Source organism: Ornithorhynchus anatinus, chromosome 3 (genome assembly GCF_004115215.2).
Source record: "Ornithorhynchus anatinus isolate Pmale09 chromosome 3, mOrnAna1.pri.v4, whole genome shotgun sequence".
Taxonomy (NCBI): Eukaryota; Metazoa; Chordata; class Mammalia; order Monotremata; family Ornithorhynchidae; genus Ornithorhynchus; species Ornithorhynchus anatinus.
Window position 1 is genome coordinate 112201483 of NC_041730.1, and position 72089 is coordinate 112273571.

Here is a 72089-nt window from a genome sequence, read left to right on the forward strand (position 1 = left end):
TGCATCCCTGGTGCTGAGGCCATAAAGGAGGCTAGTGCTGTAAATTTGAAAACAACGTATTGTCAAAGCTGAGACAAGTGTTTTAATCGAGAAACTTTTTATGTGCCATATATCATAACTCAAAATGACTGTAGCCTATGAGCAGTGCCAATACCAGTTTTAATGGATCTGATGACCTGGTTTATCCCAGGACCAGATTGTGCTTGTTGGAAGAAAAGGAGAATGAGGAGAAGAGGTACAAGGGGACAAGAAGATCAGAGATAAGAGAAGGAGTGGAGAACAGAGATCAAGAAATGACTAAATAAGTAGAGAGAGGGGGAAAGGGAGAAAAGCAGAGAGAGACTAACAGAGCAGTCAAAGGACAAAGAGGGAGAAGTGGGACTTGTCAGACAGACTAAAGGAATTGAATCAGGGATCTTTGGGAGAAACTTCCAGCCCCTAAGGGTGAAAACTCGATATTTGCATTAGAGGTCTGTAAAATAAAAGCACAAGAACCCAGAGCTGTTTTCCCTCAGGGGCTGTTGGCTTTGCTTGAGAAAACACCATATATTACTCTAGTTCTCTGGAATCTATGGTGCATAAACACTTTTAATCTCAATTGTGAAATGGCAAGAAGAGAGTTACAATGTGATGTTCATGTTATGACTCTACAGAAAATCTCCGAAAGGAATTTACACACGTATAAGAATCATAACTCCTTTAAAAGTGGCTAGTCTCTGTGCTGAGAACATTGCTTTTCAAATTATTTTACAGAAACAGCATTTCAGGCAACATCTTGCTCCATTCCTCTGAACACAGTAAGTGCTTAATAAATACGATTGAATGAATTGAATGAATGAATTCCTCACTGATCCAAGACCAGTGATGGCTCCAAAACCAAACTGTGTAATGCCACAGGTCAAGAAGCAAAGGAAGAAACTAGATTGTAAGCTCACTGTGGGCAGGGAACATGTCTAGTGATTCTGTTATATTATGCTCTTCCAAGTGCTGAGTACAGTGCTCGGCACACAGTTAAGTGCTCAATAAATATAATTCAATGATTGACTGAAGAAACCTATTCTTTTTACAGAGGCAGAACAACGTATGGGAACGACCACATGTTTGAAGTCAGATAATGTGGATTTGAATCTTGGCTCTGTGTCTGGCCAGCTGTCATCTTGGGAAAGCCACCTATAGCCTGTTTCCTGACAGTAATGAAAATAATTCCCTACTAGAAAATAATAAAAATAATAATAATAACTGTGGTATTTGTTAAGCACTTTCTATGTGCCAGGCACCAAAGTAAGCATTAGGGTGGACACAAGCAAATGGGGTTGGACACAGTCTCTGTCCCATATTCATTCATTCATTCATTCATTCATTCATTCATTCAATCATATTTATTGAGCGTTTACTGTTTGCATAGTAATGTACTAAGCACTTAGAGAGCTTTATTCTGCAACTGATAGAGACAATTCTTACCCAACAACGGGCTGTGGCTCACAGTCTTAGTCCCCATTTCACAGATGAGGTAAGTGAGGCACAGAGAAGTGATTTGCCCAAGGTCACCCCACAAATAAGGGGTGGACAGGATTAGAACCCACGCTCTTCTGGAGTACCAGGCCTGTGCTCTATCCACTATGCCAAATAGCATGACCTAGTGGATAGAGCACAGACTAATAATAAGAAGAATAAGAAGGCTCTAGGCCCTAAGCTTCTTATGAGCAGGGAATGTGTCTGTTGATTGTTATATTGTACTCTCCCAAGTTCTTAGTACAGTGCTCTTCACCCAGAAAGTGCTCAATAAATATGATTGAATGAAAAGAACTTGAGTTCTAATCCTGGCTCTGCCATTTGTCTGTTGTGTGACTTTGGCCAAGTCACTTAACTTCACTGTGCCTCAGTTACCTCATCTGTAAAATGGGGATTAATAATAATGTTGGTATTTGTTAAGCGCTTACTATGTGCCGAGCACTGTTCTAAGCGCTGGGGTAGACATAGGGGAATCAGGTTGTCCCACGTGGGGCTCACAGTCTTAATCCCCATTTTACAGATGAGGGAACTGAGGCACAGAGAAGTTAAGTGACTTGCCCACAGTCACACAGCCGACAAGTGGCAGAGCTGGGATTCGAACTCATGAGCCCTGACTCCAAAGCCCGTGCTCTTTCCACTGAGCCACGCTGTTTCTCCGTGACCCCCCCATGTGGGACATGGACTGATTAGCTTGTATCTACCTCAGCACATAGAAAAGTGCCAGGCATATAGTGAGCACTTAGCAACTACCATAGAAAAAAAAATCCTGCTTCTGCCTACTTCAAAGGGCAAATATGAGGATAAAATGACTTGTAGGATAGGAAAGGCATGTCCCGTGCACTTCCAGTCTTTATTTACCCCACCCTCAGCCCCACAGTACTTATGTACACATTCAAAATTTATACAATGTCTGTCTCCCACTATAGTCTGTAAATTCTTTGTGGGCAGGGAATATGTCTACCAAATCTATTATATTGCCCTCCCCCAATTGCTCAGTACAGTGTGCTGCATATAATAAGCACTCAATAAATACAATTGATTCATTGAGCTGGACAGGTCTTAGAGCTGGACTCTCATCTCAGGTCTCTGACAGGAACTGAAAGAGTTTTCTGTTGGGGTTGAAGAAACTCCAGACTTTCTGACCTATCAATTAGTCAGTAAAAGCACATGTTCCAAGTTGAAAGCCAATCTCCAAGGAATCAGCCCTTCTGACCAAGAAAATCACTAGGGATCTTGTGGAGTGTTAGCTCAGGTGTCACTTGTGGTCCTGGCTGAGTAGGAGTTGTCCGATAGCTGACCTGTTGCCTGGAAGAATCCAGAAAATACCGGTAGGCAGGTAGGCCGGGTGCCTCTTCAACAACCCCATTGTTCTGGAAAAGATAAGGAGTATTAGGTCAGTAAAATGTATGTTCTTATATTAGGGAAAACACCCCAGAATTCATTATAGCTGACTCCTGTTAGGAAATCACATGTTTTTAAATTTTTTTTAATTTTTATTGGTTTTTTAAATGATATTTGTGAAGTGCTTACAATATGCCAGGCACTGTTCTAAGCGCTGAGGTAGATACAAACTAATCAGTTTGGTGCAGGCCATATCCCATGTGGGGCTCACAGTCTTAATCCTCATTTTACAGATGAGGTAACTGAGGCACAGAGAAGTTAAGTGACTTGCCCAAGGTCACACAGTAGACAAGTGGCGGAGCTGTGATTAGAACCCAGATCCCTTCTGATTCCCAGACTCTGTGCTCTATTCACTAGGCACATTACTCTTCAACTGTTCAAAAGGGCTCTTTGATGCACAGCATTGGATTGCTGTTATTAGGCGACTTCTGTTGTAATAGCCACCACTGAATAATCCCCGATACACACTGGAAAAAAGAGAGTGCCATGTTCTACTTCCTTATTTTTTTAATGGTATTCACTAAGTGCTTGCTATGTGCCCGTCACTCTACTAGACACAAGATAATCAGGTTGGACACAATCCATGTCCTACATGAGGCTCAAAGTCTAACCCTATTTTATAGATGCGGTAACTGGAGCACAGAGAAGTTAAATGACTTGCGCAAGGTCAAACAGCAGACAAGTGGTGGAGCTGAAATTAGAACCAGATCCTCTGACTTCCAGGTCTGGGATCTTTTCACTAGGCCACATTGCTTCTCTAAACCTCCTCATATCTCAGTTTTCTAGGGATGATTACAGTAGCTCTCTTTCCCCAGTGCAGTCATGACTAGAAAGCTGGAGTCCTGACTTTCTGTGATTTGAGGACAAATATTTGCCTGGGAACCAGTGATTTGGTTGTCTTGGGGAGGATGGGGTGGCAGAAATTGATCCCAGTTTTCTAGATATCTGTGAGTTGGGAAGTGGGTGGAATTGGGCTAGATGGTGGAGGGAATACTTGGAAGGAAAAGCTGCCTCTTCACCCTCCCTGACTTCATTCAATCGTATTTAATGAGAGCTTACTTTACTAAGCGATTGGGAGAGTACAATATAACAATAAACAGACACATTCCCTGTTACTACACATTTTGGAGAGCTGAGGTCCTTACCTCAATGCCCGCCACCAACAACTTGTCCAGCCATTCTGGGACGATGGCTGATGGATAGCCGTCCATGTGGTTTATCCACTCAGCAGTGGATGTAACACTCAGGAACTTTGTCACCAAGATTAGGATAGGTAGTACATCAATTCTTGCACAGCTGTCAAAAGCTCATGCGTGAGAAGGATCAGTCGATCTATCAATCGATAGCCATGTTTATTGAGCTCTTCTTGTGTGCAGAGCACTGTACTATTGGGAGAGTACAATATAACAAAATTGGTAAACTTATTCCCTACCCACAACCCACAAGGAGCTTACAGTGTTGTGAACTATTCACACTCAAGTCCTTTATAAGTCATTTTGGAATGGGGGTCTTATAAAGATGTGGCTTCTCCCCGGCACCAGGCTAACTTAACAGTTGACTACTGACCTTCCAGTGTTCTACAATAATTATGGTACTTGTTAAGCACTTACTATGTTCCAAGCGCTGTTCTAAGCACTGGGATAGATACAAGTTAATCAGGTTGGACAAAGTCCCTGTCCCACATTGGGCTCACACTCTTAAGCCCCATTGTTTTAAGATGAGGTAACTGAGGCATAGAGAAGTGAAGTGAGTTGACCAAGGTCATACAGCAAATGGTGGAGCCGGCATTAGAACCCATGACTTTCTGACTCCCAGGCCCGTGTTCTCTCCACTATGCCATGCTGCTCCTATTTTCCTCACTGATTTACCGAGTCTCAAGGACTGTGACGATATTCCAACCTGGAGAACCCTAGTCAGCAAATTTACAGACATAATTCTGGTAGATGTCATAGTGCCACTTATTCTGCTGATGTGTTCTTTAGGGGTTGTTTCCAACTTTCCACTCCCATTGACACTGGTCAGAGTGGAACAGTATTTTCTCTCTTATTCGGTTTCTTGTTCCTTTTAGGAAGAAATAAGCAGATAAAGACTAGGAACGAATGGCTGAGTCATTCTTCTGTCTTTTCTCCTTGCTGATAGACTTTGATTGCACAAAACAGAAAAGATGGATGTGTGGAGCAACAAAAGTGAACAAATAGGAGGCAGGAAAGTGCTAGCTGTCTATTTTGTTTGAAAATAAAGACATTCACAGACCACTTCATTCAAAGGACTTCTGAAAGGCATCCCCTAGAGCCAGGAATAACAACGAGGATTTTGAAGGACTCTGTTGGACCAAATAAGCACTGTCTCCTTTATCTCCTCCAAGTTCACATCTCCTCCAAGAGGCCTTCCCCAATTAACCCTCTTTCAAAAATTGTGGGTTTTGTTAAGCACTTACTGTGTGTCAAGCGCTGTAGTCAGCGCTGAGGCAGATACAAGATGATCCAGTCCAATATGGGGTTTACTCTACATAGACGGAGAACAGGTCAGTGTCAGTGTTATAGAGTGTGCTTGGGGAAAAAGCAGGATTCAAAGTTGAGATCCTAAATTTCTAGCCCACTGCATAATCCCATGTGCCATCCTGCCTCCCATATAGCATATATTAAGCCTTAAGACTATAGGATAAGAAGAATAAAAGGCTTAAGAATATAAGGGGTGCCATTTCTGAGTCAGGTAATGATCCATTCAGTTTAATATTTTGCCCCTAACAATGACAACAAAGTTGTTGGAGCAGTGGTTTTGACATCCACAGAATAATGATAGTTTACCCTCCTTGACATCCATTGTAATGTTCAGGGGTAAACCATCTACCATTCCTCACTTCTCCCTCTATATTCCTAAGTTTTCTTCTATTCATTCATAAATTCATTCAATAGTATTTATTGAGTGCTTACTATGTGCAGAGCACTGTACTAAGCACTTGGGATGAACAAGTCGGCAACAGATAGAGACAGTCCCTGCCATTTGACGGGCTTACGGTCTAATTGGGGGAGATGGACAGACAAGAACGATGGCAATAAATAGAGTCGAGGGGAAGAACATCTCCTAAAAACAATGGCAACTAAATAGAATCAAGGCGATGTACAATTCATTAACAGAATAAATAGGGTAATGGAAATATATACAGTTGAGCGGACAAGTACAGTGCTGTGGGAATGGGAAGGGAGAGGTGGAGGAGCAGAGGGAAAAGGGGAAAAAGAGGGTTTAGCTGCGGAGAGGTGACGGGGGGGGCGGCAGAGGGAGTAGAGGGAGAAGAGGAGCTCAGTCTGGGAAGGCCTCTTGGAGGAGGTGAGTTTTAAGTAGGGTTTTGAAGAGGGGAAGAGAATCAGTTTGGCGGAGGTGAGGAGGGAGGGCGTTCCGGGACCGCGGGAGGACGTGGCCCGGGGGTCGACGGCGGGACGGGCGAGACCGAGGGACGGCGAGGAGGTGGGCGGCGGAGGAGCGGAGCATGCGGGGTGGGTGGTAGAAAGAGAGAAGGGAGGAGAGGTAGGAAGGGGCGAGGTGATGGAGAGCCTCGAAGCCTAGAGTGAGGAGTTTTTGTTTGGAGCGGAGGTTGATAGGCAACCACTGGAGTTGTTTAAGAAGGGGAGTGACACGCCCAGATCGTTTCTGCAGGAAGATGAGCCGGGCAGCGGAGTGAAGAATAGACCGGAGCGGGGCGAGAGAGGAGGAAGGGAGGTCAGAGAGAAGTCTGACACAGTAGTCTAGCCGGGATATAACGAGAGCCCGTAGCAGTAAGGTAGCTGTCTGGGTGGAGAGGAAAGGGCGGATCTTGGCGATATCGTAGAGGTGAAACCGGCAGGTCTTGGTAACGGATAGGATGCGCGGGGTGAACGAGAGAGACAAGTCAAGGATGACACCGAGATCGCGGGCCTGAGAGACGGGAAGGATGGTCGTGCCATCCACGGTGATAGAGAAGTCTGGGAGAGGACCGGGTTTGGGAGGGAAGATGAGGAGCTCAGTCTCGCTCATGTTGAGTTTTAGGTGGCGGGCCGACATCCAGGTGGAGACGTCCCGGAGGCGGGAGGAGATGCGAGCCTGAAGGGAGGGGGAGAGGACAGGGGTGGAGATGTAGATCTGCGTGTCATCTGCGTAGAGATGGTAGTCAGAGCCATGAGAGCGAATGAGTTCACCGAGGGAGTGAGTGTAAATGGAGAACAGAAGAGGGCCGAGAACTGACCCTTGAGGAACTCCAACAGTTAAAGGATGGGAGGGGGAGGAGGCGCCAGTGAAGGAGACCGAGAATGACCGGCCAGAGAGGTAAGAGGAGAACCGGGAGAGGACGGAGTCCGTGAAGCCAAGGTGAGATAAGGTATGGAGGAGGAGGGGATGGTCGACAGTGTCAAAGGCAGCAGAGAGGTCAAGGAGGATTAGAATGGAGTAGGAGCCATTGGATTTGGCAAGAAGGAGGTCACGGGTGACCTTAGAGAGAGCAGTCTCGGTAGAGTGGAGGGGACGGAAGCCAGATCGGAGGGGGTCTGGGAGAGAATGGGAGTTAAGGAATTCTAAGCATCGATTGTAGACGACTCGTTCTAGGATTTTGGAAAGGAAGGGTAGTAGGGAGATAGGGCGATAACTGGAGGGGGAAGTGGGGTCGAGAGCGGGTTTTTTTAGGATGGGGGAGACGTGGGCGTGTTTGAAGGCAGCGGGGAAGGAGCCATTGGAGATTGAGTGGTTAAAAATAGAAGTTAAGGAAGGTAGGAGGGCAGGGGCGATGGTTTTAATAAGGTGAGAGGGAATGGGGTCCGAGGCGCAGGTGGAGGGGGTGGCACTTGCGAGGAGGGAGGGGATCTCCTCTGAGGATACTGCAGGGAAGGATGGGAAAGTAGTGGAGAGGGTTGGTGGGGGGGAGGGGAGAGGCGGAGGGGTGACTTTGGGGAGCTCAGACCTGCTAGAGCAGCAGCATGACATACTGGATAGAGCACAGACCTGGGAGTCAAAAGGACCTGGATTCTAATCCTGGTTTGCCATATGTCTGCTGTGTGACCTTGGGCAAGTCACTTAACTTCTCTGGGCCTCAGTTACCTCACCTATAAATTGGGGGTTAAAACTGTGAGCCCCATGTGGGATAGGGATTATGTACACTTGTATCTACCCCAGATCTTAGATTGGCATTTGGCACATAGTAAGTGCTTTAACAAATAACATAATTATTATTGTCCTGTCCTGACGTCTTTCAGAAAAATCAATCACTGGCATTTATTTAGTGCTTAGAGGGTTCAGAGCACCGTACTAAGCATTTGGGAGAGTACAGTACAGCAGAGTTGAGTAGACTCTCATGCCCACAAGGAGCATAGAGTCTACAGGATATCTAGAAGGCAGGTCAGGGTGAGGATAATTTCTACTGAGTCAAGGGTCCAACTTTGAGGATAATGTAATGGCTGGTAATGGACATAATAATAGAAATAATGGCATTAGTTAAGCACTTACTGTGTGCCAAGCACTATTCTAAACACTGGGGTAGATACAAGTTAATCAGGTTGTCTCACGTGGGGCTCACAGTCTTAATTCCCATTTTACAGATGAGGTAACTGAGGCACACAGAAGACAAGTGGTGGAGCAGAGATTAGAACCCACGTCCTCTGTCTCCCAAGCCTGTGCTCTTGCCACTTAGCCACGCTACTTCTCCAGCTCCCCAGGGACTCTGGACAGCAGACTGCTCCTTTTTCTGCTCCTAATATTGGCTAATGATCCGGCTGTGAGATCTGCAGATCCACACAGTCACGGGCTAGATGCCTACTCTGTTACTGGAGCACAGTTTTGGGATCACATTCTGCTGTCAACAACCACCACTGAAGCCATGTCTCTGGATCAAAGCTCTGAGGGGGACAAGCCTCTGCTTTTTCTTTCCTAACCTCTCTCCTCTTTCTAACTTTCCCCATCACCGGTGACAAGTCACCAGTCCTCTGTCCAACAAGACTGCAACTGTCCTGCCATCTTTGACTCCTTTCTCTGTCTCTTTCTCTGTGCCTCTCTCATTTACCTCTTTTAGTCATTCCGACTTCCTCTCCACCCTTGTAACCACCATTCTGAAACTAGCTCTTATCACCTTTTAATGGGACTTATGCAACAGCATCCATACTTATTCCCGTGGGTTCAATGATACTACCTATTCTCCCATTCTTTTTTATTTCCATAATGGTATTTAAGTGCTTTTTCTGTGTCAGGCTCTGTACTAAGTCCTAGGATAGATACAAGATAATAAGCTTGAATATAGTCCATGCCCCATATGGGGCTCCCAGTCTTAATCCCCATTTTACAGATGAGGTAACTGAGGCACAGAGAAGTTTAGTGACTTTTCCAAGGTCAGACAGCAGACAAGTGGCAGAAGTGGGATAAGAACTCAGGTCATTCTGACTCCCAGTCCTCTTTCATGATCCTCCTGCAGGTAGTAGAATGCTCCACAGAAGGTATTCAGTAGATGCGGATGATGTTGATTCTGATCTTTAAGTCTAGTTTAGGAAACACGGTTGAGCTGGATTCTCACCAGACTGCTTTCTTGGATCATTCCTTGTTTCTTGGGGTCCCTTGGAAACAAAGGGGTCTGAAGTCATTTCTCTCCAAACAAAACAAACAGACCACAAAATTCCAGCACCCTACAAGCCCCAACAAGCCTTCACCTGAACATAAAAGAATAAAATCATCAACAAAGAAAATGACCTTTCAGTTGCTGACAATGGAAGAAAGAGAGGGAAAGCAAAAGCAGGGGAAAATGAATCTGACATTTTTCTGCTTCCAACTTTCTCTACCTAGGAAAGTACTGTGGCCTACTAAGAAGCAGAGTGGCCTAGTGGATTGAACACAATTAAAGGGAGTCAACAGGACCTGGGTTCTAATCCCAGCTCAGACACATGTCTGCTTTGTGACCTTGGGCAAATCACTAAACCTTTCTGTGCCTCGGTTACCTCATCTGTAAAATAGGAATTAAGACAGTGAGCCCCTTGTAGGACATGGATGGTGCCCAATCTGATTATCTTATACCTACCCCAGTGTTTTAGACAGTGCCTACTGTAAGTGCTTAACAAATACCATTTAAAAAAATCCACAAGAGCTGCTCAGGTACAAGGGGCCACCCTGCTTTAACATCTAATAAAATCACCTAGAGGTCTATCCCCCAGAATCCAGCTACAGAGCCAGGATCCACTGCTCTGGGTAGGGTCCCTAGAGAGGAGGAGTGGATCTGGATCAAAAGAGGGAAACACAACGAGCAATTTTTTTTTCCTTGAGGAAGGAGAAATCCCCCAATCTACCTAACAGAACCAGCCATTAAAAGGACATAAATCTCTGAGATGATGAAGTGACTCATAGACATTGATTTATTTTCTCTTGAAGCATCCCCTTTAAAATGTAATGGGACTCCGACTATTTGCTTTTTTAATAATTGGTTTTTAAAAACTCTAGAACCCTTTGGTGCTCCATCTCCTTGAGTGAGTTTACATCTGCTGCCTCCACTTTGTCTTCAATTCTCTCCTTGAGCCCTTCTAATTTGGCTTCCGTCTCCTCCACTTCATGGAAACAACACCCTTTAAGGTCACAAATGACCTTCTTCTTGCCAAATCCAAAAGCCACGACTCCATTCTAATCCTCCTCTAACTTTCTGCTGCCTTTGACACTGTGGATATCCCCTTCTCTTGGAAACATTATCTAACCATGCTTGTTATGGGAGGGGATGTGTCTGCTAATTCAGCTACACTGTGCTCTTCCAAGCGCTTAGTATAGTGCTCTGCACATTGTAAGTCCTCAATAAATAGGATTGATTGATTGATTGATTAACCATGGCTTTACAGATACTGTCCTCTACGACTTCTCCTTTATATCTGACCACTCCTTCTCATTCTCTTTCCTAGGCTCCTCCTCTACCTCCTCATCCTCTAACATTGGTAATGCCTCATGGCTCAGTTCTGAGTTCTCCACTTTCACCCACTCCCTTGAAGACCTCATTTGCTCCTCTGGCTTCACCTATCTCTACCCAGACAATTCCCAAATTGCCCTTCCTTCTTTACCTCTCTTAAAACTCTCATTTCCTCCTGCCTATAAGATATCCCAGCGCTTAGAACAGTGCTTGGCACATAGTAAGCGCTTAACAAATACCAACATTATTATTATTATATCTCTACTTGAATTCATTCATTCATTCATTCAACTGTATTTATTGACCCCTAAACACTTGGGAGAGTACAATGCAACAATAAGCAGACACATTCCCCACTGGAGAAGCAGCGTGGCTCAGTGGAAAGAGCCCGGGCTTTGGAGTCAGGGCTCATGAGTTCGAATCCCAGCTCTGCCACTTGTCGGCTGTGTGACTGTGGGCAAGTCACTTAACTTCTCCGTGCCTCAGTTCCCTCATCTGTAAAATGGGAATTAAGACTGTGAGCCCCACGTGGGACAACCTGATTCCCCTATGTCTACCCCAGCGCTTAGAACAGTGCTCGGCACAAAGTAAGCGCTTAACAAATACCAACATTATTATTATTATAACTAGCTTACAGTCTGGGTGTTCCACCATCACCTCAAACTCAACATTCTGAGAACAAAACACCTCTTTTTCCTACCCACAGTTTAGAAGGGGAGACTGTGCCACAGTCTAGAGGGATAGACAAACATTAATATACTTAAATAAATTGCAGGTATGTACATAAGTGCTGAGGGGCTGCGATGGGGGAATGAATAAAGGGAGCAACTCAGACCGATGCAGAAGGGAGTGGGATTAATGGTAATGAGGGCTTAGTCAGAGAAGGCTTTTTGGAGGAGATGTGCATTCAATAAGGCTTTGAAGGCAAATGGGTTTCTACACTTGACTGAACCTGAGTCCAGTGAGGACATCCACTAGGACATGCTGCTTTCTCCTTCTCGCTCTTCCTTCTGCAGTGGTCAGGCATGAGGACACTGGGGAAGAGAGACTAGTGGGAGCGAATGGGAGGGAACCCTGTAATCTCAGGGTGGCGAGAAAGGAATGAGCCAGGAAAAATTGAACAGGTGCCAATGGAAAACACCTGATTTTACCCTGAATCTTTACTAGCAATGCAGAGAACCATCTAATGGAAATGGAAATTCAAGAACAGGGGAGTCTCGAGGCCTGGTTGATTTTCCGTCATTAATAGCCATCTCTAAAATTCACCGTGTGCAGGCTTTATGGGACATGAAAATTAGTGCTGCTCATTGTCTTTGCCTCGTTGATTAACATCCTGCAGGCCTTCAGGTTCCATCAGTCTTTGAGGTGCTGCCAGCAACTCCTATTCATTAGAAATCTCTACTGTTCAAGGACTTGTAATTTAATTATTAAAAAAAATGCTTTGGGATGCAGCTCAGTTGAGTAGGGTGTTGTTTCCATGAAGTGGAGGAGACGGAAGCCAAATTAGAAGGGCTCAAGGAGAGAATTGAAGACGAAGTGGAGGCAGCAGATGTAAACTCACTCAAGGAGATGGAGCACCAAAGTCCAGAAACAATATCCTCCAACTGATCTAAAGGCAATTCGTTCAGTAAGTAACAGAAGAATGAACCTTTGTCAGCACCCCATCCACTCCGAGGCAACTTCTGACAATTTCAGCAGAGCCCTTCCTATGGGCACCAGCAGATGGTGGTGAAGATCCACATGCATGTTGGCAGTCTGGTTCCTGAATTAGTAGTCAAAGCCATTCAGGGTCCTGTGCAGTCAAGGCTCAGTCAAACCGTGTTTACAGATTCGGTGATAATCCTTAGATTCTTTAAACCATTAAAATGAGGCTCCTATTTCCTGGCCATCCAAACCCCTACCATGCTGATCCAAGCACTTATATCCCTCCTTGATTATTGCATCAGCTTCCTTGCTGCCTCCCAGCCTCCTCTCTCTCCCCTCTCCAGGCCATACTTCTCTGCCGTCCAGATCATTTCCCTAAAGAAAAATTCAGTTCACCTCACTCCACTCCTCAAAAGCCTCTAATGGTTGTCCATCCACCTCTGCACGAAAGCGAAACTCCTTGCCATTTTTTATGGCATTTGTTAAGTGCTTACTACGAGGCAGGTACTGTTCTAAACCCTGTGGTAGATACAAGCTAATCAGGTTGGAGGTGATCCATGTCCCACATGGGACTCACAGTCTAAATCCCCACTGTACAGATAAGGCAACCGAGGCACAGAGAAGTTAACTGACTTGCTCGAGATCACACAACAGACAAAGTGGTGAAGCTGGTATAAGAACCCAGATTCCTAGGCCTGTACTCTATCCACTAGGACATGCTACTTTCCCCTTCTCACTCTCCCTTCTTCAGTGGCTACACACTTGGATCTGTACTTGTTCTTTAAGCACTTGATATTCTCCCCACCCTCAGCCCCACATTATTAAGCCCAAAGACATATTCTCCCATTTACCCTAATGGTGATTTATTTCAATATCTGTCTCCCAGCCTAGTCGGTAAGCTCCGTGTGGGCAGGCATCAGGTATATCGACTCTATTTTATTTTATTCTCTCAAGTGCCTAGTACACTGCTATGGACCCAGTAAATGCTCAGTACATGACTCTGTATCAAACAAAAACTCCTCACTATTGACTTTAAAGCTCTCCATCACCTTGCCCTCTCCTACCTCACCTCCCTTCTTTCTGTCTACATCCAAGCCCATACACTCCACTCCTCTGGCGCTAACCTTCTCATTGTGCCTCAATCTTGCCTGTCTTCACATATCCTAACTGGTTTGCATTTCATGAATTCTAGAACTGGCAACCATCTGATTAACTCTAGGTCTCTGGTCTAAAACACCCTCCTTCCTCAAACCTGCCAATCACTCTCCTGAAGGTGCACCTCCTCCAGGAGGCCTTCCCAGACTAGGCCCCACTTTTCTTCAGCTCCCCCTTCCTTCTGCGTCACTCTGACTTGCTCCCTTTGCTCTTCTCCCTTCCCCCACCCCACTGCACTTATGTATATATATATTTATGTATCTATGATTCTATTTATTTATATTGATGCCCATTTACTTTTATAGATTTCTGTCTCCCTGCTGTCTAGACTGTAAGCCCAATGTGGGTAGGGATTGTCTCTCCTTATTTGTTGTATTGTACTTTCCAAGCACTCAGTACAGTGCTCTGCACACAGTAAGTGCTCAATAAATACTACTGAATGAATGAATACCATTTACTGACTGGTTGATTAGGAGTTGGATTACAGGGTTAATTGCAAACCCAAGATGGAGAGGGGCACAAGTTTCTTCTTCCCTGTTTCTTAGGCTACATTGTTGTCACCCTTGATGGTTGAGATGAGGGAGAAGTAAGAGAGATTAGAAATCAGGGTGAAGCTGACATGTCTAATTCTCCAAATACATCCTCTTCTGCCCATCTGTCCCCCAGTGTTTGTATCAGCTTTCTGTGACCTTTCTAACCTCCCATCTTTCAATTTCATTATTATCCTTTTCCTCTGTGGCCCAGATTGGTGTTTTAGGCAGAGGAAGGAATTTTTTGAAATTCCATTCAGAAGGGTAGGGCTTCCTTGACTCTGTTTTAGTAGAAGGAGTCTAAGAATAGTGATATTTATTAAGCACCCACATGGTACAGTGGGCCGTAGAAGGCACAAAGGAAGGACAGAATATGGGAGTGACAAATTCCCTCCCACATGGTGCTTACAGGTGCATAAGGGAGACAAACCTAAAAAAAATAAACATTTACAATGTTAGTACTAGTACTTAGTGCAAAGCAGTGTGCTAAGTGCTTGGGAAAGTACAGCAGATATACAAACCATGTAAACCAAGTAAAGGAAAAGAGGAGGCAGAGGACTAGATTTGTCACTTTCTGTGGCCAAAAAATATTGAGATGACTTGAGACAAGATGTGCTTAGACTCTTTTCAACACAGAGGAAGCTGTTTTCTCCATGATGAAACGGTTCCCCTTAATCTTATTTTGTTTCTAATGAGGGAAGCCGTACTTTGAAGAATATATATTAACAAGGGCAGGAAGGTCGGGTTAAGAAGCTGCTTATCTGATCCTTTCCACAGCTTGTTCATGGGTTCTAGAATCAGTCTAGCAAGTTTTTGGTACAGTAGCTCATTCTTATTTAAGACTCAAAACACCACATTTTAGTGTCTGCCACATGTGGAGGTCTGAATCATGCTTGGTAGGCGAGTGGTTCCTTAGATTCCGGTGCAGGTTTGATGGGACCTGAACAATTCTGCTGAGGGCTTAATTGTGTATATTCATCCTGATATGCCACTAAAATTAATCTGCATCCTAGTGTCGGATAGGACTCTAAAGGCATTTTCTCATTTAAATCGCAATTAAGGGATTTACTGCTTCCAAAACAACTTTACGTCGCCCAGTTTAAAGAGGTAAAGTAATTGTTTTTCTGGCTAAGAAAAATGAAGGAGTATTATGGAAGAGGTAAAATATTTCTGCATTTTTATGCCAGTGTGGTAATTCTGATAGTTTAAAGAAAAAGACGGTGGAATACAGAGCACTCTGTGGTCGTAAATGACTTCCCATAAAATTTATGTGAATCATTAAGTCTTATGGAGATGATAACTATTTTGTTGCCTCCTCATATCCACTGCCCTCTAATGACCACCACACAGATGTTTGGCTTTCGGATTTACATTTTTTTTATTCTTTTCTACAGTTACCACACTGCAGAAATGGTTGGCATTCCATTGGTGAGTACAATTTTCACATAATGCAAAGTTTTGTTGCTATGCAATTTTCAACCTTTCCCCTTCATGTAATCCAAATTTCATGTATTTTCTGAAATAGATCAGAATTCAGTGCCATACTCCTGCCTATTTCTGTCATTTCTAGAGGAAGGTCTTTTGGTGGCTTGCTTTTGATTTCCTGCTGTGTACTTTCGGCTATTTCTTATTGTAAACCTTGTCACGCTTATTTTGTTTTGAATTAGCCTAGGAGAATAGGTAGTCTGTGTTAATAGGAAATCCTCTTGGTGATTAGCACTAGTCAGAATGTACTGAAATGAACACACTCACCTTAAACCCTTGCTGTGTCTCACAGACATTGACATCGAAGGCAGAAAGGACAGGTCTTGGCAGTGGAAGGAACCAACAAACCATCACAGATGAGAACCTTCTGGATGCAGCCCTTGACACCGAGTGCAGGGGAGAACTCGAATGCAAAATAAGTTTACAGTGCACTGATGGATTAGAAAAGCACGGTGTTTTCCAAGACAAGTCTAAAAGAATGGAGGTGGTCCCAGTTTTGATCCTTATCATTAGTGATCTTTATCGAGCATTTACCATGTGCCGAATACTGTACTAAGTGCTTGGGAGAGTATAATACAATAGAGTTTCCTTCCCACAGTGAATTTACAGTCTAGAGGGGGAGACAGATATTCCACCTTGATTACTGCATTACCCTCTTTGCTTATCTCCCTGCCTCCTGTCTCTCCCCACTCCAGTCCACACTTGACTCCACTGCCTGGATCATTTTTCTGATCCAGAAATGTTCAGCCCATGTTTCCCCACTCTCAAGAACCTTCAGTGCTTGCCCATTAATTTCTGCATCAAGCAGAAATTCCTTCCCATTGGCTTTAAAGCATTCAATCATCTTGTCTCCTACCTTACCGCACTGTTCTCTTTCTACAGTTCAGCCCACAGATTTTGCTCCTCCAATGCCAACGTATCTCGATCTCATCTATCTCACTGCTGACCTCTTACCCATGTCCTGCCTCTTGCCTACAACTCCCTCCCTCTTCATATCCGACAGACCATCGCCCTCCCCAGTTTCAAAGCCTTATCGAAGGCATATCTCCTCCAATAGGCCTTCCCCGATTGGACTCTCATTTCCTCTTCTCCCACTTCCCCTGCATCACCTTTGTGCTTGGATGTGTCCCCTTTATTCCCTCCTTCGTCAACCCCACAGAACCTATATACATATCCATTACTTATTCATTTATATTAATATCAGTCTCCCGCTCGATACAGTAAGTTCGCTGTGGCCATGGAACGTGTCTTCCAACCCTGTGATACTGTACTTTCCCAAGTGCTTAGGACAGTGCTCAGCACATAGTAAACACTCAGTAAGTACAATTGATTGATTGATATTAATATAAATAATGAATTTATGATATATAATTTATAGATATGTACATAAGTGCTGCGGGGTGTCATCCTCCTGCTTTCCCAAGGGTGGTCCACTTAAACCTGGAAAATAGTCCTCCTTTCCTCTTCTCCCACTCCCTTCTTCAATGCCCTGACTTTCTCCCTTTATTCAGCTCCCACTCCCCACTCCACAGCCCTTATGTACATATCTGTAATTTATTTGTTTATATTAATGTCTGTCTCCCTTTTAGACTGTAAAGTCACTGTGGGCAGGGAATGTGCCTGTTTATTGTTGTATTCTACTTTTCCAAGTGCTTAGTTCAGTGTTCTGCACACAGTAAATGCTCAATAAATATGATTGAAGAAATGAATGAATATGGGCTCATGAGTCATATAAACTGGGAATTGTCATTCAGAATCCTTCAGAATCAGAATCTACATTATTTCAGGTCCCTAACTCAAACCAGCCACCTGCTTCAGTACTGCTCTCTCACAGATTCTCTTGTAGTTGAATAGCTCATACCTGAAGTTTCTAGGCCAGTTGAAAATGTCCTTATGTCCTCAGAGGTTGCAGACCTTTCCAGGGTAGACACAATGGTCAGGCTCACTCTTGATTCACGCCTCTTCTCGTTGCTCAAACAGTGAACTGCTTGCCGCATTTTTCAGAATGGGTGCTTTGGCCCAGAGAACATAAATTAGCACAGCTCCGGCTGTTGGAAGATTTGTTGCCTTCTCTGAGAGGAATACTTCCAGTCATAGTCTGCTCTTTGAGGGTCTTGTCGTATTCTCCTCCCACTGGGCCCACCTAAACTGTAAAGTCCTTGTGGGCAGAAAACATGTCTACCAATTCTGTTGTACTGTACTCTCCCATGTGCTTAATATGGTGCTCTCTGCACACAGTAAGTGCTCAATAAAAAAACGTTGATTGATTGACTGATTAAATGGAGGCAGGGACAATGACTGGAAGTCCAGATGTGTTATGGATGTCCAAACAATAGGATTTGAAAACTGAATTAGGAGGGAATGATAAAAATGGTATTTGTTGTGCATGTGCTATGTGCCAAAGACGGTACAAAGTGCTGGGTTAGATACAAGATAAGAAGTTTGGTCATAGTCTCTGTCTCACATGGTGATCACAATTTGAGAAGCAGCATGGCATAGTGGATAGAGCATGGGCCTGGGAGTCAGAAGGTCATGGGTTCTAACTCTGGCTCTGCCATTTGCCTGCTGTGTGACCTTGGGCAAGTCACTTCAGTTCTCTGGCCCTCAGCTTCCTCATCTGCAAAATGGGGTTTGAGACTGTGTGCCCCACATGGGACAGGGACTGTGTCCAACCTGATTAACCTGTATCCACATCAGTGCTTAATACAGTGCCTGGCACATAGTGAGCCCTTAACAAGTACCAGAATTATTATTATTATTCCCTGTGCCTCAGTTACCTCATCTGAAAAATGGGGATTGAGTCTATGAACCCCAAATGGGGCAGAGAATGTGTCCAACCTGATTTGCTTGTATCCATCCCAGCGCTTAGTAGAGCATCTGGCAGTGCTTAACAAATACCATCATCACTATTATTATAGGGGAGGGAGAACAAGTATATAATCCCCATTTAAAGGTGAGGAAACTGAGGCCCAGAGAAGTGAAGTGTCTTGCTTTAGGTTACACAGGAGGCAATTGTCAGAGTCAGGATGAGAACACAAGTTCTCTGACTCCCTGGAATTTGCACTTTCCACTAGGAGACACTGCAACCTTGGTGAAAAGACAAGATTTAGACGTAAGGTATTCAGAACTCTTATCAGAGTACATTACTCCTGGAGAAGGATTTTCCTGGTTTATCTTGAATGTGCGGTAGTGGTGGTGTCATCTATCTTAATATTCATAGGACAGCAGCTTAAACCTTCCTAGTTTTTAATGGATTTGGCTTGACGTCCTAAACTTCAGCCTTGTGCAATGGACTAGACAAAAAATGAAAGTCTTGGATATACGAATTCAGTGGCATGCTCAGGTTATTTTTCTCCCCAACACTAATAATGGAAACTACGGTTTTTGGTCAACAAAAAATTTCCCTCTAAATCATAAAATCCCTCTTCTAAACACACAAAATTTAAAAGGTGATCTGTTTTATTACTGCAGGAGACAGTAAGTTTCTCTCTAGGCTTCAGAGTTAAAGTGAAGAGAAAATATGAAATATTTTCCTCTTAAGCATCACACAGGGAATTGGAGAATAGTGCTAATGAGATGACTGTACCAAAGCAACCACCTCTCCATAAGTAAATCAAATCATGTGCTTCTATGGTGTAATAGTTGTTTTTCTCCATCTGCATTGGGCTCAGTAGTACAGTTTACATAAATGAAAAACCACTGATCTTCCAGAAAAAATAAAAAACAAAACATCCACTCTGTCATGGTTCAGCATCATAATATCACAGTGTATGCTCTTCAATAAATAAAGATGTAATTCTGATTCTGAGGGTTTTTAAATGGGTAACCCTTGTCCAGGTTGGATTGAATTCATTCTGCAAGAACTTCAAAACTGCATGTGGCAGACTAACTCTTCTAGGGAGTTTCTTGATTTAAATGCAAGAGCAGTCATTCTTTTCTAGAATGGAAAGTGGAACCCAAGACTTTGTTAGCAAACATTTCTCTCACGTAGAATTGCTTTGGAAGTCTTACAAAGAGCCATCAGCAGTGATGAGGGCATCAAATGAACTCATTCTTAATAATGAGATGGAATCTCCAAATAGCATTGTTAGAGCACCCGAATATAAACCTTAGCAGTCACAAAGATTGAAAAAAAGGCATGAGGGCAGAGGGTTGAATGTTTTTACAGAAGAATGGTGCAATCAAACCTGAGGATTGCTAAAAATCTAGTGAATGCTGACCGGGAAGGCTTTTTTAAAAAAATTGTATTTGTTAAGTGCTTATTATGTTATATGTTGGTATTTGTTAAGCGCTTACTATGTGCCGAGCACTGTTCTAAGCGCTGGGGTAAACACAGGGGAATCAGGTTGTCCCACGTGGGGCTCACAGTCTTAATCCCCATTTTACAGATGAGGGAACTGAGGCACAGAGAAGTTAAGTGACTTGCCCAGAGTCACACAGCTGACAAGTCCCACTGTTATAAGCACTGGGGTAAATACAAAATAATCACTTTAGACATAGTCTCTATCTCACATGGGACTCATATTCTTAATCTCCATTTTACAGATGCAGTCACTGAGGCACAGGGAAGCAAAGTGATTTGCTCAAGGTCACCCAGCAGACATGCTGCGGAGCTGGGATCAGAATCCAGGTCATTCTGACTTCCAAGCTCATGTTCTCGCCATTAGGTCATGCTGCTTCTGTTCATGGGAGAACTGGCCTGTTCCTCACCTACGATACCAGTAATGCTGCTTGGTTAATTTAAACTAGAATCCATGCTTATGACAACTCCACTACGCATGAGGCCAAGCAATGGAGGGGAAACTCACTTTGAAAGTGAGAGAAACACAAGGCCCTACTACTACTGTCCCCTGTTGCCAGAACTGCAGAGTGCTCCTGCTAGAAATGCAGACAACACCTGACTGACTTTATTCATCGCAATTCATCCTCACCTGCTTTCATCCTGCCCTCTCCTCCTCACAACCACACTTCTCCATCCTTATTGACTCCCATATCCAGGGCCCTCCCCAGTTATTCCAGCTGTTTAATTCCCTCCTCTACCCTCCTGTCTCCCCAGACCACCCATTTCTTTCCCCTAATGACCTGGCCACATGCATTATTGATAAAATTGGAAGCATTAGACAGGATCTCCCTAAAATCTTCCCAGTCCTTTCCACTTCCTCTCTCCTCCTCCAACCTCTTTGACCTTTCCTTCTTTCCCAGCAGTTTCTCAAGAGAACTCTTGCCTCCTCTCAAAATCTACCCACTCCACCTGCTTGTCCACTTTTATTCCTTCATGCCTTATCAAAACACTTGTCTCCTCCTTTTTTCCCTCCCTGATCACCATCTTCAAATGTTTATTTTCCAGTGGCTTCTTCCTCATATGCTTCAAATGATCTTATTTTCCCCCCAATAGCCTAAAAAACCCCTTACTTGACTCCACAGCCCCCTCTCATTATTTCCCCATCTCTCTCCTATCATTCCTCTCTAAATTCCTTGAGTGAGTTGTCTACATCCACTTCTTCCACTTCCTCTCCTCTAATTCTCCCCTTGATCCCCTCCAGTCTGTTTCCACCCCCTTCGCTACACAGAAAGTGTCCCCTCAAAAGTCACCTATGACATTCTTTCCAAATTTGATAGACTCTAATTCATCCTCATCCTCCTCAACTTCTTGGTTGCCTTTAGCACTGTGGACCACCCACTTGTTTTGAAGTATTGTTCAACCTTGACTTCACTGACCTTGTCCTCAGTTGCTTTTCCTCATGTTTCTGGCTGCTCCTTGTTAGTCTCTTTCACAGGTTCCATCTCTGCCTCCCACCCTCAAGGTTCAGTTTTGGGTCCCTTTCTATTCTCTCTCTACACCCACTCTCTCAGAGAACTCATTTGCTCCTACGGCTTCAATCGCCATCTCTATGACTCTCAAATTTCCCTCTCCAGCTTTGATCTCTCTCCTTCTTTGAAGTCTTGATTTCCTCAAATATCAAAATATCTCTCTACTTGAATGTCCTCTTGACACCTCAAATAGAATTTGTTCAAAACAGAACTTCTCCTCTTCCCATCCAAACTCTGTCATCCTCCTGTCTTCCATCACTGCAGACAACTGCACACCCCTCCCTGTCTCACAAGCCCCTAACCTTGGTATAATCCTTGAATCAACTCTCTCATTCCAGCCACATATTCAATCTGTCAACAAATCCTGTCTGTCTACTTTCACATTTCCCAAATCCACCCTTTCCTCTCCACCCAAACTGCTACTACACTGATCTAAACACTTATCATATCCCACCTTGACTACTCCACCAGCCTCCTTACTGACCTTGTTGTCTCCTGTCTCTCCCCTCTCTAGTCCTTACTTCATTCTGCTGCCTAGATCGTTTTCCTAAAAAAGAGTTCAGTACGTATTTCCCCACTCCTCAAGAACCTCCCATGCTTGCTCATCCACTCATTTCAGACAGAAACTCCTTACCATTGTCTTTAAAACATTCAATCAACTTGCCCTCTCCTATCTTACCTTGCTGATTTCCTGCTACAACCTAGTCCTCACACTTCGCTCCTCCAATTTCAGCTTATTCACTGTACCTCTATCTCTTCAAACTCGCTGCCAACCCCTTGCCTACATCCTCCTTCTGGCCAGGAACTCCCTCCTCCTCGTTATACACCAGATGATCACTCTCCCCACCTTCATACCCTTATCAGAATCACATTTCCTCCAAGAGCTTCCCTGATTAAGGCCTCTTTTCCCCTACTCCCTCTCTCTTCTATGCCACCTGATCATCTGGATCTGTGTCCTTTAAGCACTTGATATTCACTCCACCCTCAGCCTAATGAGATAGGAACATATCTGTATTTTTTTAATTTATGTTACTTGTCTTTCCTCCTGAGGTCTGTAAGTTCCTTGTGGGCAGCGAATGTCTATGAACTCTGTGATATTGTACTGAGAAGCAGCGTGGCTCAGTGGAAAGAGCCTGGGCTTGGGAGTCAGAGGTCATGGGTTCCAATCCTGACTCTGTCGCTTGTCAGCTGTTTGACCGTGGGCAAGTCACTTAACGTCTCTGTGCCTCAGTTACCTCATCTGTAAAATGGGGATTAACTATAAACCCATGTGGGACAACCTGAATACCTTACATCCCCCCCAGCGCTTAGAACGGTGCTTGGTACATAGTAAGCCCTTAACAAATGCCCTTATTATTATTATTATCATTAGGTCATGCTGCTTCTTAGTGCTGCTTTGTTTCATTGAGGAGCTCTTGTTAGGACAGTGGGTTACCCTAATAGTTAATTTCATTCTCAACCTCTCTATCTTGGAAAGTCAACAAGTCTAGTGTGTGCTACAATAATAATGATGGCATTTGTTAAGTGTTTACTATGTGCCAAGCAGTAAGCTATATACGGAGCTGCTTGTCCCCCATTTTAAAATATATTTAGAGAAGCAGCACGGGCTTAGGAATCAGAAATACCTGGGGCTTAGTCCTGACTTCGCCACTTGTCTGCTGCGTGACCTTGAGAAAGTCACTTCATTTCTATATGCCTCAGTTACTCCATCTGAAAATGATGATTAAGACTGTGAGCCCTATGTTGGGCAGGGAGTGCATCCAGCCTGATTAGCTTGTAACTACCCCAGAGATTAGTACAGGGCCAGGCACATAGTAATCACTTAACAAATATCGTTAAATAAAGTTCTAAGGGATTGCCCTAGACAAAGGTGATCACAATGATAAATACAAAGAAATGAACTCAAATTCTGATGGGCTGCTCTTTGCCCATATTATCTCAATCACCTGTTATCCCAGGTATGCACTCCATGAAGATCATAAGGGTCATGACCCACAGAGACTTGACATTTCCCCCTTTCACCCCACCACAGTTTTTCAGACAGGAAAAACTACCTGGCCCACCCTAGGATTTGGAAAATCAATCAATCACTCAATCAATGGTATTTATTGAGCACTTACTGGGTTTAGAGCACTGTACTAAATGCTTGGGAGAGTATAATAAAATAAGGTTGGTAGACACCTTCCCTGCCCACAAGAATCTCGACTCTGAGTTTTCTTTTACGTGATCTTGGACAAGTCACTTCACTTCTCTGTGCCTCAATTTCCTTGTCTGTAAGACAGGGATATGTGGATCAATACTATGACCCCCATGTGGAACATGGACTATGTCTGACGTGATCAGTTTATATTTACCCCAACGCTCAGTACAGTGCCTGCAACATAGTAAGAGCCTAACAAATAGCATAAAAAGAAGCTTTCAAGAATCAGAGGAGTTGAAATGGCCATTCCATTTCTTGCCCTCTCCAGCTCTTCCTTCCTGTCTTTCTCTCCTTCCTTTCTCTAGCTTTCTCTTTCAATTCCTCCTTCTTTCCTCCCTTCCTCCTTTTCCTCCCCTATTCCTTCAAAGGTCCATCTTCTCAAAACTCTATTTCCTAGTTAAGGCCCATGCTCCAAATGAAAAGTTGGTGCCCCTGCTTGAGCTTATCGTCCTATAAATTAATGGAGCAATGGGTTGTTATGCATCATGTGTTCATTACAGCCCTGGATCGGGGGTTAAACACTGGAATGGGCTTCTGAGGAACTTGGTGGAACTCATTTTTCTGAGGAACTTTGTGAAAGAACTGTTGAGGAGGCAGTTGAAAGAATGAGATAACGAGGACATTCCAGCCTGAGGATTTGAGAAATTTAAACAGTAATAGAAGCTGGAGGGGACAGTGCTTTCTAGGTAGTTCCTTAGAGCCATGGCTCCAAACCAGCTCTGAAGTTGGTCCCTTTCCCCATCCTTCGGGCATTGATTCCTGAGGGGTTCATTCATTCATTCAGTCAGTCATATTTATTGAGCGCTTATTGTGTGCAGAGCACTGTACTAAACACTTGGAAAGTACAATTCAGCAACAAAGATAGACAATCTCTGCCCACAATGGGCTCACAGTCTAGAAGGGGGGAGACAGACATCAAAACAAGCAAACAGGCATCAGTAGCATCAATATAAATTGAAGGGGGAAGAGGCTGAGGAAGTTAGTAGACATTTTAGAGGGCTATTACACTTTCTTCCATCACCTGCAATGTAAAAGGGAAGGGAACCAAGAGGAGGGACCCAACCAGATACTTCTGCCTGATTGGAGAGGTCTGAATGAGATTAGGAGGTCCAAGGGATAGTAGAGTATGGAGCTCACAAATATTTACACAGGTATTTCTCAGCTTTCTTGTATTTGCTTCTAAATTTATGAAAGACCAATCATTATTTAGTTTTCTTCTATGAACTCAACATAGGAAGCCCATTCTAATTCTGACTGATGTTAGATGACTGGGTATTCTTTCTTTCCTTCCACTCCTCTATGCCAGGATAGCTAGTTAATATGTGTGATCCAAAATGGCTGCTTGTATGAAATTGCCCAGCTAACACATTTCCAGGTAACCAGAGTTTGGAAGGTGAATGTGAATGATTCCTCTTAATTCTCTGTCTGATTCTTTCCATGCGTTCAAGTGTACATTTTAATTAGTAATGTAACTATGAAGGATTATCACAGTTCTCCTTCATGTGAAAAATCAATAACTAATTATTTTTCAATACAAGGAATGGCAAATAGGTTCCAAGATCCAAGTCTCACAACTTTTAATCCGTGGAATCGGAACAATCCACACCCTTAGGCTGGAAATTCACAGACTGTTATGCCATGGGAGTACGAGCAGGGTACATCATTCCATTCACCATCTTCCAGAATTATCACACAGTTTTCCTTGCCCCCTAAATTATTGGGTTCTCCAGATTTCCAATTTGTGTATGTCACCTTCTCCCCTGTCATAGAGAGATACTTCCCTTCAGTCTTTTCGTCAGTCATGCCGAGGAAAGCTTTCTTCTTCATGGCTAAGGCTTGAATAGCCCGGTTCTCCTCTGCATTTTTGGGCAAGGCAACGGCGGCATTGATTTCCTCACACAGCACTTTCACATTGGCAAAAGTAGTCTCTTCGTCCCTAGACACATATTGCTTGGTTCCGACTCTTTTGCCCTTGATGAAGATCAAAACTGAAAGCAGAATATTTAGCTGAAGTCAATAAAGCTCCCAAACAGGGGTCTGGTGATCTCTTGAGGGGAATGTCTCTCTGTGGATGAATAGACTCCTTTTGTAGTCCTAAAATAGTGGGAAGATTCTGGGCCTGGGATTCAGGATATCTGGATTCTGATCTCGACTCAGCCCCTTACCTGCTGGGCAATCTTGGGCAAGTCACTTCACTTCTCTTTAAATTCCTTGACTGTAAATTGGGGGTTAATGCTCACTCCCATTTAGACTTGGAGCCCCATGTGGGACAGGGATTGGGTTTGATCTGCTTTTTTGGTATCTACTCTAGTGCTTAGGATAGGACTTGTAACATAGCAAGTACTTAAAAAATACCACAGTTATTAAGATTCTGGCAATCAATAAATCAGCTAATTCTTTGAGTGCTTATTGTGTGCAGAGCACTGTATGCTTGAGAGTAGAATATTGACATGTTCTCTGACCACAGGAACCTTACAGTCTAGAGGGGGAGACAGACATCAATATAAATAAATAAATAAATTATGGTTATGTACATAAGTGTTGTGGGGCTGAGCCAAGGGGAATAAAGGGTGCAAATCAAAGTGTCAGGGCAACACAAAAGGGAGTGGGAGAAGAAAACTACAACCCTAAGTAACTCCAAATCCTTGACAGGACAATGGCTCTTAGTCCTCCTTTTCCTACCTCCTCATTTAGCTCAAAACTCTCCTGACCAACATCCTCTCTGGCTAGCATGGCCTAGTGGATAGGCCTGGGAGTCAGAAGAACCTGGGTTCTAATTCCGGCTCCACCACTTATCTGCTGTGTGATCTTGGACAAGTCATTTCACTTCTCTAGGCCTCAGTTACTTCACCTGTAAAATGGGGATTAAGGGTATGAGACCCATATGGGACAGGGACTGTGTCCAAACTGATTGACCTGTATCTATCCTAGCGTTTAGAACAGTGCTTGGCACATAGTAAGCACTTATCAAGTCCCATAATTATTATTATCTGGACTTCGAAGAGCCTCATCCTTGACACCTCCATTTAATCTGAATTAAAGGATGATGATAAAGCAGTCATCAGCTATTGTTACCATTGACACTGTTCATTTGACTTCTGTTGGACTTTCCCAAGCATTCAATAGATAGTTAATAAATACAACTGATTGATTAATTTGTTGATTGACCATGGTTCAGCAGAAAGATAGTCCATTAACCTTTGAGGAGCAATACCAAACTGCCTTTTGATGTTAGCATCCTTTTGACTCTTGGGTTGTTGTTATTCTGTTTTACCAGTTTAATCTATTTTAATTTTTTACATATCATTTGTATTTGTGCCCAGAGGGGATTTCATTAGTGAGGAAATAAAAATGAAAGAAAGAAAAACATCCCTTGATCAGGGTGCAACTGAAATCTATGGGAGGGTTTGGTTGTTGCAGTGGAAGTTAGAGATGTGGGGACGGATTCTCCTCCACAAACAAAGGACTTTTCTCTAGTCAACGTCTCTGGGGTTAGCAGAGGAAATCCAGGGAGTCAGGGGCTTGCAGGTTGGGGGATTTGGGGAAGATACTGTAGACTCTGATCCTTGGTCACTGACACTAGTGCCATGATTTTCTTTAACCTCTAACAGGCATCCAAGCACTCACGCCTCACTTGGCAGCCAAATTTTCTCTTGGACATTGGTCTTGACTCAGGGCTTTACTTAAACTTGGATTAATCGAAAAACTAACAATATAATCCAGGTGGAAACCCAGCAGTGAGTGTGGATGGGTATTTTCCAGTGAATCACTGCAAGTAAAAGATGTATAAATGCTTGGCCCTGAGTTTGAAATCAATCAATGATACTTACTGAACATTTACTGTTTGCAGAGCACTGTATACAAAGTTGGGAGAGTACAATACAACAGGGTTGGTAGACCTATTCCAAGCCCACAGGGAATTTACAGTCTAGGGGGGACACAGACATTAAACTAAATGAAAAAATTACAGATGCATATATAAGTGCTATGGGTCTGAGGCTGGGGTGAATGCCAAGTGCTTAAAGGATGCAGAGCCATATGCAGAGGGGATACAGAAGCAAAAGGGAGTAAGGGAGAAAGGGAAATTAATTTGGGAAGGCCTTTTGGTGGAGAGGTGATTTTAATAAGGCTTTGAAGGTGGGGAGAGTGGTGGTCTGCCATATGTAAAGGAGGAGTTTCAGACCAGAAGAGGATTAGTGCAGTGCTAAGCACTTAGTATAGTGCTCTGCACACTGTAAGCGCTTAATAAATACAATTAAATAAATGAATATGGGCAGAGGATCAGCAGCGAGATAGATGAGATCGAGGTACAATGAGTAAGTTAACACTAGTGGAGAGAAATGTGTGGACTGGGTTTTAGTAGGAAATCATTCATTCATTCATTCAATAGTATTTATTGAGTGCTTACTATGTGCAGAACACTGTACTAAGCGCTTGGAATGTACAAATCAGTAACAGAGACAGTCCCTGCCCTTTGACGGGCTCACAGTCTAATCGGGGGAGACAGACAGACAGACAAGAACAGTGGCAATAAATAGAATCAAGGGGAAGAACATCTCATTAAAACAATAGCAAATAAATAGAATCAGGGTGATGTACATCTCATTAACAAAATAAATCAGGGAGGTAGGGCAGGAGAGGGAGAACTGAGAGAGTGCCATAAGGCTGATAGTAAGGAGTTTCTGTTGGACACGGAGTTGGATGGGCAACCACTGGAGGTTTGTGAGGAGTGGGGAGACATGGGCTGAATGGTATTTTAGAAAGATGGTGTGGGTATCAGAGAAAGAAAGAAGAGACAGAGGAAGGAAGGTCAGTGAGGATATGCAGCCAGTAAAAGGGCAAAGGAATACTGGCAGTAGAAGCAGTTGAAGAAGAAAGGAAAACACTGAAGAGGAGGAAAATAAGCCTTCAAATTGGAGCACCCTCATTTATTCATTCATCCATTCAATCATATTTATTGAGTGCTTATTGTGTGTAAAATCCTCTACTAAGAGTAGAGAGAGAGTACATTATAACAATAAACTGACATATTCCCTGCCCAGAAAGAACTCACAGTCTAGAGGGGTGACAGACATTAATGGAAAGGAATAAGTGAATTACAGATATGTAAGTGCTGTGAGGCTGGGAAGGCGGATAAACAAAGGAAGCCAAGTCAGGGCGATTCAGAAGGAAGTTGGAAAAGAGGGGAGTAGAGCTCAGTCAGGGAAGGCCCCTTGGAGGAGTTGTGATTTCAGAAAGATCTTAAAGGGGGAGAGAGTTATCGTCTGTTAAATATGAGGAGAGAGGGCATTCCAGGCCACCTCACTCTAGGCTTCAAGGCTCTACATCACCTTGCCCCTTCCTACCTCTCCTCCCTTCTCTCTTTCTACCGCCCACCCCGCACGCTCCGCTCCTCCGCCGCCCACCTCCTCGCCGTCCCTCGGTCTCGCCTATCCCGCCGTCGACCCCCGGGCCACGTCCTCCCGCGGTCCTGGAACGCCCTCCCTCCTCACCTCCGCCAAACCGATTCTCTTCCCCTCTTCAAAACCCTACTTAAAACTCACCTCCTCCGAGAGGCCTTCCCAGACTGAGCTCCTCTTCTCCCTCTACTCCCTCGCCCCCCCCCCCTTTCCCTCTCCGCAGCTTAACCCTCTTTTTCCCCTTTTCCCTCTGCTCCTCCACCTCTCCCTTCCCATCTCCACAGCACTGTATTCGTCCGCTCAACTGTATATATTTCCATTACCCTATTTATTTTGTTAATGAATTGTACATTGCCTCGATTCTATTTAGTTGCCATTGTTTTTACGAGATGTTCTTCCCCTTGACTCTATTTATTGCCATTGTTCTCGTCTGTCCGTCTCCCCCGATTAGACCGTAAGCCCGTTAAACGGCAGGGACTGTCTCTATCTGTTGCCGACTTGTTCATTCCAAGCGCTTAGTACAGTGCTCTGCACATAGTAAGCGCTCAATAAATACTATTGAATGAATGAATGAAAGGAGGTGGATGAGAGGTTGGCTTCGAGATAGATGAGAGTGAGAAGATTACCATTAGAAGAGCGAAGTGTTGGGGCTGGGTTGTAGTAGGAGAGTAGCGAGGTGAAGTAGGAGGGAGTGAGGTTGTTGAGTGCTTCACAGCCAGAGGGTGAGGAATTTTTCTTTGATGTGGAGGTGGACCCGCAGTGCTTCTGAAGAGAAGCAGCTTGGCTAAGAGAAGCAGCGTGGCTTACGGCAAAGAGCATGGGCTTGGGAGTTCTAATCATTCATTCATTCATTCAATTGTATTTATTGAGCACTTACTATGTGCAGAGCACTGTACTAAACGCTTGAAATGTACAATTCAGCAACAGGTGGAGACAATCCCTGCCCAACAACAGGCTCACAGTCTAAACGGGGGAAATCACAGTCTAAACCCGGCTCTGCTGCTTGTCAGCTGTGTGACTTTGGGCAAGTCACTTAACTTCTCTGAGCCTCAGTTACCTCATATGGAAAATGGGGATTAAGACTGTGAGCCCCACATGGGACAACCTGATTACCTTGTATCTACCCCAGGGCTTAGAACAGTTCTTGGCACACAGTAAGCGCTTAACAAATACCATTATTATTATTATTATTATTATTATTATTATTATTATGGGCACTAGAGATTCTTGAAGAGTAGGGAAACATGGTCTGTAATGAAAATGATGCAGGCAGCAGAGTGAAGTATGGACTGGAGTGGGGAGAGACAGGTGGCAGGGAGGTCAGCAAGGAGGTGGATGCAGTAATCAAGGAGAGATAGAATAAGTGCTTGGATCAATGTTGTAATAATAATAATGATAATGTTGGTATTTGTAAAGTGCTTACTATGTGCAGAGCACTGTTCTAAGCACTGGGGTAGATACAGGGTAATCAGGTTGTCCCACGTGAGGCTCACAGTTAATCCCCATTTTACAGATGAGGTAACTGAGGCACAGAGAAGTAAAGTGATTTGCCCATAGTCACATAGCTGACAAGTGGCAGAACCGAAATTCGAACCCACGACCTCTGACTCCCACGTCCGGGCTCTTTCCACTGAGCCACGAGAGGAAGGGAGGAATTTTAGTGATGTTGTAAAGGAGGAACTGACAGGATTTAGTGAGGATTAGGATGTAGTAGAAGCTATTGGATTTGGTGAGAAGGAGATCATTGCAAACCTTTGAAACGGCAGTAGAGGCAGATGATTTGGGAGCTGAAGGAAGGGAAAGCAAAGGATGGGGGAGGTGGAATGATGTGAAAACAACATTGAGTTGCGAGAAGGAAGCCAACACTGGGGTTTGAATAAATTCATGTGTGAGTGGCTCATAATAGGTAACGGAGGGAAAGTTAGAGAAATATAGGGGAAAATTCTGAAGGTACATTGCTAAGCAACAGTCAGGACCCTGCTCCAAGCTTTTGTCATCTCTTGACTGGATTCCTACGTTAGCCTTATCATTGGTTTCCCTGTCTCCAACCTCTCCCTCGGCGGTCTAAACTACAGTCTGCTGCCAGAATCATTTTTATAAACATGGTTTGGGGAGTAACATGGCCTAGTGGAAAGAGCACAGGTGTGCTTCTTGAGAAACAACATGGCCTAATGGATAGAGCATGGTCCTGGAAGTCAAAACATCATTGGTTCTAATCCTGGCTCTGCCACTTGTCTGCTGTGTGACCTTGGGCGAGTCTCCGAACTTCTCTGTGCCTCAGTTCTTTCTTCTTTAAATGGGGACTAAGACTGTAAGCCCTGTGTGGGACAGAGAATGTGCCCAACCCAATTAGCTTGTATCTACCCCAGTGCTGAGCAGAGGGCCTGGCACATGATAAGTGCTTAACAAATACATATACTTCCAAAACTTACCAAACTCCTCTGCATTAAGCAAAAAAACACCCTCCTTCTTACATATCTGGTCTCTTCTTATACCCTTCCCCAGCAATCTCTCTTCACTTCTCCCAAGCAGTCTTCCTCAGTGATCCTCACTTTCACCTTTCACATCCTTCCCACAGTCTGGAATTCCCTTCCCCTTCAAATACAGCGAAAGACATCCCTTTTTATGTTATTTGTTATGTGCTCACCAGGCATTTACTAAGCACCGGGATAGATACAAGTTAATCAGGTCAGACACAGTCCCTGTCCACATGGGATTCACAATCTCAATCTACATTTTTCAGATGAGGTAATTGAGGCACAGAAAATGAAGTGCCTTGCCCATGGTCACACAGTAGACAAGTGGCAGAGCAGAGATTAGAACCCAGGTCTTTCTGACTCCCAAGCCCATGTTCTATCCAGTAGGCAGAACTGCTTTGCAGCTTTTTCCCAGCTCTTCTCAGCTCTTCCCAGAGTGTAAGTATTTATAGCCAAGTACAATTCTTACACATAAAGACTAAAAGCATTTTAATATTTATTCACCTCTCCATTTTCCCCTCTACTTTTTAATTAAGTTGTAGCTCTCATTTCCCTCCTACCTTTAGGAGAAAAGTTGTGGATAATTTGTGACTGTCTCCCTTATTTTACTGTAGGCTCCTTGAAGACAGAGATCAATCAGCCCGTCAATCTATGATATTAATTGAACACTTACTGTGCAGAGCACTGTACTAAATGCTTGGGAGAGGAAAATAATAACAAAGTTAGTAGACATGTTCTCTGCCCAAAATGAGCTTACTGTTTAGCCATTAAAATAAATTAAGGATATATATATATATATACACACATAATAGCTGTGGGGTTGAGGGTGGGATACATATCCAGTGCTTAAAAGGTTCTGATCTAAGTGATCAAAAGAGAGAGGGAATAGCAGAAATGAGAACTTAGTTGGGAAAGATCTCTTAGAGGAGATGTGATTTTACTAAGGCTTTAAAGGTGGGGAGAATGGAGGTCTGTCATTTTCTAGACTTTAAACTCGGTGTGGGCAGGGATTGTCTCTCTTTACTGCTGAATTGTACTTTCCAAACCCCTCTCAGGGTCGCACCTGGAGATTTTTTGGTACTCTACCAGTCACGACTACAGGAGGGAGAGTCAAGCAGAGGCCTACCCATTCCATTCCTAGCTTGGGCAGTGCCTAGTGAGTGGAGGGCAATCTGCTACAAGTCAAAACTCACCTACACTGGGCAGCAGCGGCATGAGAGAGAGTTGAGGGTAGAGACTCATTTACTGTGGATGAAAGGCAATGATAAACCACTTCTGTATTTTTACCAAGAAAACTATATGGGTGTGCTACCAGAAGGATTGCACATGAAAGTGGGGTATTCTGGGAGAGATGTGTCTACGATATCAATATGGTTTGGTAATGACTCGATAGCATAAGACAACAACAACTTTCCAAGCAGTTAGTACAGTGCTTTGCACACAGTAAGCACTCAAAAACTATGATTGAATAATAATAATGTTGCTTTTGCCAAGCACTTACTATGTGCCGAGCGCCGTTCGAAGTGCTGGGGTAGATACAAGGTAATCAGGTTGTCCCATGTGTGGCTCACAGTCTTAATCCCCATTTTACAGATGAGGTAATGGAGGCACCGAGAAGTTAAGTGACTTGCCCAAAGTCACATAACTGACAGGTGGCAGAGCCGGGATTAGAACCCCTGACCTTTGACTCCTAAACCCGTGTTCTTTCCCCCGAGCCACACTGCTTCTCTACATTGAGAATATATGAAGATGGAGAGAGTTCCAGGCCCGAGGGAGGACTTGGGCAAGTGATCAGTGGCGAGATAGACGAGAACGAGGTTCAGTGGCTAGGTTAATGTTTGGGAAACAAAGTGAGCGGGATGAGTTTTGGTACAAATCAGTGAGGTAAGTTAGAAGGGGTCGAGCTGATTGTTTAGTAGCAAGGCCAAGTGGGTAAAGCACAGACCTAGGAGTCAGAAGGATCTGGGTTCTAATCCCCACTCTGCCACTGTCTGTCTGCTGTGTGACTTTCTCTGTGACTCAGTTCCCTCATCTGTAAACTGGGGATTAAGAATGTGAGTCCCACATGGGATGGGGAATTAAGACTGTGAGCACGGAATTAAGACTGTGAGCACCATATGAGAAAGGGACTGTGTCCAACCTAATTTGCTTATATCCACCCCAGTATTTAGTATAGTGCCTGGCACATAGTAAGTGTTTAACAAATACCACAATTACTATTATTGTCATTATTACTGTGAAACCCACGTCCATAGACTTTATCCCATCTTCCTAGCTTGTATCTATTCCAGAACTTAGTACAGTGCCTGACACATAGTAAGTGCTTAGGAAAAACCATAAAAATATTGTTGGGTTGTGTGTACTGTTGACTTAACCAAGTAATGCCATTTATTACAAACTTATATTTTTATGTTATGATGATTCAATTAGAATAATAATCCTTGTACCCGGAGAAGCAAGAAGGAATCCTACTGAAATCACCACTATAAGCAACGTTTTAAATTACCTCTTCTTCTTTTGTTATAAATGCTTTGTGGAAAGAAGTTAAATAAAAAACAACTAAATCATGAAAAATATCTTACATTTTTTTATTCTGTTCAATTCGGACTGAAGAGCCTGGATTTCTCCCTGTAGATTTGTCAGCAGATCCTGGTTGACTAAAATCAAACAAACAAAAATGAATTGGGGGAGAGATGCAGTATCATGATTTAGTTTGAGATTTTGAATATTTGCTACTAAGCACAGTCAGTTCTGCTAGAGCACATGTTTTCACGACAGAACATAATGGGAGAATTAGTAAACATTGTTCCCACAAACACCAGCGTCATAGCAAAATTGACCAGCTGACGCAAGCACATTCTGTGTGGGAAGGAAAGATTTTGTGCATGAACGTAGCATCTGCCAAGGCATGATGCTATTATGTTTCCCAGCCTTTGCCATCAGACTTGCTGAAGTGTGTCACACAGTATTTTGTGTTTCTTCGGGTTTCACAATTTTGCACTGTTTAACAAAGCAAAGGGTGTTATGCATTATTCCATTAGTCATCATAATAACAATCAAATAGGAATTTATTACAGAAAATCTCAGATGCCATCTACCTACCCCATCCTTACAACCCATTAATTTTCAATGACTCCAAGGCTACTATATTGCATTTTTCTCATAACATGAGGTTATCCCAGAACACAACTACCGCATTATAGCAGAACTCAGCTAATCTGGGGATCAGTTTAATATCTCAGCAGTTCTTCCTCAACGGCTACTGAGCAATCTCCAGAAGGAAGTATTTCTTTCCTACTGTCTTAGTTTTCTAATTCGATTTTTCCCTCCCACGTTGTTCTTCCGATCAGACAATCACTTAAACAACGGTATTGATTGAGTGCTTACTTTCATTCATCCATTCATTCATTCAATCGTATTTATTGAACACTTATTGTGTGCAAAGCACTTTACTAAGCACTTGGAAAGTACAATTAGACAATAGATAGAGATAATCCCTACCCAACAATCGGCTCAGAGTCTAGAAAGGGGAGACAGACAACAAAACAAAGTAAGATCTGTGCTCAGAGCTGTGAACAAAAAACTTGGGAGGGAACAATATAACAGAGTTGGTAAACATGATCCCTGCTTACATGGAGCTTACAGTCTAGAGGATTCAGTCGGAATGAGACACTTCAGCTGAAGGATGGGACAGATTCAAAACTCAAAGCCTTGAAGCATCAATAAGGGAAGACGGTTGGGTGAAAATAGAGGATAGTCCTGTAAAAGACATTTTAAAAACGTCCAAAGGCTAAATTGTTCCAACTCAGGCAATCAGTGGTATTTATTAAACATTTACTGCATGCAGAATATGTTGTAGTTGGGTTATTACAACAGATTTGTGAGATGTTATCCCACTCTGTTATATTGTACTCTTCCAAGTGCTTAACACCAGTGCTCTGCACACAGTAAGCTCTCAATAAATATCCTCGATTGATTTACTGATCCCTTTCCCCAAGGTGCTTTCTGCCTACAGTTCTAAAGGAGGATACACTAAGATTAATTAACATAATCTTAATTTTTAATGCAGATTCAAGGCTGGAAATTAGGGACTAGTATCTGGTTTCTACAGAAACGCTCTGGGCATGTCACTGCCCTCCTCAAAAATCTCCAGTGGATGCCTATCAACCTTTGCATGAAGCAAAAAGCCCTCACTATTGGCTTCAAAGCTCTCCATCACTTTGCCCCCTCCTACCTCACCTCCCTTCTCTCCATCCACAGCCCAACCTGCACGCTCCGCTCCTCTGCTGCTAACCTCCTCACTGTGCCTCCTTCTCGCCTGTCCCGACGTCGAACCCTGGCCCACGCCCTGGAATGCCCTCCCCCATCACATCCGCCAAACTAGCTCTCTTTCCCTCTTCAAAGCCCTACTGAGAGCTCACCTCCTCCAGGAAATCTTCCTAGACTGAGCCCCCCCTTTTTCCTCTGCTCCTCCTCCCTTCCCCATTGACCCTACTCCCTCCTCTGCTCTATCCACTTCCCCTCCCCTCAGCACTTGTGTATATTTGTACATATTTATTACTCTATTTTATTAATGATGTATATATATATCTATATCTATAATTCTATTTATCTATTTTGATTGTATTGATGCCTGTCTACTTGTTTTGTTGTCTGTGTCCCCCTTCTAGACTGGGAGCCCACTGTTGGGTAGGGAATGTCACTATCTGTTGTCGAACTGTACTTTCAAAGTGTTTAGTACAGTGCTCTGCACACAGTAAGCACTCAATAAATACTATTGAATAAATGAATGAATGAATGAATGAATGAATGAGAAGAAGAATGATGTGTCTCACCTTAGAGATGGGCTGGGGAAATGATGTAGGATGATACATGATGCTTGGGATACAGGATACCCTGCTCAGGATACATTAATAAATTCCCAATAACCCAGTCTCCTTACCTGGACATTCTCCCACGTCTCCTTTTAAACCTTTTGGCCCCTCTGGACCGGCTGGCCCCTGAGGCCCTGCTTTTCCTGGGGGACCTTGAATTCCCCTCAGACTCTCTCCTATTGTGGGATTAAGAAAAAAAATAAAGCGTTGACAATCTCACTTAATCTCTTCCCATTCATCTATTGCTCAGAATTCTTCCCAAGCCAGCAACATGGAATAGCCGGTAGAACACAGGCCTGGGAGTCAGAAGGTCATGGATTCTAATCCCAGCTCTGACACTTGCCTCCTCTGCGACCTTGGGTAAGTCACTTCACTTTTCTGTGCCTCGGTTACCTCATCTGTTAAAGGAGGATTGAGATTGCAAGCCCCACAAGGGGAAGGAAGTGTGTCCAACTCGATTTGCTTGTATCCACCCCTACAATTAGTACAGTGCCTGGCACATAGTAAACACTTCAGAAATACCATCATCTTTATTATTAATATTAATTTCACTTTGGCAATTTTTTCTGTACCAGAGGGGCACTCCTTAGCAGTTCCTATTTTTTGAGGTTATTTTTAATGATATTTGTTAAGTGCTTACATGTGGGTCAGGGACTGTGTCCAACCTGATTTGCTTGTATGCCCCCAGCACTTACTATAGTGTCTGGCACATAGTAAGTGCTTAACAAATACCAGAGTTATTATTATTATTATTTTACCAATGAGGCAACTGAGGTACAGCGAAGTGCAGTGACTTGCCCAACATCACACAGCAGACAAATAGAAGTGCTAAGGTCAGAACCGACATCCTTCTGGTTCCCAGGCCTGTGCTCCATCCACTAGGCTAAATGAACCCTGACAAAACCTCTTATTTCAGCCAGAGAGCCTGTAGATCAATAACTAGCATGGCAACACAAAGAGAGTAAGAGCTCTCTTCCTTCTTTAGAGAAGGAATCCCTACTGTGACATCTCCAAAAAAGAAGGAGCCCAGAAATCAGGAGGGTAAGTCAACAGGTTTTCCCCACAAGGGGTTTTGAGATTTCTGAAACTTTGCAAAGGGGTCATTGTGATGCAGGAGTAAAAATACAAAAGAGACTTGAATGCTTCTTTATCACAGTTCCAATTTTAGCAGCTCTTTATCACAGTTCTGTCCATACCTTTCTCTCCTTTCAGTCCTGGCAGTCCTGGCAGCCCATCTCTCCCATTTTGGCCTGGAAGCCCATTTTGTCCCGGGATGCAACAAAGATTGCCATTGCAAATCTTCGATATCTCTTCACATTTCATTGATACTAAGCTTTGTGCCATTCCCAGGCTAAGTCCCAGGACGAGGAGACTGAGCGATTCAAGTGGAGACATCTTTTATACCTTCGACCTGAAGGAAGTATAGGTCAATCATCTTAGAAATAAATGGGGTCAAAATGACTCTGTTCTTCACTTTACATTGCCAGGGAAGACCTGATCCTAAATTTCCAAATGGTAAGTGGATGAATGGCAGGGGGTGGGGGGGCAGGAGGCTATGATTAGACCGTGGCCATCCTTTGGGTTGCTTACAGTCTCCAGACTGTTAGCTCCTTGCGGGCAGGAACTATATCCTCCAACTCTTTTATAGACTACTCTCTCTAGAACTTAGTACAGTGCTCTGCACACAGTACATCCTCAATAACTAAATACCATCGATTGATTGGTGACATCCACTCTCTGTCTTCATCCCTATCTCTGTGTTCTTCTCTCTTTGAATTTCTTTCTCTTTCTGTCTCTCTCTCAATCTGTCTCTCTTTCTCTCCCTTGCCCAGAGATAGAAATGATATAGAATTAGCAAGGGAAATGTACTTCTAGAAGAACCAAGTCCAGAGAGCAGTTTCTCCAAACTACATAGGATCCCACCTGCCCAGATGGACCAGTGAGATGAGTTACAAACCCAATTTTGTATTCAGGTCATGAATTGTATATTTCTCACAGAGGAAACCTACCTCTTTTCCAATTACATAAATCTGGAAAGCGATTCTCCAGACTCTTCTTCTTTGTAGAAAAGAGTGGTAGAAATGAGGAAGCTAGAGATGTTATCAACATTTGGGTACAGCTCTGAACAAATGCATTTACTTAGCAGGTTTATCTTTATTCTCTCTAGTGACTCCACAGAGTAACCATATGGATGCTGCATTGGGATCTTCTACTATGATGACTACCTCCCCCCCTCCCACAACTACTCCTCATTTTGTAGTAATCCTCATCTCTTGCATCCATCACCTGTCTCTGGCTTAATGGAAAGAGCACGGCTTGGGAGTCAGAGGACGTGGGATCCTGCCCCCCGCCACTTGCCTGCTGTGTGACCTTGGGCAAGTTACTCCATTTCTCTGGGCCTCAGTTCCCTCATCTAGAAAATGGGAATTAAAACTGTGAAGCCCACATGGGACAACCTGATTACCCTGTATCTACCCCAGTGCTTAGAGCAGTGCATGGCACATAGTGAGCACTTAACAAATATAATCATCATCATCAGCATCATCATCTTCCTCCAGAAAATTACTTTTTACCTCTCAGCCTGCATGGGGTAAGTGTTACATTTAACCACAATCAGACTTTAGTAGAGGGTTACTAAAGATTGCCTTTTGGGAAGTTTATTTCTCTAGGACTACCTTCTAGCTCATCCTGAATACTCAGACATCCATTCAGGATAATAATAATAAATGTCATCTATTTAATAATGTTGGTATTTGTTAAGTGCTTACTATGTGCAGAGCACTGTTCTAAGCACTGGGGTAGATATAGGGGAATCAGGTTGTCCCACGTGAGGCTCACAGTCTTAATCCCCATTTTACAGATGAGGTAACTGAGGCACAGAGAAATGAAGTGACTTGCCCACAGTCACACAGCTGACACGTGGCAGAGGCGGGATTCGAACTCATGACCTCTGACTCCCAAGCCCATGCTCTTTCCACTGAGCCATGCTGCTTCTCTATTTATGATTTCGAGAAGCAGCGTGGCTCAGTGGAAAAAGCATGGGCTTTGGAGTCAGAGGTCATGGGTTCAAATCCCAGCTCGGCCACTTGTCAGCTGTGTGACTTTGGGCAAGTCACTTAACTTCTCGGTGCCCCAGTTACCTCATCTGCAAAATGGGGATTAAGACTGTGAGCCCCATGTGGGACAAACTGATTCCCCTGTGTCTACCCCAGCGCTTAGAACAGTGCTCGGCACATAGTAAGCGCTTAACAAATACCAACATTATTATTATTATTATTTACTTATTATTTCTCAAGTGCATTAGCATCTTTCCTAAGACTTGCTTTTCTTCTCTCTGGTAAGAAAAGAAGTATAGGAGCCAAATTGGGTCATGTAGTAAAACACCTGCTGCAAGCTTACAACAATACAATTTGATGTTTTACTTCGGGGAAGACTAGGATTTGTGCTCTCTGGACTGTAAGCTCATATGTAGGCTTTAACTCATTGTGGGAAGGGAACATGACCACCAACTCTGTTGTATGTACTCTCCTGAGCATTTAGTACCCACAGTAAGCATTCAATAAATACCACTGATTGATCAGCCTCAGAAAAGCACCCTGCAACCCCTGGGGAATAAAGAAACTGCAAATTGTTAACAATTCCAAATGAATTTATTTTTGAAGACTCATTTAAAAAGTTGGTGAAGTTAAGTGAAGTCTAGAGAGAGGCAGGGGGTGGGCTACTTTGCTTCAAGAAGCCACTTTCTGCTCAATGGTATTATGACCATGGTCCAAAACAGAACTCCTTTTCTTCCCACCCAAACCCTGTCCCCCCGAATTCCCATTACTGTAGACAGCAACACCATCCTCCCTGCCTCACAAGCCTGTAACCTTGATGTTATCCTGGACTCATCTCTCTCATTCATCCCATATATTCATTATGGCACCAAATCCTGTCTATTCAGCATTTACAACATCACTAAATTCTTCCCTTTCCTCTCCATCTGTACTGGTACTACATTAATCCAAGCACTTATCCTACTAAATCAGCCTCCCCTGCCTCCTGTCTCTCCCAACTCCAGCCCATATTCACTCTGGTGCCTCGATCATTTTAATACAAAAGCATTCAGTCAGTCAGTCAATCATATTTATTGAGTGCTCACTGTGGGCAGAGCACTCCACTAAGTCCTTGAGAGAATGCACTATAGCAATAAACAGACACATTCCCATCCCACAACGAGCTTACATTCTGGAGTTCACAGTAAGTCTATGTTTCCCTACTCCAAAAACCTCCAGTGGTTGCCCATCCACTTCAGCAACATACAGAAACTCCTTACCATGGGTTTTAAAGCATTGATCAACTTGCCCCCTTTCACCTTTATTGCCCTGTTTTCCTACTACTGATTTCCTACTTCACTCCTCTAACATCAACTGTACCTTGATCTTGTCCATCTCGCTGTCCACCTCTTGCCCATATCTGGTCTGGAATGTTCTTCCTCTCCCTATCCAACAGGGGAAACTTTCCCCTCTTTCAAAACCTTATTAAAAACACACCTCGTCCAGAGGCTTCCCCCAACTAAGGTCTCATTTCCTTTTTTCCAGCTCCTTTCCTTGCCCCCCTTGCACTTGAAATGTGCACTTTTGATTCACTCCTGTCTCAGTTCCACAGCCCAGGACATATCCGGAATTTATTCATTTATGTTAATGCCCATCCCCACTGCTAGTTGTAAGCTTGTTGTGGGCAGGGAACGTGTCTACCAACACTGTTATTCTGTACTCCCCTTAGAAGCTAATGCAATGCCCTACACACAGTAAACACTCAATAAATACAATCGATTGAGCGATAACTCAAACGGCTGCTGTAAGGACAGCTGAAATTGGGAAACTGAAAGAAAGGAGGGCAGAGGAAACATTAAAAGGGTACAGTAAAACAAAGCTTCAGACAATGTTTATCCCAGCTGGAAACTGGGATGAGTGATGAGAACAGGCCGGTATTCTGCCCTGCCAGCAAGAAAGGAGCTCTCTTTTCTAGCTAAAGCTTCATAAGGAATCAGAGCCAAGAAGACTAAAGAGAATATAGCACCAACTGCTGCAAACATTAAGCATGACAGCACAACAGGGGTACCCTTTTTATGTGCACAGTGTGGCCAGGACTGTGGGTTCAACTTGGCCTTTTCAGCCACGTGTGCCACACACACAAACACACACCAACACACACATCAATTTCATCATTAGCAGTTTATTCCAGGAGGAATATCTATATATAATGCAGTGCTCTGACCACAGTAAGCATTCAATTAACACTATTCGTTGACAGATTTATTCAGGAGCAAGCAAAAATATAAAATAATAATTGAGAATGTTGCTATGTTGCTAACAGTGTAGCTGGCTATCCGTTTTTGTTTTGGTTCTTTCTTAGTTCGTTTTCATATTTTCCACTTCTGACTGAAGACCAGTGAGCCAGGAGCATCAGATGAAATGACTGTGTAGTTTTTTCACCAAATATATAGTACAGTTCTGCACACCATAAGTGTGCCATAAATATCATTGATAACCTGACTGATTGATTGCTTGGATCTGAAGTAGAGGCTACCACTGCTTCAGCCCCAGAGTTAGGAGATTTGGCAGAGATCATTTTCACACCCTTGACTTGGGAAAGGTCAGTTGTTCTTCCAAAAACTGTTTATTGAAGGTCCCAGGAGTACACTGCACCCCTAAACACTTGGGGAAGTTCAGGAGAATCATCATAGAAGAATCAGAGTCCAAACAGGACAGTTCTCCTCCTCACTTGGCTAGTATTTGTTTTCCAATGGCAGTGAACCGAGAAACGACAAAGGAAGTGACCCTTGGTGAGAAACCCAACCAGGGAGAAAGTTCTGTGTGTGACCCGCCAACAGGAGTTGCAATAAATATTTTACAGCGACCAACTGGAGTTGTAATAAATACTTTACAGTGACCTCCAGGGACTCCAAACTGCTGGAACTCTGCAGAGTGACAAGTTGCATATCGGAAAGCATTTATCCAAGAGGCAAAATCTACAGTTCTCGAAAGATAAACTTACCACCGGTCCAGTTGAGTGGAGCTGAAATGAGGTTACATGAAAGAGCTGTCCCTTCGGACCATCCCACTGTGAGTACGGGGGTCAAAATGAGGAGACCATGTTCAGTATGTCTTGTGGAATCACCCCTGTAGAACATAGCATAGTTGTTAGTTCCACTTTGCCCTTGTAGTTGGCAAACAGATTGAAAAAACTGAACTTAGTCCAATAACATGACAGTTTGTTGGACTTTGATCTATGAAATGTTAATGAAACTGAATCCTTTGAGATGATCCCATCAAGGGGTGCTTTATAGAATAGCCTGACCCAATCACTCCAAACTTTAAATTACAAAATCTCTGGACTTTGCAAATGGGAGTGGGCCAGGGGGGATCAGGTGCTGGGGAAAAAGGGTGGCGGGTCGTTGAGCTGTAAATTGGATGACACAGCAATCCAGATGTTTCGCAGGTCCCAAGCGGTCTTTTGACTCTAATAGTAATTATACTAATTATGGTATTTGTTAAGTGCTTACTGTGTGCCAGGCACTGGACTCTACTTTTCATAGCCATCCTGGTGCCCGAACGGACCAATATGGAGGCTGGGGTTGTTTGTGAGATGAGCCGGGACCCTCAAGGAAGAGTTTCACTCCTGAGGCAAGATGGAGGTGGAGAAACAGGGAGTTTAGGCATGCAGGACAGGAAGAGAATTGACAAATACACATATTATGCTCTTCTCCTATTTTCAAGTTTTTCCTAGGAGACTGGGCCCAGAAATGGATACCTAAGTTATACTCTTCTTCTATTTTCAAATATTTATACCTCAGTTATACTCTTCTTCTATTTTCAAATATTTACTCAGAGACCAGACAGAGAAATGGGAAGGGGCAAGAGAAGAGAAATGAAGAAATCCTTTTTTGGTAGGGGGGAAGGGGTGGATTTGTTTATTGTTCTGACCATCCCCTCACATGCTTGACCTTGATTTGTATTTTAAGCTAACTCTGGCTTCTATAGATAGAATTATTCCTTTAAAGCCCTTGATATGCACCCCACCCTCTGCACTGCATGTACTTATCTGTAATGTATTTGTCTGTCTCCCCCACTATGAGTCAATCAATTAAATTTATAGAATACTTACTGTGTGCAGAGCACTATAATAATCTCTTGGGAGAATACAATATAACAGAGTAATTTATAATAATATTGATAATTATGGTATTTCTTAAGCACTCATTATGTGCTAGGCACTGTACTAAGCAGCTGGGGTGTATACAAGCCAGGTTGGATACAGTCCCTGTCTCACGTGAGGCTCACAGTACCATTCTCCAGTTTACAGATGAGGTAACTGAGGCCCAGAGAGGTGAAGTGATTTGCCCAAAGTTACACAGCAGACAGGTGGTGGAGGCAGGATTAGAACTCTTGACCTTCTAAATCCTAAGCCTGTGCTCTATCCTTTATGCCATGTTACTTCATGGAATTGATAGACAGGTCAGGCCCTCAGCAGGCTTACAGTCTGGAGCACTAGACAAACTCCGGGTGGACATGGAGTGTGTCTACCAACTCTCTTGTACTGTACTTTCCCAAGTGCCTTGGGACCGGGACCCTGGGGATCTTCTGGGATGTAAACTCACTATGGGCAGGAATGTGTTGGTTATATTGCTATACTGTTCTCTCCCAAGCACTTAGGTCAGTGCTCTGCACACAGTAAACACTCAATACATACTAATGATTGATTGATGTAACTCTCAGTGACTTTGTCAATTGTTTTTGCTATCATGAGTTGAACTGAAGCAAAAAGAAGTTAAGTGAATTGCTTTTTGCTTTTTGCTTCTCTCCCACTACCCTCTAGCTAGCAATCCTACTCCCATCCGCAATGACTATAATTTCCCAAGCACTTAGTGTAGTAAGTGCTCATTAAATACCATGGATTCACCATGACCTGAGTGACCCTAAAACTTTCAACCAGCAAATGGAGAGAATTGCAAATAGGGTTGGTGGAGGAAGGAAGGATGTTGAAGTCTTCATTTGGGTTGAGTCAGCTCTCCCCTCACCCTCGATCTAACAATATAATAGACACATTCTCTGCCCACAGAGAGCTTACATCCCAGAAGATCTCCAGGGGTCCTGGCTTTTCTCACAAAAAATGTGAGCCATCCCAGGCCTGATGTTTGGATTGAGTTGACCTTGAGGGGGTGGGGACATTTAGACTGTGAGACCGTTACTGGGCAGGAATTGTCTCAGTTGCTGAATTGTACATTCCAAGCGCTTAGTACAGTGTAAGCATGCACATAGTAAGCGCTCAATAAATACAATTGAATGAATTAATGAATGAGGATCAGAATGGGAGGTGGCCACTAGGGTGGCATCATATCAAACAAAAACTCTCACATTTGGCTTCAAAACTCTCCATTACCTTGTCCCTTCTTACCTCACCTCCCTTCACTGCTTCTACATCCCAACCTGCACACTCCACTCCCTGGTGCTAACCTTCTCATTGTACTTCGTTCTCCCTTGTCTCGCTATCAACCCCTGGACCACATCCTACCTCTGGCTTGGAATGTCCTCCCTCCTCAAATCCACCAATCACACTTCTCCCCTTCAAAGCCCTACTGAAGGCTCACCTCTTCCAAGAGACCTTCCCAGGCTAAGCCCCCCTTTCCTCAGCTCCCCCTCCCCTCTGCGTCACCATAACTCACTCCCTTTGCTCTACCCCCTTCTCCCTGGCTCACAGCAATTGTGTATATATGTACATATCTATAATAATATTTATTTATATTGGTGCATTTACTTGTTTTGATGTGTATAGAGCTATAATTCTATATTTATATTCATGCTTATTTACTTGTTTTGATGTCTGTCTCCCCACTTCTAGACTGTAAGCCTGGTTGTGGGCAGTGATTGTCTCTCTATATTGCTGAATTGTGCTTTCCCAGCGCTTAATACAGTGCTCCGCACACAGTAAGAGCTTAATAAATACAACTGAATGAATGAATAGGACTGAGGGAAAGGCAGGTGGAGCCATGCAAAACCATACCATACTTCAATCCCTTTGCCTCAGAATTGGTGGAACTAATAGGCTGCCCATGCAACTTCCTAAGCCAACACGCTATTAACATGCAAATTGCACTGGAACTCTTAATCTCCTGTTATTTACTTTCATCATTCTCTTTGGAGGCCAGCGGGACCCTGGTATTCTTTCCATAAATCTCCCTACTACATGGTCTTCCATTTGCCTCTGCCTCCTTCCCTTTCTTCTCTCTCCCCACACCGTTATCCTACCTACCTACCACCAAATGCCATCTTTTGGCTCATCAACAATAATCCTAGGTTCAAAACCCAATTCTTACTCCCAACTGCTCTTCCAAATCAGCTCCACTCCCCAAACTCATGCTGAGTCCATCTATCTCCCCTGACAGAGCTAGAGACAGAGAATCAGCATGGCCTAGTGGATAGAACACAGGAACACAGGCCTGGGAGTCAGAAGGACCTGGGTTCTAATCTTAGTCTCTGCCACTTGTCTGCTGTGTGGTCTTGGGTAAGTCACTTAACTTCTCTGTGCCTTATTTACTTTTTCTGTAAAGTGGGGATTAATTATGGGAGCCCCATGTGAGACATGGACTGTGTCCAACCTGACTAGCTTGTTTCTACTCCAGCACTTAGTACAGTGCCTGGCACATCCTAAGTGCTTAATAACTACCATAAAAAAATAACAAAAAAATCCAGAAAGCCATTCACTCTTTTCTCATTCTATCTTCTTGGAAGAACATATCTAGTGGTCCCTCCTGTCTCTGGCCTGGAATGCCCTCCTTCCTCAACTCCAACAGAAAATTTTTATCCCCCTCTTCAAAGCCTTATTGAAGGCATATCTGCTCCCAGAGACCATCCCAGACATAGCCCCACTTTTCCTCTTCTCCCACTCCCTAGACATCGCCTGACTTGCTCCCTTTGTTCTTCCTGCCCCATCAAATCACAGCACTTACGTATATATCTGTAATTTTATTGATTTGTATTGATGTTAGATCAACTAGATGCTAGAATCTTAACTCAATGTGGGCGGGGAATGTCACTGTTTATAGTACTTTCCCAAGTACTTAATACAGTGTTCTGCACACAGTAAATACTTAATAAATGCGGTTGAATGCATGAATGAATGAATGGATTATTTATTTCCATCATTCACACAAGGGCCTTAGACCACTCGGCTTTTTTGCCTTAAACTCTTGGAAAAACACTGACGGTTCTTGCTGTTTCACCCACTCATCTCTGGTCATGGACTGAGTACTGGGCTCAGTGAGTTAGAGGAGGAGAGAATTACCTGTCATTCCTTCCCTTGGCTTTCTGGGGATTTACTGTTATCAGCAATAAAAAATCTGGCTCCCTACAGATACAGTCAGGGCTGATTTTTTTTTTCTCTTAGTGATAAGCTTCATTCTAGATACACGGAAATCATCTGGCTTTAACCCTGTCCTGGCACGGAGCTTTGCCTGTGTGCCCTTAAGCTGCACCTAATAACCACACTGGCAACCCTAGCTTATATATTCAGGCTTAGACTCCTTTGTGGAATAATAATAATCAATCAATCACATCATAGTTACTGAGCACATCTTGGGTGCACAGTGCTGTACTAATCACTTGGGAAGGTACAGTAAAACAGAGTTGGTAGACACTTCCCTGCCCAAAAGAAGCTTCAAGTCTAGGGGACAATAATAATAATAATAGTAATAATAATATAATAACAACAACAACAGTATTTGTTAAGATGCATTTACTATGTGCTGTGGCTTTTGTTGTCTGATGCTGTCCAGTCATTTCCTACGTATAATGACTCCATGGACACATCTCTCTCAGAATACACCACTTCCATCGCCTATCATTCTGGTATTGCACCCATAAGGTTTTCTTATTAAAAATATGGAAGTGGTTTATCATTTCCTCCTTTTGTGCAGTAAATTTGAGTCTCCTTCCTTGACTCTCTCATTTGCTGCTGCTGCCCAGCACAGTTGAGTTTTGACTTGTAGCAGATTGCCTTCCACTCACTAGCCACTGCCAAGCTAGGAATGGAATGGGTTTGCCTCTGGTTGACCCTTCCTTCCATAGCTGAGACTGGCAGAGTACGGGAAACTCTCCAGGTGTGATCCTGAGAGGGTAAATGCTGGGGTAGACTCTCAGTCTAAACTGGGGAAAAACAGGTATATAACTCCCATTTTACAGGTGAGAAAACTGACACAGATAATTTAATAAGTTGTCTAAATCAGACAACTGGCAAATGGCAAAACAGGGATTAGAATATAGGTCCTCTTATTCTCAGGCCCATGTGCTATCCACTAGGCCATGTTATTAATGATCTTAAAACTGGTTTATTTTCCTTTTCTCATTTGGGGAGTTAGTAATTCTTTCTGAAGACAAGGGGTGGCCCTTTTCTGCTCAAAGATTCTATGAATATGGCCATTTATGGATTTCAAAATGGTATAAAGTTGGAACCCAAACCAATCTCCCTCTCCCTCTGTTATCTCTCCAGTCCTAACATAGCACTGAAAGCCTTGAAGGCTTTAACAGTCCCGATTCAGAGGAATAGGTTATTTTCTTTCTATAGGTCAAATGGCCAGAATGTCATTTCCCCATTCAAATGGAAAAATGCCCATCAGATAGTCAGTCTTTCTGGACAAGATGTGGAAATGCCAGTTTCCAGGGAACTGGAATTAGCCAGGGGCCTTTGGACAGCTCCCATTTTTAGTCTAGGCCTGTCTGAATAATAATAATAATAATGCTCTTTGTTAAGTGCTTTCTATGTGCAAGGTTATGTACTAAGCACTGACGTGGATACAGCGAATCTGGTTGGACACAGTCCCTGTCCCACATGAGGCTCACAGTCTCAATCCCCATTTTACAGATGAGGGTACTGAGGCCCAGAGAATAATAATAATAATAATAATAATGTTGGTATTTGTTAAGCACTTACTATGTGCAGAGCACTGTTCTAAGCACTGGGGTGATCAGATTGTCCCACGTGAGGCTCACAGTCTTAATCCCCATTTGACAGATGAGGTAACTGAGGCACAGAGAAGTTAAGTGACTTGCCCACAGTCACACAGCTGACAAGTGGCAGAGCCGGGATTCGAACCCATGAACTCTGATTCCCAGACCCGGGCTCTTGCCACTGAGCTACGCCGCTACCCACAATAATGATGGTATTTATTGAGCACTTATGCTTATGTGCCAAGCACTGTTCTAAGCACTGGAGAAGTGAAGTGATTTGCCCCAGGTCACATAGTAGATAGGTGGCAGAGCCAGGATTAGAACCCATGATGTTCTGACTTTCAGGCCTGTGCTCTATCCTCTCCACCATGCTGATTCTGAAAGCGTGTGAATCTAGTTGTAAACAGGCAGTAGTGTTTGTACTGGGACTAATGCTGGGTCACCTGTGATTTTCCAGATTCTATGTTTTTGTTACCACATGGGGTTGAAGATGGTAGAAACGCAAAAATCATCAGGAAGTACCATGGAAGAATCTCAGTTGACTCACGGGTCTTAAAGACTCTAATACCCTTCAGATATTTGTAATGTTTATGGATCTTACTAATTGATTACTATATGCGAAGCACTGGAGCAGATATAAGGTTAGGAGCTCGGACTTGGGACTTCCAGTTTTCCTTAACCCACTTTACTGATGAAGAATGAGGTCCAGAGAAGTTTGGTTAAGGTCACACAGCAGACCAATGCAGAGCTGGGAGCCCAAGTCCGGATCTCCTCACTCCCAGTTCTATGCTTTTTCCATAGGTCAGGCAGCTCCCTTTAGTGTTAGCAAAACTTCCTGCATGCTAAGCCTAGTAAAAGGCACAGAGAAGAATATCAAAGCAAGCACTTGGCATGGTCTGAGCCCTCAAGGAGTTAAAGTCCAATGCAGGAGAGAGGATAAGCCCAAATATATAATCAAGAACATCCAAGGAAGTGTTAGGCAGGGTTGTAGTATGGTCATTTTTTGGTGAGAGCTGTGAGTTTTTAAAGCGTACAGAAGTCCTGTTAGGTTTGGCAAAGATAATGCAGCGAATGAAACTACATTTTACAGGAAGCAAGGGGCTGTTTTGTTACCTTTCTGTTTGATGGAGCCAAGCCACCAGAGTTATCGTGGTGGGGCAAGGACAAAATCTCTACCTCTTTTCTCCTGTGGCTGGTGGAACAAGGATAAGTTTCACCTAGCTCTGTGGCACCTGCTCCACAATCCATCCCCTAATTAAGCTGATGAAAAGGCAGCCCAGAAAAGTAGGGATTGATCAATCAATTATTCAAAGGTATTTATTGATCACTGGTATTTATTGATCACTGTGTTCACAGCACTGTTCTAATGTCTTGGGAGGGTACAACAGAGTTGGTAAGACCTGATCCTTGCCCACAAGGAACTTACAAACTAGTGGGGATGACCTACTTTGGGGACTTTTTTTTTTGGTGTAAATCTCAATTTGCAGTTTTGAAATCTCCATTTGGATTTACTGTCTTGCATTTTTTTATTGTCACCAAATTAATATATTGTTTGTTAGTAGCCATGTGTAACCAGAGATTTATAATTCTTGAAATTACTCAGGCACTTTTGGAGTCTGGCCAGATTCTACATCTCTTTTATTCCTTCTGTCTGCTTGGATTGGTGAAGGGCTCCTAATGCTTCTCATTCTGGGTCTGTGGGTCTAACAGGAAGCAATGGGAAATGAAAGAATACCGAGGGAAAGACTTCAGGGGATTCTGGGTATGAAAGAATAAAATGGATCTGTTGTCAACTCTGAAAACTACTTGGATTTCTGCAAACATAGCTCCCATTTGCCCAGAAGTCTGCATGCAATGATACTATATATCATCAGAGAAGGGGTACAAAATAGAAGAAAAACTCAGTTTTATCACTAGACAAAACCATGGAAAATATTCTTCTGGAATATTGTGTACAGTGCTAGCTGCCCCCTCTTTTTATGGTATTTGCTAAGCACTTATTATGTGTCAGGTACTGTACTAAGTGCTGGGGTAGAAACAAGCAAGTCAGGTTGGACCCAATCCCTGTCCCACATAGGACTCAAAGTCTTATTCCCCATTTTACAGATGAGGTCAGTGAGGCGCATAGAAGGTAAGTGACTTGCCAAGATCATGCAGAGGACAAGTGGCAGAGCCAGCATTAGAACCAAGTTTTTTCTGACTCCCAAGCTCGTGCACTACCCACTAGGCGATATTGCTTCTCAGAAAGCACATCAAAAATCTGGAGAAGTTCAGAAAAGGGCAACCAAGATGATCAGAAGTTTGGAGTCATTTCTGTACAGGGCCTCATTGACAAGGTTAGGACTCTTCAGTTTGGAAAGATTAAAGTTGAGAAGGGCCATGATTAAAGTCTGCAAAACAGGAAGTGCAAACCAAATCATTCATTCATTTAACTGTATTTATTGAGCACTTCCTATGTTCAGAGCACTGTACTAAGTGCTTGGAAAACACAATTCAACAATAAAGAGAGACAATCCCTGCCCACACCAGTCTAGAAATCCCATAACAACCAATGAAGTTTGAAAGTGGGAGCTTCAAAACCATTTAAAAAAAAAGGTTCACGCAGCAGGTGGCGAACATATTTACATTTGTTAGCACAGGTCATCATGGGATGCTCTGCTGGCAGGAAACTATGATGATGACAATGATGATGATGACGATAGAGTCTGACATCAGAAATGACAACTGAGCCTCAGACCTGGTACTTCAGGACCAAAGACCTACCCAAAGAAAATATAATAATAGTGGGTTGCTTGGGGCTACTCACACTCTCATGTCTGTCAGTCATGTTTCCAGCACATTGGAAAGGGCAGAAAATAACAAAGGGTTCAAGAGGGATTTGTAAAAATTCATGGCGAGGGGTAGATAAGGATGTAGAGAAAAAAGTTAGAACATTAGATAGTACAGCCTGAAACATTTGTCTGGATGACAAGGAAGGTAACTATTACACAGCTCCTTGAAACATCCCAAGGCTACTACTGTCAGAGACAAAATACTAGGGCTGAACGATCTTCTCTTCTTATATGTGACACTGTGGTCTTGGCTGTGAATTCAGAATAACCTTTATTTTAATGATTTCTGAAATCTTTAGCAGTGCCTCCTATAATTTCAAATTTACTTTCTTGGCTCGCTTGATAGATGAATCTAAATCTATCCCAGGATGAACAGTCCTGAAATCTTTCATTTTCCCTAGTGAGCTGAATAAAAAGACATTTGTTTTTTAACAAAGCATAAAGTAGTATGATGATAAAGTGCTGATAATACTAGAAAATCCAGCTAACATGGATTGGACCTCTTAATTCTGAGTCTAATACTTCCTATATGTGCATTGACACATTCAAATTAGCAGAGCAAGTAATTCCTCCTTGTGAAAAATCAATATCTAATTATTTTTTAATTCTGAACATGACAGTTGAGCTCTAAGCTCAAGGTATTCCGACTTTTCATTTAGAATGCCATTAGTTGTGAGTCATAACGTCGGTTAAATCATCGAATTCCGCAGAAATCAAGCCCCTTATATTGTTCACTCATAGACTGCAAGCAAATGGGCGGGGGACTGTCGCTCCACATTCCACATTCTATGCAACTGCATTGGCACACAATTTTCCATTTTCCACTCCTAGGATATTGGAATCTCCAGAAATCCAGGCTGTGTATATCTCCTTCCCCTGTCGCGTCCCAAGATTGCCTTTCTGCCTCTTTATCTGTAATGCCAAGGAAAGTTTTCTTCTCCTTGATAGAGACTTGTTCTTAATGGCCTTGTTCTCTCCTGCATTCTTGGGCTCTGAGTTTACACACTGGATTACTCACAGAGTAGTTTTACTTTTGAAAATATGTATTCCTCACCATTAGACAAATATTCCGTTTTCCCAATATTGAAAAGAGAAAATCAGTCAATCAATCAGTCAATCAATGGCATCTATTTAGCACTTGCTGGGTACGGAGTACTGTACTAAGCACTTGGGGAGTACAACGGAGTTAGTGGACACTTGCCCTGCCCACAGCCGGTTTACATTCTGGGGGAGAGACAGACATTAATAGATGTAAATAATTTATAATATATGATTCATATTTATGTAAGTGCTGTGGACACATGACACGCATCTGTGTGTCTGCTCTTCATAAAGGCCATCAGTCATCACCATAGAGGGGCAGCAGGATGGCCCTGGTTCCCCTGACAGGCTCAGAAGGGACAGTAAAATTCAGCTCCTGCAGCTAAAGCTAAACCATCCCCCCATTTTCACAACTTTTCTGGAAAACCCAGTCACCAGAGGGCCAGAGAAGAAGCACCCTTCCCTTACCACTCCAACACTTGACATCCAATACTTACTGCCACCCAGACACTTAAGTCGACCCCTTGCCTACATCCTGCCTCTGGCCTGGAACACCCTCCCTCCTCAAATCTGACAGACAATTACTCTCCCCCCTGCTTCAAAACCTTATTCAAGGCACCTCTCCTCCAAGAAGTCTTCCTTTCCTCATCTCCCACTCCCTTCTGCATCACCCTGACTTGCTCCCTTTGCTCTTCGCCCATCCCAGCCCCACAGCACCTATGGACATATCCATAATTTATTTATTTGTATTGATGTCTGTCTCCCCCACTCTAGACTAAGCTAGTTGTGGGCAGGGAATGCGTCTGTTGATTGTTGCTATATTATACTCACCCAAGCACTTAGTACAGTCTCTTCATACAGTAAATGCTCAATAAATACAACTGAGTAAGCAGACTCCCCCATACTCTCTGGAACTGTCACATCCACACAGTCATATATATTCACCAATGAGTTATATTCACTTCAGTTGACATACATGGAAACCCACAGCCCAGAAAGAAAAACAGAATGAGAAGAATGGAGGAAATGACAAAGAAAGGAATATGGAGGCAGTCCTGAGATTGATGACAGAGTGTTGGAGGGAAGAAGGAGGTGAAAAAATATTAGGATTTACTAAATATTTTTGTGGTTTTAATATAACTCAGGATGGACTGAATTAACTGTCTTCCCATTATAAGGTATTATTATCAAGTGCCAGCGAGTTGTTTCCGATTCATTGCGACTTTATGGATATATTTTCTTCAGAACATCCTGCCTTTTGCTGGGATCCTTAGCCTTTCTAAGGGTTCTTCCATTATTGTTGTTATGGTCTCTATCCATCTAGCTGCTGGTCTGCCTCTTCCATGTTTTCCCTGGACTTTTCCTAGCATTAGTGTCTTCTCCAGAGAATTAGTCCTCCTGATTATATGTCCAAAATATTCTAAGTCGAATCATTTGGCCTTCCAAAGACCATTTTGAGTTAATTTGCTCTAAAATCCATTTGTCTGCTTTTCATGCAGTCCATGGCATTCACAAAAGTCTTCTCCAACACTACATTTCAAAAGAATCGATGGTCTTTCTATCCGTTTTTTTCTCTGTCCGGTTTTTGGATCCATATTGTCACTGGAAACAATATGTATTTTTGTGACAATTGTTACATCAGCACATTTCATGACCTTGTTCAGGCTCTTCCTAGCAACTCTTCCTAACATTAATCTTCTGTGTATTTCTTGACTACTAGTTCCTTTATTATTGATTACCAATCCCAGGAGAGAAAAATTGTCAACTATTTTAATCTTCTCTCCATCCACTATGTGTGTTAAAACTTCCACTATGGCTAAACTATTCTTTATCTTTTTTAACCAATATTTGTTTTGATTTGAACTGGTAGAGAAGGGAAGAAGAAAAGGTTGGACATTTTATTAGGATTTCCTTTGAAATGAGCATGACTTAGTAGATAATACAGACCTGGGAGTCAGAAGGATCTGGGTTGATCTTGGGAAAGGCACACTTCTCTGCCTCAGTTACCTTATCTGTAAAATGGGGATTAAGTTGGTTAGCCCCATGTGGGTCAGGGACTGTTTCCAAGCTGATTTTCTTGTAACCATCCCAGCACTTAGTACAGTGTGTGGCACTTAGTAAGCCCTTAACAATACTACAATTATTATTATTATTATAATCCCAGCTCCACCACATGTCTGTTGTGTGGCCTTGGGCAAGTCACTTCCTTTCTCTGTGCCTCAGTTACCTGATCTGTAAAATGAGAATAAAAGTGTGAGCCCTATGTGGGACAGGGACTGTGTCTAACCTGATTAATTTGGATCTGCTCCAGTGCTTAGAACAGTGCTTGGCACATAGAAATCACTAAACAAGTATCATAAGTATTATTGCTATTAACTGATTATCTTTCACAGGCTTTTCCTAGACTTCTTTTCATTCTAAAGGGCAAATTGGTGGACAGGGAACTTGTCTACCAACTCTACTGCATTTATTATTCTCATCTAAGAACTCATTATTGTGTTCTGCAAACAGTAAGCCTTCAAGAAAAACCACTGATGGACTGATCGATTAGGGTTATTTTGACCATTTCAATCGGCTAACAGTGGAAGTGTGAAGGATTAGAAAAAAATTGAGGTAGAGGAGGGTCCCACTAGATTGCAAGCTCACTGTGGGCAGCGAATATGTCTGCTATATTGCTATATCATGCTTTCCCATGAATTCAGTACAGTTCTCTGACCATAGCAAGCACTCAATAAGTATGATTGATTGATTGAATGTTAGGATTGAAGCTCCTCAATTTCAAAGTCATTCACCAAGAGTCCTAGGCCCATAGGGTAGCGTGACTAACTTTCTAACTTTGACTGGCTCCTAGCAACCCAAGCCACAGCAACCCTTCCAACGAGATATTACATTCAGTTTTCTCCTCCCACTCAAGCCTTGTCCATCGTAAATTGATTCATTCATTAAATGGTATTTATTGACCACTTACTGTGGGCAGAGCACTGTACTAAGAGCTTGGGAAAGTACAATCTAACAATAAACAGACACATTACCTGCCCACAAGGAGCTTACAGTCTAACTCACTTGTCTTGCAGAGCACTTTACTAGGGTTTGGGGACATGCAGCGTGGCTCAGTGGAAAGTGCCTGGGCTTGGGAGTTAGAGGTCATGGGTTCGAAACCCGGCTCTGCCGCTTGTCAGCTGTGTGACTGTGGGCAAGTCTTGGAGTCAGAGGTCATGGGTTCAAATCCCGACTCGGCCACTTGTCAGCTATGTGACTTTGGGCAAATCACTCAACTTCTCGGTGCCTCGGTTACCTCATCTGTAAAATGGGGATTAAGACTGTGAGCCCCATGTGGGACAACCTGATTCCTCTGTGTCTACCCCAGGGCTTAGAACAGTGCTCGGCACATAGTAAGCGCTTAACAAATACCAACATTATTATTATTATTATTACTTAACTTCTCTGTGCCTCAGTGACCTCATCTGTAAAATGGGGATTAACTGTGAGCCTCACGTGGGACAACTTGATTACCCTGTATCTACCCCAGCGCTTAGAACAGTGCTCTGCACATAGTAAACGCTTAACAATTACCAACGTTATTTATTATGCAATAGAAGTCAAAGGTGGGTCTCTGCCCTAAGTGAGCTTACATCCTAAATTCATCACTGTATTGTGCCTATCCAAGTCTCTTCTTAGGCCCTCTGGTTCATTACGCCCTGCTAGACCTCATTTTCCCTGGGCTCTCTGAATGCTCCTCCATCCTTTATTGTGGAATGAAGGGGAACAATGTGTCTACATTTCATGTCTAACACTTCACGATGAATTTTATGCTCAATTGCCACCCTCAGGAAATATTGAACAACTAATTCCCAACCTCTTTAAAGAGAGAATTTCCCCCAATTCATACGAAGTCTTGTCTAAATGCTTGTAAGAAAATGAGAAGATGGTAAGATGTGTATTGATTTTATGGATAATGATGGTATTTGGTAAGCACTTACTATGTACCAAGCCCTGTTCTAAGCACTGAGGTAGATACAAGGTAATCAGCTTGTCCCATGTGGGGCATACAGTCTTAATCCCCATTTTACAGATGAGGTGACTGAGGCAGAGAGAAGTTAAATGACTTGCCCAAAGTCATGCAGCTGGTAAGTGGTGGAGCCGGGATTAGAACCCACAACCTCTGACTCCCAAGCCCGGGCTCTTTCCACTAAGCCACGCTGCTCTTTGTGGTCAAGTAATGCAAGCCACAGATGTTATCATTTAAGAAGTAATCCATGGTCTCTAAATTGACTGTGGACAGGGAACATGTATACCAACTCTGCTATATTGTACTCTTACAAGTGCTTAGTACAGTGCTCGTCCCACAGTAAGAACTCAATGCTCTGCCACTTGTCAGCTGTGTGACTGTGGGCAAGTCACTTAACTTCTCTGTGCCTCAGTTCCCTCATCTGTAAAATGGGGATGAAGACTGTGAGCCCCACGTGGGACAACCTGATTCCCCTGTGTTTACCCCAGTGCTTAGAACAGTGCTCTGCACATAGTAAGCGCTTAACAAATACCAACATTATTATTATTATTATTAAATATCACTGATGCTGAAAGACAGAATAATGCCCAGGCCGTATCAATCAGTCATCTTTATTGAGCGCTTAACCGAATGCAGAGCACTATACTGTTTGGGAGAGTAAAATATATCACTTCCATTTCAACAGGATATACGATGAAACATTAGAGAAGCAGCGTGGCTCAGTGGAAAGAGCCTGGGCTTTGGAGTCAGAGGTCATGGGTTCTAATCCCAGCTCCACCAATTCTCCCCGCTTTAGGCAAGTCAGTTCACTTATCTGTGCCTCAGTTACCTCATCTGTAAAATGGGGATCAAGACTGTGAGCCCCATGTAGGACAACCTAATCACCTTGTATCCCCCCCAGCGCTTAAAACAGTGCTTTGCACATAGTAAGCACTTAACAAATGCCGTCATTATGAAAGCAGGGAGCACCAGGAAATGGAGGTTATTATTATTACAAATATATTGATAAAATAATATTAATAATAATATTAATAATATAGTGCCAAGCACTACACTAAGTATAGAGGGAGATTCAAGTCAATTTGGTCCAGTACAGTCCATATGGGGCTTAGGGTCTAAGCAGGAGGAAGGACAGGTATAGAATTTCCATTTTACAGATGAGGGAACTGAGGCACAGAGAAGCTAAATGGCTTGGCCAAGGTCACACAGCAGAGCCAGGAGTAGAATCCAGGTCCTCTGACTCCCAGGCCCATGTCTTTCCACCAGGCCATGCTGCTTCTGTGGAGATCTATCTTGAGCTCTTGAAATTTCTTTTTAGGATTTTGAACATTCTTCACGGCACTTATTTCAAAGTGTCAATGTTCATATGAATTTCAATCAGTATTCAAGAGAACAGTTGCTCCCATTGTCTATAAAATCCATGTTGGGACAGAAAACCAGAGACATTAAGCAAGCAATCCACCGGAAGACTTGAAATATAAATGATGAATCACAGTAGGATGTTATCTGATTCTCCCTTGTGAGCCTTCTTTTCTAACTTTCCCATTATGAGTAATAGCTTTGCAGAATTTAGCACATTTTCAAGTAGCGTGGCCTAATGGAAGACTCACGGGCCAGGAGTCTTCTAATCCCAGCTCTTTCCTTTGTCTGCTGGGCGACCTGGGCCTCAGTTAACCTCATCTGTAAAATGGGGGTAAAATATTCTGTTCTTCCTCAGTCTCACACTGTGAGTCCCTGGTGAGACAAGGATTGTGACCTGTTTATATTGTATCAATCCCAGCAATTAATATAGTGCTTGGCAGATAGTAAGTGCTTAGCAAAAGACACAATAATAATTAGCATTAATATTACTTAGCTCTGAATTGGTCACTATCGCCAGCAACACCAACAACAGGATTAAGAGCTAGCGGTTTTGGAAGCAGAAACATCATTCTTATTTTGGACTTGTGGAAATAGGAGCGGCATGGCCTAGTGGAAAGAGCACGGTCCTGTGAGACAGAGGACCTGGGTTCTAATCCTGGCTTCACCATATGCCTACTGCATGACCTTAGATGTCACTCTGCCTCAATTACCTCATCTGTAAAATGAGGATCCAATACCTGTTCTCCCTCCTACTTAGATTGTGAGCCGTGTGTGTAGGACAGGGACTCTGTCTGACCTGATTATTTTTTACCTTGGACAGTGCTTGACACATAGTAAGCATTTTATAAATATTTTTATTATTATTATTATCATCAGTAGTAGTAGCATTAAAGAATCACTGGAGAAAAACTAAAAATCTAAACAACTTATTATCATTAATAATAATAATAGGGGTATTTGTTAAGTGCTTACTATGTGCTAGACACTGAACTAAGCACTGGGCAATTGGGTTGGACACAGTCCCTGTCCCATACAGTCTTAATCCCCATTTTGCAGGTGAGGGAACTGAGGCACAGAGAAGTGAAGTGACTTTCCCAAGGTCACACAGCAGACAAATGTCAGAGCTGGGATTAGAACCTAGGTCCTTCTGACTCCCAGCTCCATGCTCTAGCCATGAAGCCACTAGGTTATTCTTTGCGAGTGTGGTCTTAATTTTGGTTTTCAAGTGGCAGAGTTAATCTGGAAAAGACATTTCTGGAAATAAAATTAAGAGAGAGTTCTATAAATCTGACCCAGCAGGGACAGACATGAAACGACTTCAATGAGACCGGCATCAAATCCAACCTACTCAAAGGGCTGTTTTAATTGTCAACAATCTTTCGACTGAGGAACACAGTCTACAGTTCTTAAATGGAGAATTTACCACTGGTCCAGTTGAATAGAACTGAAGAAAGGCAGCAAAAAAAGATTTTTTTCCCCTAGCTCTAGCCCCTGGAGGATAAAAGGGGTAGATGAGTGGAAGCATTTCTGTCCAAATCAGCGGAGCTACTAGTTCCACAGTGACCTTGCACTCAGCAAATAATATGGAATACCTGAACTTAATACTTTGCTATTTGTTCCCAGGGGTCCCCAGAAGAATTTCCGATAAAATGACAGCTTGCTTTCCCTACTGCTACCTGCTCCCTCCTCCACCATTTGTTCCTATCTTTGTCTTTCTCTTTCCTCTTTCCTATCTATCACTTGTGACATTCTGAACAGCCCACCCAGGGACTTTCTACCCTCTAAGTGACACAATTCACAACACATCTTGGATTTTGAATTTAGAAAATTTCACAGAGATTAGATTTCTAGGATCTCTGCCCCTCCTTGCCCACCCAGTCTTCTTCTCTCTTCACCCCCAAGTGCCTGGAAACTCTCCTAGAAGTCCACTGGGCCTCTTTCATCCTCCCTCCCCTAATCCAGCATTGTGTTTTCTCTCTAATACTACTATTACTAGTAATAATTATATTTGTTAAGTGCTTAATATACATCAAGTACTTACTAAGTACCGGGGTAGATACAGGATAATCAGGTCCACTTGGAACTCACAGAACAAGTAGGCAGGAGAAGATTCGTTTATTCATTCATTCAATCGCATTCATTGAGTGCTTGCTATATGCAGAACACTATACTAATCTCTTGGGAGATCACAGTACAGTAATTAATGGACACATTCCCTGCCCACAATTAGCTTACAGTCTAGAAGCAGGGAGACAGATATCAGTACCAAAAAAAAAAAAATTACACATAGGTACATAAGTGCCTTAGGGCTGGAAGGGGGAAGAGCATAGGGAGCAAGTCAAGGCAACAGAGTGGGAGAGTGGGAGATAAGGAAAAGTGGGGCTTAGTCTGGGAAGGTCTCTTGGAGAAGATGTGCCTTTAATAAGACTTTGAAGACAGGGATAGTAATTTCCTGTTGGATATGAGGAGGGAGGGCGTTCCAGGCCAGAGGCAGGACGTGGGCTATGGGTCGGTAGGGAGACAGGGAAAATGGAGGTAGAGTGAGAAGGTTAGCAGTAGAGAAGCAAAGTCTGCGGATTGGGTTTAGAGGGGAGAGAAGTGAGGTGAGGTAGGAGAGGGCAAGTTGGAGGGGGGGTGTTTAAAGCCATTTGTGAGGAGATTTTGTTTGATTCGGAGGCAGATGGGCAACCACTAGAGTTTTTTTGGAGCGGGGCGACAGGACCATGACATTTTTGTAGAGAAATTATATGAGCAGCAGAATGAAGTATGGACTGGAGTGAGGAGAGACAGGAGGATGGGAGGGCAGCAAGGAGGCTGATGCTGTAATCCAGGTAGGATAGGCTGAGTGACTGTATTAATATGATAGCAGCAGAACAGGTATCGAACCCCATTTTGTACATGAGGGAACTGAGACACAGCGAAGTTAAGTGACTTGCCCAAGATTGCTTTCCTTTTCCTCCCTCCCACCTCTCTCTTTTTCTCTTCCTTTCTCTCTCTCTCAAATTCTTGTTGTCGGGAAATGCTACATGAACCATAAAATACAACTCATTTTTTGATTGATGCATAAGCCACTTCAGGATTGCCCTGACTCTTGCAGCTGGGATTTAGAGGATTATGTAAGAACCTAAGTAACCACCATCTTGGGTTACACGTAAATCCATCCTGCCCAGTATTCTATCTCTGGCAGCAAAGGATGCTTGGTTTGTCCTCCTTGACTGTTACCCTTGTGGTTAAGGTGGCCCCTCTCTCATCTCTGACTGAATGATCTCTATATAGTCATGAATTCTATATGTGTACCACCCAATATGTGAAAAGCTACCCTCTTTGGTTTTGAAACTCCCATCTTCAATGTCTGCATCCTTATTCTGCTATTGTAGGATTTGGATCCACCTATGAATGGCTAATAATAATAATTGCGGTATTTATTAAAAGCTTACTATGGACCAAGGACTGTACTAAGCCCTTAGTAGATATAAGATTATTAGGTCAGACATAGTCTCTGCCTCACATGGGGTTCACAGTTGAGGCGAGGGAGATGAAGAATAGGTATTGAGTCCTCACTTTACTGATGAGGAAACTGAGGCTCAGAGAAGTTAAGCGACTTGCTCAAGGCAAGTGGCAGAGCCAGAATTATGACCCAGATCTCCCTCACACACAGGCCGGTGCTATTTATATTAGGCAACATTGCTTTTCTTAGAATAGAAGGGGTATCACAGCGGTATACTCTCAGTGCCTGGTGGAGTAGATAGGGAGAGGGGAGACTCAGAGAAGACTGCCCCTCATTCAAATCTTCTGTCGATTATTTTGAACTGAGATTCAACAGAGATCAGAGTGCACCTGCCACATACAATGACACACTGATCAATAAGCACCTCTTATCTTGGACTCATCATCCCCCTTCCCTCCTTGGTCCATTACTTAAAGCTGTGTGGATCCTGTCAACCCTTCCAAGTCAGGTGATCCCTTTAATCAATCAATCAATGTCATTTATTGAGTGCTTACTGCATGCAGAACACTGTACTAAGCGTTTGGAAAGAGCACGGTCTTGGGAGTCAGAGGATGTGGGTTCTAATCCTGCCTCCTCCTCTTGTCTGATGTTTGACCTTGGACAAGCCACTTAACTTCTCTATGCCTCAGTTACCTCATCTGCAAAATGGGGTTTAAGACTGTGACCCCCACCTGGGACAACCTGCTTACCTTGCATCTACCCCAGTGCTTAGGACAGTGTTTGGCACATAGTAAGCACTTAACAAATATGATTGTTATTATCATTACGACAAATTGATAGACAAGTTCCCTGACCACAAGAATGTACAGTCTAGAGGGGGAGAACCCTCTAGACCGGAGGCGGATCCCATATTAGCATGGATTCCCAGAAGACAGGGGATTTCTCAGTCACTGAACAACTGCTATCGTTTGATCGTCATGGAAGATTGGGATGGTGGGAGTGGGCTTGGAGACTGATCTAAGCTCCACACCCAGAAGGGTACAGGTAGGGCTGAGCACACCATCTGATTTGGTTAATTTCTGGTTGATAAGCCACACATGAAGGGGAAAAACAGACCAAGTATGATAGCATTGCTTTAAATCCACTCCTGATGCTATGTGGCTTTGGCCTATGTCTTAAATCATGTCTCCAAACTACCCTGCAATCTCAACAATCCTGGTCTGGCTTAAACTGCTTATGGACCCTGTTCCGGAGCAGTTAGTGGAGCCCTGTGATTGATTAACTATTCGAAGCTGGTTTGTTTTCATCCACAAACCTGGAGAGTTTGAGACATTAAGAGAGGCCTGCTTAGGGCAGGAAGTTGGATAATCGGTCTCCCATGGTTCCTTCCTGCTCTGGCTTCTCTGAAAATAGCCTGCCCAAACTAACATCATCTTTTGACTCATCCTGAGAGACTTACTATGAGGTAAAAGGTAAAATGAAAGTTTCGTCACAGATGAAACTGCTTCTAAATATATACTCCCCCAAGAACTTCACACAGTGATCTGCACTTGATAAGTGCTCAATAAATATGATTGATTGATAAAGAAAGGTTCTCTCTGGCCCTCCCTGTCTGAGGAGGTCTGAGTGAGGAGGGAAAATTCTGGGAGACTGAACTCATCTAGCTCTAACATCATTAGTTTCAGAGACTTGTGAGCTCTTTACAATGTCTCAAAACTTGGCCCCTGTTAGGCTCTCCTTGCCCTACCAAAACTATCGATGAAATTTATTGAGCACATACTATAATCAGAACACTGTACTAAGTACTTGAACATTGTACCAAGTGCTGGTACTAAGAGAATTGGCAGACATGATTCCTGTCTTCAAGGGGTTTACAATCTAAAGGGAGAGACAGACATGAAATTAAATAACAGGAAGCACAATCTAAAGGGAGAGACAGATGTGAAATTAAATAACAGGAAGCAGAAGAGTGCAAGACTTATATAGAAGCACTGTGTGGGGAGTTGGAGTATCAACATACTTAAGGGATACAGACCCAAGAGCAAAGACAGCATAAAAAGGAGGGACAATAGGTTAGGGAGTTGAGAGGTTAGTTACTATATGCCCAGAAACCCAAGTGTGCACCTCCGACCTCAGTCTCCTCGTATTAAATCCAGGTGAGGGGAGAGGAAGGAACCCTAAAACCAGAAGCGAGGGGTGACAACTGCCTGCAGGCCAAATGCTGTAAATTTATAAATGGAGGATTGGTATCTAGGTTTATCATATTTACCCAGCATTATATAATTAATTATGGATGATTGAAGCATGATAGCCTAGTGAAAAGAGCACAGGCCTGGAAGTCAGAGGACCTGGGTTCTAATCCCGCCTCCTCCACTTGTCTGATGTGTGACCTTGGGCAAGCCACTTAACTTCTCTGTGCCTCAGTTACCTCATCGGCAAAATGGGGGTTAAATCCTCCTCCTTCCAATTTAGAATGTGAACTTTATGTGTTATAAATTCAGAAAACTAAGTACCATTCATCTTAACTCAGGATGTCTTGTCATGGGATTCCTGTAGTATTCTTTTTGTCTCCCCTTGTCAACCGTAATCTCCTTGTGGGCAGGGATTACATCAGCAAAGCTTGAGTGAAAATTCTATGGACTTGGCTCTAATCCTGGCTCAGCTGTGTGCCTTTCATTCATTCATTCAATCATATTTATTCAGGGCTTACTATGTGCAGAGCACTGTATGAAGTGTTTGGGAGAGTACAATATAATAATAAATGGACACATTCTCTGCTCAAAACAAGCTTATAGTATAGAAGGGGAGACAGAATATAAATAAATTGCAGATATGTACATAAGTGTTGAGGGACTGCTGTGTGAACTTGGGCTAGTCACTTAACTGTTCTGTGTCTGTTACCTCAAGTGTAAAATAGAGAGTCAATCCCTGTTCATCCGTCCGTGTTCATCCCCTCTCCCAGCCCCACAGGACTTCTATATGTATCTATAATTTATTTTTATTAATGTTCATCTTCCCCTTTAGATTGTATGCTCATTGTGGACAGGGACTGTGTCTGTTATATTGTTATATTTTACTCTCCCAAGGGCTTAGTTCAGTGCTCTGTACACACTAAGTGCTTAATAAATTCAACTGGCTGACGGAATACTTAGAATTTGAACACAGTGTGGGACAGGGACCATGTCTGACCTGATTACCTTTTATTCAATTCAATTCAATATTATTTATTGAGCACTTATTATGTTTTATCTTCCCCAGTGCTTGGAAAAGTGCTTGACACATAGTTATTGCTTAAGAATACCACAGTTATTATCTTACTCTCCCAAACACATAGTACAGTGCTCTCCACACAATAAGTACTCAATAAATGCAGTTGACTGATTTACTGATTGGTCGCCGAGTGCTCTACTAAGCACTCAGAAATGGACAATAGAATTGGGAAGCCTAAGCCCTTCCCTCAGTAATTTTTCAATCTAGTGGGGAGGCACATAGTTAAATAAATTACAGGAGAGGGGAGGAAAAGACTCTGGAAGACATGAACAGAGAAGTGGCTTGGCTTAGTGGAAAGAGCACGGGCTTGGGAGTCAGAAGACAGGGGTTCTAATCCCTGCTCCACCACTTGTCTGCTGTGTGACCTTGGGCAAGCCACTTAACTTCTCTCTGCCTCAGTTACTTCACCTGTAAAGTGGAGATTAAGACTGTGAGCCCCATGTGATACAACCTCATTACCTTGTATCTACCCCAGTACTTAGACGAGTGCTTGGCATATAGTAAGTGCTTAACAAGTACCAAAATTATTATTATTTATAAGTGCTTAAGTGTTGCAGAATGACTGAAGTGGTAGTTGGAGGTAAAAGGTAGGGAGATTAGAGATGAAATAAATGAAATAGAAGAATAAATGAAAGATCCAACAATTTAAACGATTTAATATTTTACAAAGCAAAAAAGAACTTAAAGCAAACATAAACCTCTAGACTGTGAGCTCGTTGTGGGCAGTAATATGTCTATTATATTGAACTCTCTCAAATGCTTAGTACAGTGTTTTGCACACAATAATTCCTCAATAATAAGAATGAATGAATGAATGAATGAATGATTGAATGAACCACAGCCTCCCTTGGCAAAACAAGTCTGACAGTTGGTTTATCTGGTGGTTTTTCAGTCGTATTTATTGAGTGCTTACTGTGTGCAGAGCACTGTACTAAGCACTTGGAAAGTACATTTTGGCACAGATAGAGATAATCCCTACCCAACAATGAGCTCATATTCTAGAAGGGGGGAGAGAGACATGTTTTGTAAACAAAAGAGTAGAAGGAATAAATGACTTGGGGGAAACAGTGGCGAAATCTGCCACCCTTTGGAATTGGTGGCCAGAGGCCAAGGCCTCAGTCACCTAAAGACCAATCTGTTACATCATTATTTTCTTGGCTCCTTAGTCACATTATTTAAATTTTTCCAGGCAAGACAAAATGGGGAAATTTGCTTTTCCTGAATGGACAGACCATAGTTTTGTATTGAAATCATACATCCTTTCTGTCTACGATGGACCTCAATGTCCTTTATGTTTTGTTCGTGGCAGAGAGCATAGTGATTTATTATATAAAATGGCAGCTCTACTTACACTGAAAAGTAAGAAAAAGTGTTGACCGCAATGAAGGAAAAAAAACCCAACAACTAGACTCTGGTGTCTAGAGTTTTAGGCAACAGACATAAAATGCTCCTCCTAATTTTAATCTGATACTTCCTGTCTGTGCATACAGACATTCTAGTCAACAATGCAATATGAAGGCTTGCCACAATTATCCTATATGTGAAAAATCAATATCTAATTATTTTTCAATACCAAATTTGGCAGCCGGGCCCCAAGCTCAAAGTATTACAATTTGTCATTGTTAGAGGCATTACTATTGGTTCCACTGAAAGAGCTGATTGTTGTTAGGAAGGCTGACGCCCAGGTTCTCGGTTCTGCCCTTTCCCCTCAACTCTGCATTATTCTGGTTGTTCCTCCACAGGCTGCTGGGAAACTCTAGGCTTTAAATTAACAGGAACAATGAAAGGATTGAAAAGGCTTTTAGTTTATACCTTCTACCCTCCCCAAATCCATCTGCCCTTTATTTCCCACTAGTGAAGCAGAGCTTTGTGTTCTAAAAACCAAGCAAGCCCTATCCAAAAAATTTTCTTTGGAACTCTCAAGTCTACAGATAGTCTAGAGGGATGTCAGAAGCCTGCCTCCTTTTAATTCTCTCATTCTGAGAAAAAGAAGGGAAGTCAGGAGCAAATTTGGAAACTTTTTTTAGGGGGAATGAGGACAAGAGAACATATTTTACTAGCTCCTCTAAAAGCTCGACAATTCGTGACTAGATTACTAGTGTTGAGATTTCCATTATGTCTCACATGTTTGCTTGCCGCTGCCCTGCCACAGTTTAATTTGACACTGTTCATAATAAAGCTGAACCAATTCTTCCTATAAGAAGGATCAGAAAGATGGGAAATATGCATGTGACAATTATTACGTTTCCCTGTAAACTGTAAGCTCCTTGTGGGTGGGGATCCCGTCCACCAACTCTAGCATATTTAACTTCTAGTACTCTGCCCACATTAAGTGCTCAATAAATAATGATGTTGGTATTTGTTAAGTGCTTACTATGTGCCGAGCACTGTTCTAAGCGCTGGGGTAGACACAGGGGAATCAGGTTGTCCCACGTGGGGCTCACAGTCTTAATCCCCATTGTACAGATGAGGTAACTGAGGCACCGAGAAGTTAAGTGACTTGCCCAAAGTCACACAGCTGACAAATGGCCGAGCAGGGATTCGAACCCATGATCTCTGACTCCAAATCCTGTGCTCTTTCCACTGAGCCACGCTGCTTCTCGTGGCTTCTCAAATAAATACCTGTGACTGATTAACTGATTCCAAATAGTGTTTCTTGGCTCTTCTCCTCTATCCTTATTTTTTAAAAATACAGTATTTTCTAAGTGGTTACTATGTGCCAGGCAGGCACTGAACTACATGCTGGGATAGACAAGCTAATAAGTTTGGTCCCAGTCTAATCAGGTTGGACCCAGTTCATGTCCTACATGGGCCTCCCAGCCTTAATCCTTATTTTACAGATGAAGTAACTGAGGCACAGAGAAGCCTAAAGTCTTGATCAAGGTTACACAGCAGGCTGGTGGTGGAGCCAGGATTAGAACACAAGTCCTCTGACTCCCAGACCTGTGTGTGCTTTTCCCATTAGGCCATGTTGCCTCTCATTATCCCCCTAAAAGGATTCTGAAAGTGCTCCAAAACCAGAGATGTGAGGGGGAAGATGAAGAAATACCAATCAACCAACCAGATGAACAGGCTGATGTCAAGACTCCTGATATGGACTGGGAAGTAAAATAGGCATGTCATGGCTTCAAAATCAATAGTCATGTTTTTTTCGGACAAACCTGCCTGCTAAGTTAAGCATATTCTAACAGAGCCAAATGAGAAAAGAAACTTTCCAGTGGAAAACTATACACCTATGCAGACATGGCCAATATCATGCCAATCTGTTCTGGAAAATTTAGATTTCTCACATATAAAAACTCAGTCTGTGTCATGTTTGAAGATATATCATGAGATACTACTGAGTAAAGATGGTGATCAGTTTCTGGGGACTGTGAGTGTGACTGTGTGTTTTTCTAGATTTTGAGATGACAAAGGTAAGTTGTTTCTAAACACACACACTCACCAATCATTCGCACACACGCATACAAACACACACTTACAGCTGTCAGACAATGCTGTTGACAATGAAAATATGTTCCTGAGAGGGTTGTGGCCAAAAAAGTCTCTTTCCTTAAATGACATTTGTTAAGCACCTATTATGTTCATTCATTCATTCAACCGTATTTATTGAATGCTTACTGTGAGCAGAGCATTGTAATAAGCACTTGGAATGTACAATTCTGGAGCAGAAAGAGACATTCTCTGCCCAACAATGGGCTCAAATACTGTTCTAAGTGCTGAGGTAGATACAAGTTAATCCAGACAGATAGAGTTCCTGTGCCACATGGGGTCACAGTTTAAGTAGGAGGGAAAACTAGTGTTTCATCCCCATTTTTACAGTTGAAAAAACTGAGGAACAGAAAAGTTATATTCAGGCGATTAGTGTAGTCGGATTAGAACTCAGGCCCTCTGACTCCCAGGCCCGTGCTCATTTCATTAAGCCACACTCCTTCTCAAAACAAAATTAAAACAAACAAACAAACAAAAAACAAGGGTATGCTAACACTAAGTGAAGATGCAGGATACTGGAGATCAGAATGCTTACTGCTGCTGCTCCTCAGTAAAAATATGTGGAATTCAAGAGTTAAATCAGTCTGTGAGTTCTTCATAGCACAGAGACCAGAATATATTTAGATAAATTTACACCCCTCCACTCATAGAGCTGGGACTCAAATATAACACTTCTAACAGTGAGAGTCTACCTTGTGAGCATGAGTGACTGTAAACACCTATTAGCGAGCAACACTCCATTCTACTTGGAAAGATTATCCTTAGTGGTGGTGATGTGGTTCACAGTTGCGGCAAATATTGCTATTTTTGAATAGGACTCTTGGGATTCTAGCACTACAAGGTCATGTCCCTCCAGACAGAGTCCTCTGATTTGCAGGGAGAATGCCGGCAATTTTTAAGGGCATCTTATCTAGCACTTTCTCCCAGTCAATGATGAACTCATCAATTCATTCAGTCATATATATTGAGCACTTACTGTGTGCAGAGCACTCTACTAAGCACTTGGGAGGTTATGATATAACAGTAAACAGATATATTCCCTAGGGAAGAAGCGCGGCATGGTGGATAGAGCACGGGCCTGGGAGTCAGAAGGTCATGAGTTCTAATTCCGGCTCTGCCACTTGTCTGCTGCGTGACCTTGGGCAAGTCCCTTCACTTCTCTGTGCCTCAGCTACCTCATCTGTAAAATGGGGAATAAGAATGTGAGCCCTATGCGGGACAGGGACTGTATCCAACCCGATTTGCTGGTATCCACTCCAGCACTTAGTAGAGTGCCTGGCACATAGTAAGCACTTAACAAATACCATTATTATTATTATTATTACCCACAATGAGTTCACAGTCTAGCTCAGATGCCCAAGGGCTCACTGCTGCTTGCTGCAGCTTCTTCAGCCTCCAAATCCCCAATATGCCTTGTCACCTAACTGCATAGGGATTTTCCCCAGAATTTTCCATAGACAGTAGGGTAGTGTATTTCATGATTAATAGGTCATACCCCGGATTTATTTTTCTCGTAGTGGTGATCGGTCACACTGAGATACCTTTATCTTCTTAGGGGCTAACTGAACACTCTGTGCATACTCAAGAGCACAAGCCTAGGGGTCAGAAGAGCTGGGTTCTAATGCCAGCTCCACCACTTCTCTGCTGCGTGACCTTCTCTGGGCCTCAGTTGCCTCATCTGGAAAATGGGTATTAAGACTGTGAGCCCCCTGTGGCACATGGACTGTGTCCAACCTGATTATCTTGTACCTACCCCAGTGCATAGTACAATGCCTGGCATGTAGTAAACATTTAAAAAAAATGCCATTATAAAAAGAATAATAAAAATAATAATGAGAATAATGATATCTGTTAAATGCTTACTAAACTGTCCTAAGTGCTAGGGTGGATATTGGTTAATCAGACCTCACAAGGGGCTCGCAGTCTAAGTAGAAGACAGAACATCTCCATTTTGCAAATGAGTTAACTGAGGTGCAAAGAAGCCAAGTGAGTTGCCCAACGTCACCCAGCAGGTAAGTGGCAAAGAATTAAAACCCGGGTCCTCTGACTATCACACTGTGCTCTTTTCACTAGGCCACTCTGCTTTTCAAAACAATTTAAAAAAAAAACAATAAAAAACAAGCAGGTGCTTACCCCTGAATGAAAATGCAGTATAGTTGAGACCAGAATGCTTAAGGCCTTTCCCTTTTGCCCTAAAGAAAATCTGAACGAAATCTATATGCACTCCCTCTTTAATTCCAGAGGAGATGTCTTGTAGTACAACTCAAGGTGGAGAATAAATTGACAATTGAGTTCTGTGGCAATTCATTGTTGATGGTAAGAGTTGAAGTTCTCTTGGATTCTATGTTCTGTGACACATTTTCAAATGGTAGCAGTACCAGGAGTTGCTATGGTGCTAAATCCTCTCACCATGAGCAGAACATTCACCCTTGGCAACTAAATTCTGTATTCTGATATGAAATTTCAGTTCAAGGCAGTTGGGCATCAGAACTCTCGAGTGACTGGCTTCAAGATCACTAAAAGGAGCAAAATACCACTTCTGCAATGTTTCTAAGGTAAAATTCTGATCCTCCCCAGATAGTGTTAGGAAGGTGACTTCCATCTTCAATTCTTTTAACACATAGAGTTTCCCAGCCATCTATTCTACTAATTTGGAGCAACCAATCAATGCTCAAATAATGGGATCCGGGTTTCTATGCCCCATCCCTTCCATTCCTTCTTCAATTTAACCTGGGTGGCCAACCTGCCAACTTCATCTGTAATAATTTTTTAATAACCTCTTCAGATTTCAATTTACCCAGAGTGATAATTTACCCATCAGATTAATTTTATCTAGGTTAGCCCTCCATGTCACGGAAGCTCTATTTATCATCAGTCCAGCTCTTAGTACAGCGCTAAGTGCTTATACAATGCTTTGCACACAGTAAGTGCTCAATAAATATGACTGAGTGAATAAGCAGAGTGAAAAGGAGGTTGTGAGAAAATTCCCTTTCTGGGCCCCACTCCATTTGGAGGAAGCAGGTACAAGTAACAATAATTATGGGACTTGTTAAGCATTTATTATGTGCCAAGCACTGCTCTAAGCAATGGGATAGATATACAAGTTAATCAGGTTGGACACAGTCCCTGTCCTACATGGGGCTCACTGTATTAATCCTCATTTTACAGATGAGGTAACTCAGGCCCAGAGAAGTGAAATGACTTTCCCAAGTTCACGCAGCAGACACGTGGGGGAGTGAGGATTAGAACCCATGTCCTCTGATTCCCAGGCACGTGTTCTATCCACTAAGCCACACTACTTCTCTTATTAATCTCTCTAATAGTAATTAGTTAATCTCTCTAATTAGAGAAGCAGCGTGGCTCAGTGGAAAGAGCACAGGCTTGGGAGTCAGAGGTCATGGGTTCAAATGCCGCTTCTGCCACTTGTCAGCTGTGTGATTTTGGGCAAGTCACCTAACTTCTCGGTGCCTCAGTTACCTCATCTGTAAAAAGGGCGTTAAGACTGTGAGGCTCACGTGGGACAACCTGATGACCCTGCATCTACCCCAGCACTTAGACCAGTGCTCTGCATACAGTAAGCGCTTAATAAATACCAACATTATTATTATTAATCACTACTTCCACACCTCCAGCTCCAGATTGTGGTGGTCCACTGCAGCGAACACTGCTGTGGTACACTAGGGAGAGAATAGTTTCCTGTAAATGCTGTGAGCACTGGCATATACCCAAAGCCTTGTTCTCCCATTTTCTTAGATACTGCAGCATGGGGATTGGGGGCTCAGTGGAAAGAGCATGGGCTTGGGAGTCAGAGGTCATGGGTTCGAATCCCAGCTCTGCCACTTGTTAGCTGTGTGACTGTGGGCAAGTCACTTCACTTCTCTGTGCCTCAGTTCCCTCATCTGTAAAATGGGGATTAAGACTGAGAGCCTCATGTGGGACAACCTGATTACCCTGTATCTACCCCAGCGCTTAGAACAGTGCTCTGCAAATAGTAAGCGCTTAACAAATGCCAACATTATTATTTCCATACATGGGTTTTAATAATTGTTCTCACTGAGGAACTGAGTTGACTGAAAAGTTGGTTAATGGAGAAGTGGAACTCCTTCAGGCAACTGTATTGGTTGAAAGAACCACACCTTATATTTCTCAAACTGAGGTCTCCTGAGAAAAACAGCCCGGGTCTTTTAGTCTTATCTGGCCAGGGTGAGAGAGGGAACGGGTTCATTCATTCAATAGTATTTATTGAGCGCTTACTATGTGCAGAGCACTG

The 72089-nt window shown here is 43.0% G+C and overlaps 1 protein-coding gene and 2 non-coding genes across 3 annotated transcripts; 1 reads left to right on the forward strand and 2 right to left on the reverse strand.

The window, feature by feature from the left end:
- Positions 1 to 24781: 24781 nt before the first annotated feature.
- Positions 24782 to 42591, reverse strand: MBL2 (mannose binding lectin 2). Its single transcript, XM_007666234.3, has 5 exons — positions 42419 to 42591; positions 37576 to 37790; positions 36448 to 36555; positions 34088 to 34162; positions 24782 to 25617 (listed from the first exon to the last, which is right to left on the reverse strand). Exons 2-5 carry the CDS (start codon positions 37772 to 37774, stop codon positions 25238 to 25240), a joined length of 762 nt encoding a protein of 253 aa, XP_007664424.2. The 5' UTR covers positions 37775 to 37790; positions 42419 to 42591; the 3' UTR covers positions 24782 to 25237.
- Positions 32551 to 32688, forward strand: LOC114810753. The gene has a single exon (XR_003758448.1). It is a non-coding gene; the product is annotated as a small nucleolar RNA SNORA7 (small nucleolar RNA).
- Positions 42592 to 47400: 4809 nt separating the features above from the next.
- LOC114810515 lies at positions 47401 to 47537 on the reverse strand. Its single transcript, XR_003758214.1, has one exon. It is a non-coding gene; the product is annotated as a small nucleolar RNA SNORA7 (small nucleolar RNA).
- Positions 47538 to 72089: the final 24552 nt, after the last annotated feature.

Coding starts and splice junctions, on each gene's coding strand:
- MBL2 (XM_007666234.3), bottom strand. CDS start 37,774: ATGTCTCCACTTGAATCGCTCAGTCTCCTCGTCCTGGGACTTAGCCTG. Junction 34,163..36,447: donor AGACGTGGGAGAATGTCCAG/GTAAGGAGACTG, acceptor GTTTGATTTTAG/TCAACCAGGATCTGCTGACA. Junction 25,618..34,087: donor ATTGAACAGAATAAAAAAAT/GTAAGATATTTT, acceptor TTCTGCTTTCAG/TTTTGATCTTCATCAAGGGC.